Source organism: Scomber scombrus, chromosome 16 (assembly GCF_963691925.1).
Source record: "Scomber scombrus chromosome 16, fScoSco1.1, whole genome shotgun sequence".
NCBI classification, from domain to species: domain Eukaryota; kingdom Metazoa; phylum Chordata; class Actinopteri; order Scombriformes; family Scombridae; genus Scomber; species Scomber scombrus.
The window spans coordinates 5174767-5246180 of NC_084985.1; the positions used below are offsets into that span (position 1 = coordinate 5174767).

At 38.5% G+C, this 71414-nt stretch overlaps 6 protein-coding genes across 6 annotated transcripts in view; 2 read left to right on the top strand and 4 right to left on the bottom strand.

Annotated features, from left to right (window-relative positions):
- The first annotated feature begins 463 nt into the window (after positions 1-463).
- Positions 464-3403, top strand: LOC133996381 (recoverin-like). The gene is made up of 3 exons (XM_062435940.1): positions 464-844; positions 2551-2662; positions 3318-3403. Exons 1-3 carry the CDS (start codon positions 464-466, stop codon positions 3401-3403), a joined length of 579 nt encoding a protein of 192 aa, XP_062291924.1.
- A 5870-nt stretch (positions 3404-9273) lies between these two features.
- Positions 9274-15440, bottom strand: LOC133996610 (germ cell-specific gene 1-like protein). The gene is made up of 6 exons (XM_062436222.1): positions 15245-15440; positions 13081-13275; positions 11182-11241; positions 10643-10801; positions 9997-10108; positions 9274-9859 (listed from the first exon to the last, which is right to left on the bottom strand). Exons 1-6 carry the CDS (start codon positions 15438-15440, stop codon positions 9274-9276), a joined length of 1308 nt encoding a protein of 435 aa, XP_062292206.1.
- A 5885-nt stretch (positions 15441-21325) lies between these two features.
- LOC133996038 (epsin-1-like) lies at positions 21326-32062 on the bottom strand. The gene is made up of 11 exons (XM_062435575.1): positions 31940-32062; positions 31188-31334; positions 30971-31082; positions 30162-30317; positions 28951-29079; positions 28526-28646; positions 28218-28393; positions 26189-27503; positions 25395-25538; positions 24779-24934; positions 21326-24225 (listed from the first exon to the last, which is right to left on the bottom strand). The coding sequence occupies exons 3-11, from the start codon at positions 31037-31039 to the stop codon at positions 23723-23725; spliced, it is 2769 nt and encodes a 922-aa protein (XP_062291559.1). The 5' UTR covers positions 31040-31082; positions 31188-31334; positions 31940-32062; the 3' UTR covers positions 21326-23722.
- Positions 32063-32386: 324 nt separating this feature from the next.
- On the top strand, positions 32387-42588 carry necap1 (NECAP endocytosis associated 1). Its single transcript, XM_062435576.1, has 8 exons — positions 32387-33164; positions 34796-34896; positions 35858-35962; positions 36118-36199; positions 37217-37325; positions 37948-38095; positions 38371-38464; positions 39398-42588. Exons 1-8 carry the CDS (start codon positions 33028-33030, stop codon positions 39450-39452), a joined length of 831 nt encoding a protein of 276 aa, XP_062291560.1. The 5' UTR covers positions 32387-33027; the 3' UTR covers positions 39453-42588.
- Positions 42589-55636: 13048 nt separating this feature from the next.
- LOC133996901 (serine/threonine-protein kinase SBK2-like) lies at positions 55637-58729 on the bottom strand. Its single transcript, XM_062436417.1, has 5 exons — positions 58676-58729; positions 57777-57921; positions 57457-57659; positions 56435-56596; positions 55637-56275 (listed from the first exon to the last, which is right to left on the bottom strand). The coding sequence occupies exons 1-5, from the start codon at positions 58727-58729 to the stop codon at positions 55637-55639; spliced, it is 1203 nt and encodes a 400-aa protein (XP_062292401.1).
- An 11655-nt stretch (positions 58730-70384) lies between these two features.
- The window catches only part of LOC133995864 (uncharacterized), a 7959-nt gene continuing 6929 nt past the window's right edge, over positions 70385-71414 (bottom strand). Inside the window, exons 4-5 of the mRNA XM_062435378.1 lie at positions 71341-71414; positions 70385-70555 (exon numbers count right to left, since the gene is read on the bottom strand). The exon at positions 71341-71414 is cut by the window's right edge and continues 94 nt beyond it. Of these exons, the coding sequence (XP_062291362.1) occupies positions 70385-70555; positions 71341-71414 (245 nt within the window). The remainder of the gene's footprint in view (positions 70556-71340) is intronic.

The following is a 71414-nucleotide window of genomic DNA, read 5'->3' on the forward strand; positions in this document are numbered from 1 at the left end:
GATGAATATATTATGCTTTCCTTTGTGGTCTGAGCTTCTTTAAGTCATTCTGTTTTGCATACTCAGTAGAAGTGGTGAGTGATCATGTCTCCTGCAGTCTCTCATAAAATCCTTCTTCTTTGGTTCCCATGCCAAAGTAGACTGCCACACATGTAATACTATTAAACAAGCACTTTAGTTTTGACCCAAGTTGAACCTTGTCCTTCTGGTATTTTCAATTGATTGGCTTAGTGAGCTTACCAAGCGGCTTCTGCTCTTTTTACAGGACTTGCTTCTGTGGGTGGAATTGCAGGCCAGGATCAGGAGGGATATTGCAGCCATACTTCAAGAATAGTCTTATGTTTACCACTTTGACAAAGTAGAGGAAGCAGCTACCAAGGCCTGCTGATTTCCCTAGAAGAAGTCGAGGAGCCACAAATTCACACTTTGATAAAGACCTAAAACATCACCAACACCACCAACAATGGGTAACAGCAAAAGTGGGGCTGTGTCCAAGGAGATCTTGGAGGACCTGAAGCTTAACACAAAGTTCTCAGAGACTGAGATCGTCCAGTGGTACGAAAACTTCAAGAAGCAGTGTCCAACAGGCCGCATCTCAAAAGAGGAGTTCCAGACCATCTACAGCAAATTCTTCCCAGAGTGTGAAGCCAATTCATACGCCCAACATGTCTTCCGCTCCTTTGACCAAAATGATGATGGCACACTGGACTTCAAGGAGTACATTGTTGCCCTCCACTTGACATCAACGGGGAAGACCGACAGGAAATTGGAATGGGCATTCTCTCTGTTTGATGTAGATAAGAACGGATACATCACCAAGTCAGAGGTCACAGAAATTTGCACGGTGAGTTTTGGGGAAAAGACAGTGATGTAGTAGCTTGTAGAAGCCTCACCAACACTTGCCATCCCCAAATTGTGTTTGAAAGGTATATATTCCTTAGCTTCATTAGCTGGCAAAAATTACTTTCAGAGCCACACACTACAATTTTTGTTTTACAAATATGGTGCTGATATTCATCATCCTCATCTAACCCACTCCTCTGTGTTTGCCAACTGGTCTAGCATCTAGCAGTTTTTGAAATGTATGTCCGAACAGTTTTGTGTTAATAATATGGCCTCCATTTAAAAGATAAGATAAGGGATTTGATTAGAAAGGGCAAAATGAAACATAGACAACAGTATCATCTGCATACAAGTTGACACTGGACTGGTTTAAACAGTATTTTATTGGCTTTCAGACATAACAGAATACAGATTTCAATACTGTGTAACCGTGTTTAAGTGGGGGTTTTTTCTCCACTGTATCATTTTGGAATAGGATTATCAGTATTATCATTTTCTACATAAATCTTTTGTGGATTAATGTAAGTATAGTGGAGGAAAGAGGATTTTAGATCAAAGTAATGGAGATTTTCACAAGGAAAAGTGATGGAAGCAAATTTTAATTTTGTGAAAATGTTCTAAATTGAAATCAAATTAATAGAAAGCTGAAGCATACAACATTAGCAATGATGTCACATTGATGAAGGACTTAAAAAAAAGAAGTTAATTCACAATTTCCCTTTTTGACGTTTCTGATCACATCACACATTAACACCCACACACTCGGTGTCTGTCCATTTTTGGACTTAATCTGGTTAGGTGACATTTAAATGTAGGATTAGAACTCTACCTGACCTACCTGAACATTTAAAATTGGGAAATAAAACCAATGTAAGCCTGTATACCTGAACACTATTGAGTGGTTAGAATATAGGAAACATTTTGTGCACTGTAAAAATATCCATTAAAACACTATACAAGGTTTACAGTGGGCGAAGTTGGAGAATGGAGTTTAACAAAAAAAATAAACAAATCCTTCCTCAGAGTATGTCTAAATAAGATATTTGATTCTAATTTGACAAACAGATCAATCTTCATTTATAGTAGTAATTTTTTTCTACGCTCTACTTTTATAGTGAAATGTGAGCTGGTAGTTTTGGCACCCTCCATCCTTTTGAGATTACTTGGTGGCTTTTGTGAAATGCTTCAGATACAGATCCAATCTGTCATATGGAAATCACAGTTAAACAAAGGAGAGGAAGAGAAACTGATTATTATATATAGCAAAGTGCTATTTGATAATTACATGTTAACCCCAAATTGAAAATACCAATTTCCTGGGTTCTTTGAAAATGTGACTCCCCTTACACACCTATTTATAGCCACCACATTTCAATTGAAAGGATTATAGTTCATATAATCACAGAACAAAGCCAGAGAGGACAAGAAGCTGGTTGGTTAATCTGTGCCACTAAAGCAGTTTGTTGCTGTTTTTGTCAGTGGACACATGATCGGCTCATTGATGTGACAAAATTGTTGAGATTAAAGGAGGGCTTGAGTGTGATGGTTCCACTCCCATTGCAGTCATGATACTAATGATTAAAATGACAAAGGAGGAAATACATCCTGTCACCATACCTCACATTTTTGGATAGCGGATAAAATGTCACGACAAAATGCTTCTTTGTATTTGACTAATTTGTCAAGCTGTTTTTTTTTCTCTAACAGGCAATTTTCAAGCTGATTCCTAAAGATGATGTGGACAATCTAGCTGATGATGAAAACACACCCGAGAAGAGGGCAGATAAACTATGGCACTTCTTTGAAAAGGGAGATAACGGTGAGACAGCGATGAGCAGATAATATTTTTGCTCGTTTGAGTCAACCAATGAAAATATTCTCTTTCTGAGATGTATGTATGATTGTAACTCCAACCACTTGATAGACAGGGCCCAAGTGTAAAAGTGGGATAGATGGATGAGGGAATAGATTAAAGAACATCTGACATTTAACAATTGAACTGCAACCTGCACATCAAGAGGGAGACTAACCATTCACTCACACATTCACACACTGTTGGCGCAGCCATTGGAGTCAAGTATCTTGCCCAAGGACACATCGACATGCAGACTGGAGGAGCTGGGAATCGAACGGCCAATCGGATTGGTGGATGACTGTGATTTCCATTGAAGAAGCACAAGCGCATTCTTGAATTTGAGTTGTGTAAGATTATGTCTATTGAAACTGAATATCAGTAACCAACCATCTGCCTCATTTGACTGTTTAACTAGCAGATGTTGCAGTGTGTTTGCTTGAGCTGTGTGAGGTGAACTTACTTTCAATACAAGCGACAGAAATGCCTCAAAGTTTCTGAATGCCTGAATACTAATCTGTGAGTTTTTTAGAACTACTTTAAAGACTTATTTTTTAAGTTTGAGTCATGTCAGTTACCAGAACTAAATTTCTTCTTCTTCTTTTTCTTCTTCTTCTTCCAGATCGAGTGGCAGAAGGAGAGTTCATCCAGGGAGTGATGGAAAATGAGGGAGCCATTCGTTTGATTCAGTACGAACCGGGAAAGTAACTGTTTTATCCAAAAGAGTAGCTGTATCACCCTCCACTCATGTCTTTTACACTCTGCCCTTCACTCCAACACCCGGTAGCACCTTCAGAAATTGTGAACTTAAAGCAATTGCCACAGTAACGCTGCATTGTTCAAATTAAACTACAATAAAGAATCTCTTTCAGGGTTTGACATCTTCTGATACCAATGCATACCCACTGTCTGAAGAGTTGTTTTAATCAACATTCATTCAAATTATATTTAATAAATGTTAAAGTTAACGCTGCCCTCAGTTAATTTCACTTGTGGTTACCAGAGCAACCATCTGCAAATATGAAAGCTTCATTTTTTTATTTTATATTGACGCAAAAATAAATTTATGTTTAAAAAAGAGCTAAAAACAAAAAAAAAACCATGAATAAAAGAAAAAGAAATGTGCACATAATTCATCTCACACCCTCATTCATATTATGTGCAATATTCAAAAAAAACATGATAATGCAGTGAATGAGGAACATACAGTATTTCTGAGACTGTCAGTGTTTAGTTTACATTTCTTAAGAAAAAGTCAACTATGAGGGTTTGTTTTAGAAACTTAAGCTCTCATTTTAATATGATGTCAGGTACATTAGTTATCTTGTTTTCTCTACTGGTCAACCATTTCTGGTCTTTTGCAGTTTCTCATTTTACCACAGGATGTTTTTTATGAATCCCTGCCAACATGTAGTTAACAGTTTAATGACATTTAATAGATAAGTTGACGGATCCGATGATTTGTAACACAAAACAATCTGAGAAGTCATCTTTGAAAACTGTTTGTGAAAAGGTAGGCATAAATACTTGGCAAGTGATTGGATGAACTGTTGCTATCTATCACCGTCCTACCTTAGAGGCAGCTGGATTCACGAGATTACGTGAGAATCCTCATAGGATGCTGATTGGTCCAAACCACCAGTAGTTATAACTTGAAACCTGCAAAGATGGATTCTCACATGATCTTATGTCATTAATCCAGCCGTTTCGCAAGGTAAGTAAATGCCCGGGATGCAATTGTACCATTGACCTTATTGTCTGATTTTGTGTCATTAACAGTGTTCAGTTCTTCCATGTGGCATAATCCTTCTTGTATGAAGTTCTAGTTAAGTGGTCCATATTAATGCATATACATATTACAACTATGTGTTGGTCTTGGGTTTCCCCAAGAAAGTAAAATTCTATTAAATCAAAATGTTGTCAGAAGTCTTCCTTTTTCACACAAGCTGGGATTCAGTAATAGTGATGTGTTGAAGGTGATGTATTATCCTCTCTTTCAGATCTATATTTTATTGTGACGCTCTACTTGTTAATCTATGATCAACACTTCAAAAGTTCCTCAGTTCAGCCACAGGCAACTTAGCCAATAGTAGTAGGCCTTTGTGTCTTTTTCTCATTCTTTACTCCAAATAAAAGCTTCTTTAATACATCCATACTTTTGAGCCGGAATATGATCTAAAATATGGAAATGGCCAACACCAACAACCTGTGGAGCAAACTACCAACAGACGGCTGTTTGCGGGCACGTGTGAACAATCTGACATCATCGTGAGAAGGAAGTAGAGGTAACTGAAGCCCTGTCAGTCTCTGGTCATCAGGGGGGCGCCTCATGCCCCTCCTGATGCCCATATAAGTAGAATCTGGGTTTTTATTTTTCCCGGCATGCACTGGAAATTTTCAAGATGGCGCTGCCCAGATCCGAAACTATTGGCTTCCGAGCAGCAGTCCGCAAACCAATGGGTGACGTTGAGGATGTTACATCCATTTTTTATGTACAGTCGATGGTTTTCCTCCTTTTTCTAAAATATAGTTTTTCTTTTCTGTTTTAAATATTTCAGGGTTGGGAAGTGTTGAACCTCTGAAAAATCTCCAGATGTTCATGATGTCCGCATTTTTCAGCAACACTTAGATAACACTCGCCATATAAAAGATTAAAATTGTTTCATAATCAGGAGACCTGGTTCACTTCCTTGCTCTACTTTCTGACAGACAGATATCTGTTATGTTTTTGGGTTGTTTTTTTTAGCAGTACACAAGCACACATACTTCTTATTTCATTATAAAGTCAAGTTCCTTCCCACACTCTATGTTAATTATAATAATAATCTGTGTCTGATCCCAAAAAGAAGTTCAATTATCTTGTTAAAATCCTTAAAATGACATCTACTCCTTCTCCCTCATTCAAAAAAATCAATAAATATGCAAATGTGTTCCATTTCTAAAGTTTCATTGCTGGACACACAAACACTTCATTCTCAGTGTTTGTGCACTGGTGGCTTCAACTTTCCACATCACACTTGTATAAATGAACCAGGATTGGCTCCAAATTATTTCTGATGTCACTAATCATGCTCATTAGCCCCTTAAAATATGAATTTCAGTAAGCTCAGAGAAACTTTCTCCTTTCAGCAGATCAATGTGAAAACAGTCTTCTAGTGATTCAGTCATTCTGCACAGTGAAGCTCAAATGTCCAACATATTTTTGAGTAGAGTGGGACTTTAAAAAGTGACATACAGGCCATGTTATATACAGTAGCTTCTTCTCTAAAGTTAGAGATTGGTAGCCTTTTAAAAAAACAACAATTTATTAATCCAAACCCAAACTCGTTGGCCGCCCACCTAAAGTCCAGTTTTGCTTGAGATTTCTTCCCGTTAAGTTTTTCCTTGCTGCTGTTGCTAAATGCTGCTTATGAAGGAATGTTGAGTCTCTTTAAATTAAAGAGTACGGTTTAGACCTGTTCTATGATGATTTGGCGCTATATAAATAAAGATTGATTGATTGATTGGGAATCAGCAGCCATTACTTCACTACATTTTTTTTTTTACATTTTCTGCAGCGGTTAAACATGTGCCGTCATGATCGAGCTGCTGGTGACAGAGTGGGAACTTACCGGTCTGTTCACGACGAATAAATGGGTGAATTAACCCCATTTTCTGTATGCTGTTTTGCTTTCAAGCAAAACTCCCCAGCTGTGAAATACAGTCACAAGTTGCACTCGAGGCTCATCTTACATAAACAGTTGTATAATTGAAACTCTTAATTTACATTTTTAATTACTCCCCACATACTGCTCAGTGACCCGGCAACCTTGTTTATCTCTGCTTCACTGCCTATATTATGTCAATCACTCCCCTCCCCTCTCTCTCTGTCTCTCTTAGTCCCCTGACTGGGGAGATTATTGACATAATCTTCTGGAAAGCATTGGAAAGCATCTGTCTTAACATCCAAATCTCTCTGTTGCTGTAAGCTTTGATTTCTTTCTTTCGCAGATGTACATAATCGCAGAGAAACAGAGAGAAATACACAAGATAACTGTGAGTACACACTTCTATCCAAGCCAGGTATTTACACCACAGGTAAAGTTTTTAAGCACTTTTGTTTTTGCATTTGTCTCTTCGATAAAGAGATGGGTTAGAAATACATTTCTCACTGCTAACACAACTCCTCAGGAGTTGGTAGACAACAAAAACAGAGCTGAAAGAGAGTGAATATTGGACTAACATTCAGCAGGTGGACAGAAACACGACTCTAAATGAATGATAAGGTTGATAAGTAACTACTGGATGTGGAAATAAACAGCTGTTTGATAACAAGTTCAACATATCAACTTAAAAGATGATGATATGTCAGTGTTAGTTTCACTACTTGTTTCTGCTAAAAACACATTGGCCCAAAATCAGTTAATGTAGGTTTTATTTAGAAACCGTACTAACAAAACACTTTGTTCCTTCAGACCAAAAAATTCTTGATCTCATTTGGTTTTCTCCTTCAGCTTATGTGTCGACTCTTTTTTGTCTTAAAGATAATGCAGTGTTGCCTTTAACAGGTTAAACTCAAACTGTACATTTTCTCGGTAGATTTGTATTTAACCTGTTATATAACCTTTGTGTTTTTCAAACCAACAACAATTAGTCAGTGGTCACTCAACAAAAGCTGTGAAATCACAGTTATTTGACAACACAAATTGACATTTTTGGATAATCCTGAAAAAAACTAAACTTTATTTCAATTGCATAGAATCACAGGAACATTTTGTTATGTTATCCCCTGATGTTAACAAGTTTATTATGAGACAAACAGACATCCAACTGTGGCCTTGAGGCTGAGCTGTACACAATAAAGTATGTTCCTAATTACAAATATGTAAACTAATCAAAGGTCCTCATCAAATTTCACTGAGAATATATACGGGTCATTTTATACCAATTTTCTGCTCTTATGGGAAAGTGATACAAAAATGTTTTTATGCAAAAAATAAAATAAAATTTAAATAAGTGTTTGTGATGTTAATAAACAACTTAGTTGAATAATTAATTTAATATTGAGTAATAAAATGCATAATATGCAAAGATATGAAACATTTGCGTGGGTCACTTTTGACCCATGCTGTGCATCAGATGGTTAAAGATATTTTACAGTTTTAAGCTACACTGGTATTAAAAAAGAAGACAAGCAATAGTGTCTCATTTGGTGAAAAACACACAATAGTTTTTGTACATGGTTTGACTTTACTGTTGAAAAGTATTTTTAATAATAAAAATGAATCAAATGATTAATGTGTTGATTGTGGCTCGTAGTGATGAACTTACAGATATTTATCAGCAACTCTGCAGCTCCCCTCAGCTTTATGGAGCTTTAGATTGAGTTTCAGCTCAACTTTACTGTTTTGGTTAATACTCAGTGCTCTCATAGCATCATTTTCAACTGCAGGAACCACCTTTTTTTAGAGAAAAAAACTCGTCACAAGTCACTGTACAATACCTGATCAGCACCAAACAGCAAACGGACACAGTTAGCTGTAGACTAGCTGGTGAACATAGTGGAGCATTTAGCAGCTAAAGAGCCAGATATTTCCCTCAGGAGTTGGTAGAGAGTAAAAACAGAGATAAGAAAGAGTGAATATTGGATTTGTATTAACCAGGTGGACAGAAACATGACTCCAAATAAATATTGCAGTGTTGTTGTCACTACTCATTTCTGCTGCCCAAAAAAATCAGTTAACGTAGGTTTAAAGCCTCTGAAAGCAACAATTTTACCTTTTACTTCAGCAATATTAATCAAAACCCCTGTAGTTTTTACCCTCCTTATAAATGGTTGTTTTGGTTCTTCTTCACCACATAGACTGGAAGGTAAGGTGAGTTGCTCTCACCAATCCTCCATATAAAACTAAAGGCAGCTGTTTCCAGCAAATAAACTCAGGCATGCCAAGTGTACACCAACTGACCAGCACCAGTAGACAGGTAGAAGAAAGAGAAATATGTAGCAGCTAAAGAGCCAGATTATTAATGGCGAGCAAAAATGAGGTTGAATATTGATCGACATTAGTCTTTTCTGCCCTCTAGTTGCCTCAAATGAAACAATGCAACTTGAAATTATTATTGCGTAACTGCTGCAAGCTAAATAAGAGCAGTAACCGATTCAGCATTGTCCTCCACTGCACGATGGAAAGTTAAAATAAAAACAAAATTGTGCTTCCTTGTCGAATCCTGCCGCCTACATCAGTAGCTTTGAGCTCCTAGCCTCAATGAGAGATGCGGAGCAGGCTACAGAGGTCTCACTTATTTCATTTTCAAACTTGTAGCCTTTAGCTTAAACTGACACTAAGTCAAGTGATATCACTTGAAGTAACAAAAAGGCTTTTTTCACATATGTGGCAGTACTCCCTAATACCTGAGAACAGACTTAGATATGTAAGATCAGTGGAGTTCCCCTCTTTAATGATCCAGAGGTGCATCTTCCAGGAACCATTCTGGTCTGTGTTTAAGTCTTGTGAATGTGGTTTCAAATAGATACATGGTAATCCAGTCCGAGATGTAGAGTTTGTCAAGACCACCACATCGTTCTGCCCCTCGCAGTCTTAGCAGAGTGAGTCTTCTCTCTCATCTTGCAGAGCGTAATCTATCTCATCCATTTCCCGTTCACAGTCTTCACACCCCTCAGCGCCGCATCCCTCCACCACCACCATGCCATGAGGGTCCACCAGCCTTCCTCCAGCCACTCCAACAATTCCGACCCCTCCCAGTGCTCCCATTGTTCCCACACCCATTGCTCCAACTCCAACACCTCCTACTGCCCCCATACCTCCCATTATTCCTCCCATCCCCACCCCAACAGCTCCCATATTTCCAACTCCAATTCCTCCCCCGCTCACAAGCAGCGCCCCTCCAGCACCGCACGCCAACGGTCCTACGGCTGGGCCCACTCCTCGGGGCCACAGAGGGTCCATGAGTGCCCCCTGCTGGCCAAGCTGAATCAGCTGACTGACAGAGTAAACCCCGCTGCCAGCTCGAACCACTTCCTCATAGGAGGGTGCGCAGGCAGCAGCATGGGCCTCCTCCAGCCTCACACGGGCGCGGTGCTTCATCTCAATGAGGGTTTTGGTGTAGGAGTTGAGCGTGGCCACGGCGGCCGCCATGCAGCAGCTGAAGGACAGCCAGGCCATGCTGGGGACGGTGGAAAGATTTAGAAGAAAGTTATGACCTTTGTTGTCAGACCACAGGAAAATATAACTTTTAAAATGAGTGATTATTGATATAATGCAATTACACAATTATTTTGTGTTGAATTGAAGCAAACTTACGCAAACGACCATCCGTAATCCCAGGTCTGTGGTCTCCAGTCTTTAGGCCCGATGCTGACAGTCATCTGAAACACTGTGGTGTACATCATATGAGCTACCATCCCCATCATGCCTGATAGAGGGAAAATAAAAAACAGAAATACAGTTAAAAAGATAAAAAAATAACAATAATATTGGAAAAAAACAAGATTGTAGAGATAAGACAGGGAAAAGAATGATGGACATTTTATTATTTAGATCTTGAAGAAATAGACAAATCTTTAGACCACTTTCACAACTCAGTCTACATTATTTAGCAAACCAAAGCCATCTTGAACTCCACAAATTAAACACGACATTAGTACTACAAACTAAGTACAGAACTCTAAGCCATTCTGCTGCTTTTTGTTCTGCTTTTAAAGCCAGCTGAGGCAAGACAATAAACTAATATCATCACATAATAGGAAGGCCTTTTTCCAAAGAACATTCTGGTGTTTAAGAGTTTGGACATCAGCAGGAAAACTGGAATTCATGCTTTGTGCAGTTCAGTGACATCAAATTAGTATATATATATATTATCGTATAATTCAGACAACCAGCACATGTTTGGTGCTGCCATTGTAAGTATGTTAAGTGGAATTGTAGGGCTTCCATCTTCTGTCCCCACCTGAGAGGACAGTGCACATGGCGGCGTAGGCGTTGATCTTGAGGGCGTTCATCTCCCTCTTGGCACAGAGGCAAATCACTTCCACACACATCAGCAGGAAGCCCATGGCCAGGAGACCGATGTACATGAACTCACTGATGACTGACAGCCAGAGGACGCCTGGAAGCCAAAGTAAGAAGATTTTAAACTGTGTCTGTCACGGGAAGAGAATAAGGAGCTACTTGCAGAATTAAGTGTAGCTGATATGACTTACACATAATAGAAATTGAGCAAGGACTGAATATGTGCAATATCAATATCAAACTCAGGTATATTATCATTACACCAATATTCCTCTCAAAATACTGTACTACTTTTTATTCCTATTGTTTATATTGCTTGTTTTACTTCCTTGTTATTTATGGTGCTTTATTTTTTATTGATGCCCTTTATAGGTGATCATTAAGTTCCCCCTTATTGTATTTTGTTGATTGGATGTTGATTACAGTGAAGATAAATTAATTAATTATAGGACATATTGGAGGACATTTTGTACCAACCTTGAGTCTCTCCCGGCGTCAGCTCAATGAAGCTGCGACACTTTTCTTCCTGATCATTACCTGCAAGAAGAACCACAACAAATTTTAGCTACTGAGATCCTGACTATGATAAACTGAGTCCTCAGGTTATAGGTTGACTTTTAGTGGCTCAAAACAAAGCATGTCTGTTCTTGTATCCTCTGACATACCACCAACAACCAGGATCAGAGTGTTATCTTAAAACTGCAATACGTACTTTTTAAAAAATCAAATCAAATAATCCCTTGCAAATACTAAGAATTGATTTCTTAGTCATTGTAATCCTAAAAATGTATCAGAAAGAGCTGCCCTAAGCCCTGTAGCTCACCTTCCTATTGGAGGACACATTTAACCCTAACCTAACCCTAACCCTAACCCTGGCTTAGTGTAAGAAGACAAATAGATAACTGACATGCCGTGATTACTTTCTGTTTTTAGGATAACTACTGTAAGCAGATTTATCTTTTGTTTCTTTCATGTCAAAGTGATAAATTCAGTATTTTGTGCGTGACAGAACACACAAAATACTGACTGCAGAGTAATTAAAGTTATAAAAGAAGAAACTCTTGAATGTTTTTAGACTCAAATTGAAGTAAAGAGTATTTTCAATAAAAATAATGAAATCTCAAAAGCAGCAAAATCGAAGCAACAGAAACATAAGCCGCCAGCAGCGTGGTGTTTTCCTGTTTCAACATGACTAAGACACAGATTGAAATCTGCACCAGTAACAAACAGTTTACTGGCCTGTTTGGGCTGTGGATGCTGTAATTCAGGCTTGTAGAAATTATAATAATATTAATAATAATAATGTTCATGAGCTTTATTTATATAGCATCTTTTAAACAAAAAAAATGGTTGCAAACCTTTGACACCAGCATGATCATTGCTCATCTATAATCTGTGTTATTGAAAGTTTTGGATTGATACTACCATGCATGTATTCAAATATACAAAACACACATAGAGGCAGGCCTTGTCACCCAACGTCATTGTCTTAACTTTCATGTGATGCTTTTGAAACGTATTTATTGGCTGCTCATTTACTTTTTGTTTTGATATAATGTCTATGATGCACATGTGAGTAACCACAGACTGTCCAGTACAAACTATTATGTTATGTCTCATCTGACCAAATGCTAAACTTCAGTTTATTAATAGTGCACATCGACCATTCATACACTTTACAGGCTTGGTTACTGACTGTGCAGTTTATTCCAAAGTTTATTCCAAAGCTAAAAACTAAAAGATATTTTGTTAAATCAAGCATCAAGAGAACATGAAGGACATAATGGAGTGCACAGAGTAATAAGACTAGTGATACACAAAGGAGCTGATCCATTTTAAGCCTTATCAGTAAGAAGAACATCAGCTCGCCTGAATTGGTATCCAAAACCCCATCAGGGCAGGTGTTATATGATCCAGCATCTTAGATCTTGTGTGAAAAGTGTATTATAGTTGGTGATTCTGGATGTTATAATGGTATATACAAGGATTTAGGTGTCTGAATTGGATAAAATTGGGCATATCATAGCTAAGTTGCAAAAGAAGGCAGTTCTCATGTTGTGGATCAAAGGTAAGAGAAGGAAATGTACTACTACCAGATTTTTAACTGTGCAACAATAGAAAAAAACATCCTTTTTCAGGATTTAAGGGCTCCACGTGAAAGAAATTTTGATTCCTAAATGGATTTAAAAACTGCAGTGGACCAACTGTGAGATACTCAAAAGATGTAATGACTTAAATGAGAAAGCAAGAAACAACACTACAAATTATACTGTCGAAAGTAACTGATTTTTTTGCTGGCCATCCAGAGTTTTCTACTGAGAAGCCTCCAGCCATGAATCTTGCGATACAAATCCAGCCTCCATTCTCATCACCAACCTTCATTATGCTTCTCACAGGACAGCCAGAAGCCGGTGTGGAAGTAGCGCAGCATGTACTTGTCCTCGCCCGTCTCCCAGAGATAATGGACAGCATTGGCCAGCTGCTTCCTCCTGATCCTGGCCAGCTCCTCCTTCTGCATGGGCGAGAGCGTCACATTGGAGACCGGGCTCCTGGGGTCTGGCGTGGGGGTCTCTGGGTGGAGAATGATGGAGATTTAGTGATAAGAGGAATAAAAGGGTGAGATCAGAGGGATGAGAAGGGAGAGATAAGGGGGTCAAAAGAGGCAAGAACATAGGGTTGACATTTATTAATCAAATCTGCACTGTATTGCAGTGTGGGATCATCTTTACAGCCAGTGTGCCAAGACATTTTGACATAAATCCTTCCAGGTCACAGCATGAAACAGAATCCACTGCTGAAACACTCGGTCTTGAGGTAATCTTTAATTCTCTATGCGGTGAAAATTCAATACTACATGGAAATAAATAGGCTTAGAGCAATGTGACAGCGAGTCGGTGAATCCAGATAACATGTAGCAGCAAATACACAACTATTGAGATTAGCAACAGAACTGGGATTATGTGAATCACTGCCAGCGAAGTCAAGTGTACAATACTTAAATAAAATCCTGCAGTATAACTTCAATGAACTGCTATTTATTACGCGTTTTTGTTTTACATTTCTGGGTTATTCCAACATAATCAATTTATTGTAAATTACCAGACAGATGGTTTGAAGAGTGAAATATAATCTTGTTTTCATGGTGAATAGTGACATACAATAGATGACTAACGCACACATACAATAATGTTTATAATCTACAAATGTGAAATAAATATCATTTCCTTTTTCTATTTTCTGACTGTTGGTCTCTGCCTTCTTAGGCCAATATATTTATTTCTTAAACTGTCAAAATTTAAAGATGTATTATACATTTTAAAGGCACACTCCTTAATTTGAAAGAGGATGTATCATACACATTTCCATGTATACATTTATATTCTGGGGCTCGACTTAAATATCTTTACATGATTTACAGTTGAAGAAAACTCCTTATTTATATTATACTGCAGCCTCTCAGTTCAGCCTCTGTCTTAAACAGGCCGTTTTAGCTCCTGTCTCTTTAACCCTAAACCAGACGCTATATAACAGATGGCCATTTGTGGACATATACAAACAATCTGATGCCACTTCACTTCATAGCAAGCTAAAGTCCTGGTTTATGACTTGCAGGGAGCATTTTACATACATTGGCCTCAAGTTTTGGAATTTTTTTTACATGTTTAATACCCAACATCAAAATAGGAAAAGCAATAGTATAATAATAACAGAAAATCACAAAAAGCATATTCTGCATGTTGTAATGACATTCAGACCACAGAGCCCAAAAGCTGTGCCCTGCCGCTGCAGAGCAGACCAGCTGATTGCCTGTTTATTCACAGTTTAAGTTTATTATTATTAATTGTGCTGCATGCACCAAATTTGATACAGTATTCCCTTTGTTCACCAGCAGCGCACCTGCCAAGTGTGGAGCCGATCAAGAGATACGCTTCAGACAACCATGAAATACTGACAGAGATCATTCCTTTAGTAGATAGAAGTTCCTGATTTATTGTTGTTGGTAAGTGAACAACAATTAACATGTTTCAGATCTGTATCATAATACAGATAATGATATACAATTTTGGGATGTTTTTTATTCAAGTAAGTGATCATAAGAAGTAATGAACCTAATGTTCCTTGACTCGTGGTCAAACTAGGCCCCAAATTCAACTGAAACTCGATTTAATCTATTTGAGGTATTCTACAAACAAACAACAGGACTTAAAGCTTAAACTCACTGGTGGATGTACTGAATGAACAAACCTTTAATGTTTAAATTAGTGAAATGTCATTGCAACACAGTGGTGAGATCCATCAGTCTCCCAGTAAGCAGTGAAAGGCTGATTCGCAGGTCAGAACACACATTTGAAGGGAAACTGTCTAGTTTACATAAAGATGTAACTTTTGTTTTAACAGCATTTTAGAGTTTTAATGTAGTCAAGGCACCTTTTGACTTTCACCAAATCAGTTTTTTATGATGGAAGACTGTACACTTCCACCAGGGGGAGCCATACTGAAATTACAACTTAAAATTTAGTTGACAGTTTTTTGCGCTCACCTGTGGTGTACGGTTGGCTGTTGTTCTGTCCGCAGTTCTTCATCTTGACTGGAGACAGACAGAGCGGCTTCACCACCTTGTGGGTTCCCTCACACCAGTAGGAGGTGCAGAAAGCCGAGACGGACAAGGTGAGGGCCAGTGAGGTGAGGGAGAGGGACAACAGGGAGCGGTTTCGTCTGGACATCTGCTCCAGCATGGTTGCAGCTTGGGTCGAGGAAAGCCACGGAGAAATGAGAATGATGGGTGATGACTAATGTGTAGGGAAAACAAGAAAGGTGCGTGATGAGGTTGTGTTTTGGGTTGATTTTGAGGGTAGTCCTAGTTTAAAAAAAGGCTGGAAAAGACTTCGGTTCTGTGATACTTTCTGTTGAACAATCAGGATGAGGATCAGTGCAGCGAGGGTGTTTCCGTGACACCAAGGCAACAAATTAAGATGAAGAGAAACGTGTCGATGACATGGTGGATTGGTGGCGAGATTGATTCATGGAGGATGGTAGAGAGAAGGAAAGAGCGAAAGCGAGTAAAGGGGATTAGGGGTGTTTGAGTAGTGGAACAAAGGTCAGAGGGGAAGATGAAAAAAAGGTTGAGTGGAAAGAGAGCAGTGGAAGGAGAAGAGGTCAGAGAACAGTGAAATAAACGAGGATGAACTGCTGGGATTTAATCACTTCCAGCAAGCAAGAGAGAAAAACAGACAGATGTGTAGGCTAGAGGTCGAAGGAGGAAGTCCAGATCTCTTCTTGCTCCAGTTTCAGTCAAAGAAAATCAACATCAGAACGAAATAGGACTTTCTTTTCCTTGATGTTACGGCACGACCCAGGCAAGACGTCTGAGTCCACACATTTCCTCTCACCGAGCTGGCACTCTATCCCATCTTTCCACTGCCATTCCAACTCACTTTTGGTTTTTGTTCCTGTTTTTCAGTTGTGCCTTCCCACTATGATGAAGATAAACGTCTAAATCTTTTCCTGTGGATTTCGCAAGTAATCAGTCCGGCTCTCAGGGAACATCCCGTTTCTCAACCTGTTCCTCCACCTCTTTGGGAGAGATTGAGTTCACAAAGGAATGATTAGTCCTGTATCTCAGGGCTACCTCTGGATTGTGTAATCTGTGTTAATCTTGCAGGGTTAGGTGGATGAGATTATTGTCCTCTGGCTCTTGTGATGCCTCTGTCTGGAAGACCACCTAAAAGCAAAGAAGGAGGGATAGAGCCAAGCATCTGGATTAGACGTCATAAGGAACTACAATGGAGGTCAAGAGTTTTACCCTGCATAGTAACACTTTATTTTTAGTCACTTATTCAGCATTCAGGCAAACACCAAGGCAAATCCCTGTGTGCAAACTGACTTGGCAATACATTTACTGCTTATCAATGTCAAATTGGGGGACTTAAAGTAAAGTGATGCCATGCTGCCCTTCATTCTCACAGAGTGCCATTATTTCATCATCATCATATTGGAGTAGTAGTTGCCCCTATACCATACATAGCAAAATAATATGTATAAATGGTCTTGAGTCAACAATTTTTCTTTCTTTTTGTTTTCAGGCAACATTTAACACACAAAAGTTTTAAAGATGGGTTGTGATTTCCATTTAATTTATTGTCTCATAGTCTGGGTGTTGTATATTTTGGGCACCCCAGTCTATATGCTTAGAAAGGGGGGGAGGTGTATTCATTTGGTTGCAATCAGCAACCTCACCACCAGATGCCACTAAATCCTACACACTGATCCTTTAATTAAAAAGCATGCATGGAAGTCTGATTTCTCCCAGAATGACTTCAGAAATATAACAAAAAACTTCTGGTTATCATGTGGAGGAGGAACATGAGGAACATAAGCAAGATTATTGAACCTATTAATATACATTGGATAAAAATGGATAAATCCGGATAAGATGAACCGGACCTTATTTTCCCATCATTGTGCACTCAAGTGAGTAATGGAGACAAGCTAAATAATCAGCTAAATATTCAGGAATGAATTTGAAAATCCTTTAGATAACACTATATACTAACTATACTTCCTGTACTCCAACACAACAAACTCCTCCTGGCACTCCTCTCTTGAACTCTCACTCACATTTCCACTTTTGTCTTCCTGCAACAGCTCAACCCTTACAAGATATCGATCGTAACTTGGTTAGACATGATAACAAACAGACCAGGTCAAGTGAAAGGTAAAGACAAAACTTCTATTTTTTCTATTATTTCTGTATGATCCTTTCAATCAATGTTGTCAGACACTTATAATAACAATCTGAGCCTTTCAACGGCAAAAACAAGCACTGGAAGATGGGTCACTATCCCAAAGGATTACATTGCAGCCTGTGCCGCAGCTGCCGGTTGAAGCGCTCTTACTTAATAGGCAAGACAAATCAAAGTTCCTTACATAAAACATAAAAGGTATCAAGACAGGATATAAAAGCAACAAAATGAGCAAAATTCAATGCTGGACCCATTCCAAAAATGGTTGTCTCCATTAATAAATTAGATACAACATGATGGGAAAATCGTACCCAGGTTGAAAGATTCCAAAGTTTCTCTTTAAGTAACTTTAAAGATGGTAAATAATCTTCTATAATATCTTATCTCTTACATACTGTATTCCCTCTCAGCTCTTTCCAACTCTTCACTGAAGCTTAATGATTTTTATACTGAGAGTTAAATCTTCAAACCTAAGACTCAAATGTGCACAATCTTACAAATATTGACATTGAAAATAGAGTTTTGAGAACCTGAACAATATTTGACTGCATAGCATGTGTGTGCAATGACTGACCAAAGTTTAAAAGGTCTGAATAGGTAATATGTTGATACTTTGACAGTGTTTCTGTTATATTGATACCAGAAGAACCATCATTTTAATCAAATCACTGTTGTCATACATTATTATGTCATGATCGGCCAGGTATTAAAGTTTAATTTAGTCCCTCAAATCATCTCCTTGTGTGAAACTGTAATCCATAAAGGACATTGACGTAGTTATTGCTCTGCTTGACTTTTACATACATGTGTAGACACATATCTACAAGCACCTGTCCATGTTATCAGCATCTGAAGCTTAGAGATTAACTGGCCCAGGCAAAAAGCTTTGAGGCGTAAACTCAATCTACTCCACCAGCGCACAGCGTTTCCTGTAATTTCATAATTGTGTAATTTTGAGGGATTTTAGCTGAGAGTGTTGTCTAAATACTACCTTAAATGCCACTAAATAGACAGAGAAAAACACCATGAATATATTCCACACATCTTCACAACAGCACAGGATTCATACAGGACATAATGACAGTAGAATATATTGCTTGCTCCATATCATCTCATCATGATAAGCTCAAATCTTTCACCCCCATCATGTATGTGATTAAAAACCCAGCTTCTGTTCACACTCAACTTTTTTGATCAGCTTCTGCTTGTGCAAAAATAAAAATAAAAACAAAAATAAAAGTCAACTCACCGTGTTCGGGTCTGTTTCCTTCACGTCTCCTTGAACAGAGATCCCTTCACCTTTTCCGCTGCGCTCCCTCATTGCTGCCTCTCACCCGTCTTGGGTGAGTTTCGATCAGAAACCCACCCAGATTTCCCTCTAATCCTCACAAGTCCATCTGTTACTTTCCCTCCCCTTTGCTCCCTATACTGTGTCTGTTCATCCACCCTCACATCTCTCTCTCTATCTCTTGTTTTCTTCATCTCTCATTTATTACTCATAACCCTCCTGACCTCTACTCCTATAGTGATTAATTTGACAGCATGGTATGGAACAGCTTGGACTGAGATGAGTGTGGCAGGGTTTCCCTTTCATTGCCTGTGCTGCTCTCTAAACTTCGACCTATCTTAACACCGACCAGTACAGCACGGCTTTAGGCAATCTCATGACTGGTAAGACGCTGGTTTGAATCGCTGATTGGAAAATGAGCGAACCAGGAACAGCATGTATGAAACAGTTTTCCTGGTTTACTTGAGTTTGTTTGCCTCAGTGCGGATGATGAAGAGGCCTAACACTGGCGCTATGTTGTGGAACAGCCTTTAAATGAGATGACTGAGCTATAAAACCGAGCTTATAGAAGTCAGGCTCATTTATGGAAAAGTCACAGATTTATAATGAAATCCTTAGTTGTATTTTTACATACTTACACACTTGTATTCTGATGTGGGTGATGTTTAAATTGTGTTTTTACATTTCAGGATTTTATAAATTATAAAGTAAGGAATCATATAGTGATGTTGTGACTATAGGAACAAGGTCTCCTGGGCACTGCCTGAATAACTGAGAGTGGTTCAAGTCTGTCTTCAGATTTGCTGTCACATTTATTCAAGCACTTTATTGTCATTGTATAGCACAACGAAATGGCTTATGTGACAACCCCAGAGATGCATTTAAAAGTATGGATAAAGAATAAACACAAAAAATCACAATATGGCAATGATGCCAGGCTCAGTAGCACAGATAGTTATTACAGCAGCATTGTTACACATTCATGTCACTTAATCTACTCTGGCATTTCATCTCCTTGTGCGATCAAGTCTGTGTTTGTTAATAGATCTTCTTTGCATAAGACATCCACATTTCTGAATTGACAAGCTCTAGGTTTCTATATCAGAATAGTATAATGTAAAAGTAACATTTAAAGAGGTATTATGGATTTAAGGACAAATATGTTAGCATCAGCTGACAGCTATCACACACATTTTCTTTAGAAAAAGCTCATCTTTTAGTTTTGCTCTTGTCATAACTTATGTACTTTTGGTGCTTTTTAAATGCATTTATCACCTTGACGATATCAAATTGTGACAGAATGAACTACCTCAGGATAACAAAGGGTGATGAATTAGTATTTATGATATTTGTGCTTCTTTCTCACAAAGCTGAGCAGAATTACTTAATGATATTTTTTTGGTGGAGCTGACCTAGATAATGATATGATAGATAATGAGAATGCATTTACTTTTGACAAATTGCAGAGGTTTAATCACTTTAATTATTTGTGGTGCTGGGGAGGAAATAACGAGGCAGCCAGGTTGAAAGAATCAGCAACAATACTGCTTTAAATAAGGTTTTGTTTTCTAGGGGTGTGTATTGTGTAATCTGGCAGGCTTGTGTAAAAAAAGGCAACTCGAGGACTCAACTGACCATCATGTCGTAATGTAACACATGCTGACTAAATGTCAAAGTCCCAATCTTCCCCCTTTTCTGTTTTTAGGCACTAAGCTCTTTCGCTGTGAATGGGGAAACTCAGATCCGGCTCAGTTAATTCTCAGTTCTCATTCTCCTCAATTTAATTGGGAGGGGGGAACAATGAAAGATTAAAATGGTCAAATAAATGGAGAAATATCATTAAAAAAAGCAAATAAACTAACTGAGATAGACCACAAGGAAATTGAGAACCCTTATAGTAAATGCATTTCATTTATTTAAGTGAGCTTGAGCACACTATTGAGTTATTTGTCACTTCCTCTACCTTTAATAATTAAATGATGTGTCCTAATTTATTTTTTAATTTTCATTATGCAAATTACAGAGGCATCTACTGTCAGTACATGAAGCATTTAATTTAATAAGTAACTGGACTGTGTTGTGTCTAAATGTGTGTATTTATGGCCCTCTTGTGGTGACATTAAGCAAATTCATCGGAGGTTTGAAGACAGAAATCTCTAATAAAAGAGAAGCAATTCAGCTTTAACCTTTACATTACATCCAATTTGACCCATTTTGACATTTGAAAGCAATGAAAACACACTAAATGACATTTTTTAAAGCCTGATTTTTTAATTTTTTGGTGTTTTTTTGTGTAGCTCGGTCAGTTTTGATTCATGGTTTTAATGGTTATAAAGAAACCTGCCATTAAAATTTTGTTGCATTCTTCCCTTTCAATAAATTAATAGAACTAATTATGGCTGTCAACATGAGATATTAATGTAGTTTGACTGTGAATGTATTTTTTCTATAAATGAACGACATGGTATAGGGACTAATTATAAAGGGAACACTTAAGCATACAGTGAAGGGTCAGAATATGAACAGTATGTAAGGTGTTAAAACATCAAATATCAACATAAGATGATAAGTGATAAGGGTTAGTAACATGTCACTTCTGTAATCATTTTATTTCTCAAACATACTGTACACAGTCACAGTTTACAACACAGCCTCAAATTTAAATACACAGCAAAATAAATTCATTTCATACAAAATTAAATCTGAGAAATAATTATTGGTCTTCATTATGATCCTTCACTACTAAACGGTCTATTGTCTTTCAGTACATTTTTCCATCACAAGTTCACATTTAGAAAGGAATCAAACATACAAGATGTTTTGTACAAGCCTGTTTAAACACAAAGAATGCAAACAATTCAACATAATCTGACCTTTTACACGTCATTGGTCCTGTTTGTTGTCAGGATGGCTTTGATTTCACGTCATATAAGCTACGATTCACCGTTTCAATGTTTTCCAAAAAATGATTAAAATAGTGCAGCTGTCTGCCAAACTACATAAACTGATGCAGGTAAACTTCAAATAAAATGGCCAATGAGATCTTCATTTGTCTTTTTTCCACACAGGTGCATGACCAAATATTTCATTAATCACTCCAGATAGATTAGGGAGCAGATACACACACTTACAGAAGGAGAATCCCCCTCAGACAGCATGCATATATTAAACAAGTTGTTCAAATTATATATATTTTTTATTTAGCCGACGCTGTAGCTAAACATCACACAATATTACATTTCTGTTTCTTGTCTAACGGCAGGAGCTACAGAGAAGTCAATGTTGAATTACACAATGAATCGACTACAACTCTAAAACAAGGAAGATAAAGCCACCATTGGTTACTGAGTTGATTGATTATGCAGTGTTTGAACAACCAATCAAGATTAAAGCCAATCACACACTTCTCACCATACTGTATGTAATTGACCTGTCTGAAAGCACACAACGACGAAATTGACACTGTAATAATGAGTTAACCTGAACTTTGTCTTTGTTGGAGGCCTTTTTGCTGCATTGTTGCATCAATAAATCATCAAGCAATAAATAGATCAATAAATAATTACTCATGATTGTAACACTCTGATATACAGTATATTTCAAGGTTTATCTGTGATTACTTCCATTATTTACATCAGCACAATATATACTGTGTGCATACAGGTCACACACACACACACATGCACTCACACACTCACTCTATCTTGTACAAACACATGCTCACTCAATTGAAAACCTACAGTGACGTATTTCCCACATCAGTTCTGTCAGTGTTTTAAGGTCCAGTCACAGAATCATACAACAACAAAACAAACAGTAATCCTTTAATGTTTCCACACTGACACTCACACACGTAGGAGCTCTTGGTTTCTTAGACTTGTGCATGAAAACAAACAAAACAAAACAAAAAAGGCTGGCTGTTCCATTATTGTGTCTCTCCGTCTCGAGGACAGAGAGAGAGGTTTAAACTGAGAAGCTGCTGGATGTAATTATTTTATACAAGTAGTTTTTGCATGTTTTAGCATGTTTTATGTTACTTCTTTTTTATGTTACCTCCCATTTTCCAAAAGTATACCATAAATGCTTATATTGTTTCTCTTACTGTATCTTCTGGGCTACAAACAATTTCAGTCCAACAAAGCAAGCATTTAGTTTTTGTCGTTAACGTCATTGCAAACTTCTTTCTTAGTGCATTTTAGGCTAGCTTTGAGAGTAAGTGGCGCCTTGTTTGCTTATTGTTTGCCTTCCAAATTGTCTTCCAAAATGAGCTTTCTTAACAGTACCTGCCTACAAAGCTAGTATAACAGCTGATGGTATTTTAACACTGACAAGAAAGGCATAAGATATAATTTAGCTGCTGGATGTCTGGAAGGATTATACAAGTGGTTTTGCAGGTTTTATGTTACTTCTGCCCATTTTCCAAGAGTATACCATAAATGCTCATATTGTTTCCTACTGTATCTTCTGGGCTACAATCGATTTCAGTCCAACAAAGCAAACATTTGGTTTTTGTTAGAATAACAAATCATTGAATGCTAACTTCATTACAAACTTCCTTCTTAGTGCATTTTAGGACACTTATCTAAGCAATCTGAGCAATCTTTGTGACGTCTTCCATATGGGTTTCCTTAACAGTACCTGCCTACAAAGCTAGTAAAGCAGCTGATGGTATTTTAACACTAGCACGAAAGGCATAAGATAGAAATTTGTTCCCTCTTGTTGGTTTTACGTAACATTACATAATTCAGTTATAATGAAGATAACTGAAACCACAAAGTTGCCTGGAAGATACTCAGCAAAGCAATGTGCAGTCTCGATTGGGTATGCTTTGGAAAACGTTTGGCGATAAATACATGAAGTATACATGTTATACAAGGACAAACATGCAAAATCGTATGTGGTCCCTGTAACTTTATGTGCAAAAATTTGATTGAAACATCTTTCTCATTTTGGACGTATTTCATTAAGGGTTTACACGGTCAAGTTGTCAGAACAGGAATGGATTATTGTTTTTGTTCACGGTCGCTCCGCTGCTTGAGCGTAACTGTGGCTGCAAGGGATTTCCAACCCCGGGTTGCAGAGTGGAACCTCCCAACTGATGACCCCCACCAAAGAAACTGGGTTGGACCATTCCTGCCCCTGATACAAAGGGTTCAGACAGGCCCACTCCAACCCTGGTGGGGTGCATGTTAAATCCAATCTGTGAACTCTCTCCTACAGAAGCAGGTTGTACCATTTGCAGAGGAGCCATCTGAATCATATTAAAGCCAGAATGAGACCCTCCACTGGAGAGGGGTGGCAGCTGAAACAGGGGAGTCTCACTGGAAGGATTGGCAGCTCCAAAAGTGGGAAATGCTGCACCGTAAGAGGGGGCACGGATGGAACCAAAAGGACTGCCAGGTTGGGCTGATGCTTCAAACAGGGACACCCCTGCAACAGCCCCTGAAATGACCACAGGGTCTGACGCCATGCCCCTGACTTTAAAATTGCCTGGGAAATCAGGAGGAGTACCAGGAGGATAGAGGGATGAGGGGCAAGGGAGGGATGGATATACAGTTTGAAGTATTCCAGCACAGAGAGAAAATGCACCAGAGCAGAGAGAGGGGTGAAAAGAGTTATACATCTGCTGGTTAATATATATGAGTCTCTATACAGGCTAAATTCAGTAGTTCACCAGTGCTCACACACACACACACTCACACACACATACATAACAACATCTATACACTACAGCGAGACCATGGGGGGAGGGGTGGTTCAGCAAAACACAGAATCACAATAAACTTTTTCATACAAACCTATTGATAGATTTTTATTTCACACTGTCTCTCTTCCCTCTCTGTCCCTCTCTCTCTGGACCAAAGACTTCAGCAAAACAATCATGGAGTGACCGATTTTTAGTATCTTTGATTTGCCAGTCTTTGAAGTTGATCATGCGTCCATTTCAATCAAGCGCACCACAGATAATCCCACATGTCAAAAATTGTGTTTTGTTTTTTTTAAACCAAGGGTGAAGCATTTTGTCCTGTCTACCGCTCCTTACCGATGGCTTGTGTCTGGGCGGCGAGTGTGTTGAACGGGGGCTGCTGTTTGGGGTTAGAGGAAAACAGATTGTCCAAGTCAACCAGCGACGCCCCCACCGAGCCCAGAAATGAAGCAGTCTTTCTATGCGTGTCCTCCTCCCGCGTTGTTCGCTTTCCTGCAATAAAATAAAGGTCCAAATCTACTCTAAAAGGTGTTTTCTTTAGGAAAGAGGTCAGGGAGGAAGAGAGAGCAAAGCGGAAGAGAAGGTTAGTTGATTAAGATTGTTAGCTGACTGCTGAGAGATGGGAAGATGGAGGTGAAATGGAGAAAATGGAAGAAAACAGTCACATGTGCTAATACCCTTTAAATGTATACAAGAAAAGAGTATAGTTTTTAAATAAATGCACTTAAACACACATGCAGGCACACAAACAGCTTAGTGTTTAGAGTCATTATTCCGAGCAGAGCATTGATTAAAAACAAGCACAAATTTGAGCAGCCGTGAGAATAGATTGAGATGATTAAGTTGATTTCATCAGTGTGAGGCAATGAACTGCTGTATATAAAGTCATTGATGATGATGATGTTGATGATGACAGAAATAAGTATTCAGGCAAACGTGAAGTGTTATCTACCTGTGCCATTGCTAGGTGCGTTGCACGGTGCACCCCACGGATCATTGGTTTTAGATGCTCCGTCTCCAAAGGGGTCACTAGTAGGGGATTCTGCGGGTGGAGCAGGTGAACCCCATGCATCATCTGCACTGGCTGGAGCTGCAGCTAAAAAGGCAAAAAGAAAAGGCTCAAATAGGACATAGTACTAATCTAATGGTTTCGTTTTTTGTGATACAATATTCTTAAACACAAGATTCACTTGTTAGACTTTTCTGTAGCCTTAACACTTGTGTCACATGGCTTCAGACAGTGATCAGAACTTGCCCGATTGTCATGACATGCTGTGTGAAACTTAGGTCATGTCATTGCGGCAATGGCTGGCTACATAAATGCACTAATTTACCATTTTAGGGAGATCATAGGCGCTGTATATGTTGACAAATGGTCTCTTTGAAAAATGATAGATGTGCAAGGCCCCCTTGATCTTTTTCTGAGTGTCCACTAGGGCTGGGTATCACTTAAAGAAATTACGATACCAGTACCAATCAAAGTACCCCTTAAAGTGATACTGATACCAATAGAGTACTTCATTCGATATCCATCATGTGAATAGAAGCATTGAATTGCATAAAACGCCACCACTCCTCCACATCTAAATAATTACATTGTTACACAAATGCATTGAAAGTCTTCAAATGATCAATATACAAAATGCTTGAGTTGATTAGTTAGAAAGAATCGACTGCAGGTATCGGTATGTGTTCTCAAATTTCAAGAATGAATATCGATGCTAGAGCATTGTTATTTAATCTTACCTGGAGCTCCCCATGGGTCATTATCCAGTTTGGACGTGTCCCCAAATGGATCTGAATTATCAAGTGGAGAGGAAGCGCTTTTCCCATCTCCCCAGAGATCTCCTTCTGTTGCTTTCACCTGTGGAGGGGATGAGGTCCCCCAAGGATCTGACCCACTGGCGGATGGAGAAGTGGCAGGGGCTCCCCACGCATCTGCACTGCCTGCCGTTGGGCTCACCAGAGGGGCATTGAAGGGATCTGAGGCCTCATCTTTTGGTGGGCTGGAGGGGGCTGCGAATGGGTCCTCCTTAGGGGGTGTTGTTGGTGAGCTGAAGGGGTCATCTTTTACAGGTTTGGATGGCGCTGAGAAAGGATCTTCTTTAGGTGGTGTTGTTGCTGCGGCTATGGGTTCAACTTCAGTAAGTATGGATGGTGCCGAGAAAGGATCCTCTTTGGGTGGCGTTGTGGGAGCAGCAAAGGGGTCATCTTGAGCAGGTGTCAGTGCTGCAAATGGGTCTTCTTTCGGGGGTGTTGATGCAGGTGCAGTAAAGGGATCATCATTTGGGGTGTTAAATGGATCATCTTTTGGGGTGTTAAATGGGTCATCTTTTGGGGTGTTGAATGGGTCATTTTTTGGGGCGTTGAAAGGATCATCTTTTGGGGCGTTGAAAGGATCATCTTTTGGGGAGTTAAATGGGTCTTCTTTTGGGGGTGTTGATGCAGGTGCAGTAAAGGGATCATCTTTTGGGGTATTAAAGGGATCATCTTTTGGGGTATTAAAGGGATCATCTTTTGGGGTGTTAAATGGGTCTTCTTTTGGGGTGTTAAATGGGTCATCTTTAGGTGCATTAAATGGATCATTGTTAGATGAACTGAAGGGATCTGGTTTATCTTTTGGAGCAGCAAATGGATCCTCCTTGTCTTTAGGTGCATTGAAGGGGTCCGAAGTATCTTTCGGTGCACTGAAGGGATCTGAATCATTTTTCACCACAAATGGGTCCGGCCCATCTTTTGGTGCTGCAAAAGGATCTTCCCCGTTCTTTGGTGCTGCGAATGGATCTTCTTTGGTTTTTGGAGCTGCAAATGTATCTTCATCAGTTTTGGTTGGAGCCCCCCATGGATCACTGCTGGCTACTGTGTCAGTTGTGGCAGGTCTTGCGGGTGTGCCCCATGGATCAGTGGCCTCTTTTGGTTCTTTGGGGGCTCCCCATGGGTCTGGTTCCACGTCCTCCTCCTTTTCGCTGTCCTCATCTTTATCGCCTCCCCAAGCTTCTACTTTATCCCCAGTGGATTTGCCTGCATCCTCCCATTGCAGCTCATCTTCACTCAGTTTGGCCTAGAATACGACAAATGCAAAATGAGTAAACTAACACAATGAATACTTTCTTTAATCTGACATTTCTGATCACTACTTCACGTATTTGGTACTCATGATAAACCCCACATCTGCCAGACTGCTGCCTTCACCTGCCACCTGACTAACAATGCATCAGACCCCTTTATCTAGCTTTGCAGGTGGTGAGCCCAGATGGCCTACATTCTAATTCCCACCAATTTGATTTCAATGCCTTCTCATTCTACTCTAACTGTGTGATTATACTGTATTTCTAACCATGACTGATTTTTTTCTGCCACTGCAATAGACACAGCTGCTCTTATCCACATCAGTATATAACATGAATGAGCAGGCAGTGTTCTCACATACAGTTTCTGTTTTGAGTGAACTTGCTACCTCTTATTTACCCATGCGTCTGTACTACTACTACTACTAATACAAAAAAATAGATGGGCTTCCTCAGATTAACGTAACATTTAAAGATTGGCTTCCCTGATAGCTTTCTTGAAGCAGAACAATGGAGTGGCAACGGCTCAATAGAAGAATATACAGGGCTAACTGAATACAACAGCCCTGCATAAAATATTCAGGGGAAGTTCAATTGTATTTAGACTGATTCTGATTATGGTTATTTTTGAGGCCATGCTTTGTGGTGTTGCATTGGTATAGTATTGATGCTAATGTGTCCTCTCCTTGTACTTGTTATACCCTTACCCTCCTCTCTGCGTCTTTCTTCTCAGCTTCCTGTTTAAGCCGCTCCTCTTTGCGGGCATTGAAAGAAGCAGCCAAGTCTGCCACTGAGGGTATGTTGTCTAAGCAGGGAAGGCCCGATGCCCCGGCAACGAAGACCGGCTTGTAGTTGGGATCCTTGACAGCGTCCGTTGATGAGGCTTGTGTGAAGGGATGAAAAAGACATTTAATGACATTTGTGTCAGAGAGAAAAAGAGAGACATAGACAAGTAAAGAGACATTGTTCAAAACAGTTAAAACAATGGAAGCAGACATAGGAAAGAAGTACTCACCAGCAGCACCTTTTGACGTCTTCTCTCTGGTCTTGACAGCAAAGTCTCGTTCTTCCTTTAGTTTGTCATCATCCTCCATGAGAACAAGGACAACCTTGGCTTTTTCTCTGACATTTCCACCCTGCGACAGATATGCTCACATTAGCCTTTGATTTGGCTGTGAACATTAAAACATATCTAAACCCAAAACACATCTATTTAAAATAAAGCTCAAATGGTACAGGTTTTTACAAGCCCAGACTTAACTAAGGTTTCTATTACAGCAGCTTTCGACTCCAGGCTTTCTTATATCAGAGTGAGACAGACAAGCATCTGTTTTGATTCTTACACTGTGAACCTGGCTCTGAAGTTACAAGAAAAATGACTCTATAATCAGTGGATATTAAAAATGTGATGCTCTGTACTTTATAAGAAGTAGATATCACCTGGTCTTTGCCATCCTTCTCTATAAAGCGGTACTCTGTGAGAGCTTTCACGATGTAGACGTTGTCTTTCATTTTCAGAAGCACACGATCGTCACCAGTCTTCAACAGGTACTCCAGCAGTGTCAGGGACTAGAATGGAAAAAGCAAGGCAATAAACAAATGCATGTAAAAGTAACCAAAGTTACATTTTAATCCATGTGGTATTCATAAAAACTAATATCACCAAGAGCTTTTTTTAATATATATATATAACTAAGGAATTCATAGGAGAAAACAATGGAAGGAACACAACTAAATCTCTGTATAAAGTTCTAAGGCTTCAAAACACACACAAAGCCAGTAGTGGACAAGTGTAACTGATACAAAGTCACATGGCTGGCAAAGTTACTGTGTCGCTGATACTAGTGACTACTGACTAGCAGATGTGGAGTGCAGTTTACAACTCCACGGAAGGCCAGATAAGTAAATCCTGTCATGTGATGGAGCAGAGAGTGCTTTCGTTTGAGCTTTAACTGATACAAATAGCTGCTCAACTGGTACATTTTAACCTTTGTTTATCTCTGTGTGAGTATGGTCAATCTAATGCAGAATAATCAGGTTTTGTTAACATGGTAAGACACTATATTCTATATCAAATTCAATCAAAAAGATTCTGATGTTGATTAAAGGACTAGACTGATATAGCAGGCTGACACTACAGTCATATTACATACCAGACATTGTTATATTTATCTCATTTCTCTATTTATCTCAGCTGTTACCCATAATTGGTCACCATATGGCTACTAAGCCTATAAGACTTAATTAGTCTGGGAGTGCTGAAATTTGGTGTCCCATTTCTCACTTTTGTAGGGAGTTACTTAACCCTGAGACACCCGTGGGGGCGTCTGAGATCTCGGATGACATTGCTGTCTTTCAGAGGTTGTAGCTGGCTCTGTTTTAAAGAGTGCAGCATGAAAATATTGGCAGCTGACAGCTTCAGTACAAAGGGTTCTGTTATTTACCGATATTTATTTTCCTTCTTTCTTTCTTTCTTTAAGACCACCATCACCTAAGCAAATCAGTTTAGGTTGTTTATTGTGTATGATCAGAGGAATGTTAATGATTTTGGACACCGTCCTTGTTTTAAAGATGAGGCTGCAGCTGAATCTTTAAATGGCCTCAGCTACCACTAATGAATATTCATTATTCCTCCTCCTTCTGTCCCTCACCTTGTGGATGTGTCTCCAGTTCTTGTCGTCTTTTAGGCGTTTCCAGAGCATCGTCATGATCTCGTTGCAGGCGACCACATTGTAAGTCAGGTCAGAGAGGTCAGCCATCTGAGAGCTGGATGGGCCCCATGGGTCATTAGATGTCGCCTCTCTCACCTGCAAAAGAAGCAAAGTGAGAGAGTGTAACAAAGCTTAGGGCAGCTATAAGATGGGGGCAGTCTGGGGATGCAGTTTGAAATGTTAGTATCTGCGGCACTGTAGCAAATCGTCCTTGCCATTATCTCCTTTCATAACGCTAATGATACTGATAATCAGTTCTAGCAGGATATTACAGATCATGTCTCATCAGATCAGCATTTCAGCAAGAAATTAGGCATCTATTATTATGTTGTAGAAACATGAACTTAATTGTTTTTCTTATGAACCTCTGTTAACCTTTTAAGAGTTAGAGTTAAGATACAAATGTTTATAAAGATGCCACATATGTGATGTTGAGTAAGAAGATGTATAAAGTGCTGCTTAATATATGTATAAATCATGTAATTTCACGTACCATTATTTTTAAAATGGCTTCTTGGGGACATCCCGGTGTTGTAGGGGTTTAAGATGTCCAACAATGTTTAACATCGCTGTTTATGTCTAATAATAACATACATGCTACACTAAAATGTATAAATTGAAAGCATTGCTTGATTTTAAAGATTGCAGTGAGAAAATATTACATTTTCTGCTGACAGGAAATTAAACAGGAATATTGGCAACATTAGGGTTGACATTTATACCCACTGTTTTATTTCGGTGTCCCTTACCTTGACCTCAGCCTCAGAGTAGTTCTGGACCAGGTTCTTCAGTTGTCTGCGGAGCATGGAGGTCGACATGGTGTCTGGCGGGCGGGGGGACGAGGAATCAAACCTCCAGGATCTGATGCACAAAAAAATAGTAAACAATCCTGCACTCTTAGTGAGTTAGCGCAAACATTTAAACCACAAATATACACACAAAAGCACAACACAAACACATACATACCTTTAAAATAGGTACACCTGTCAAAATCTAATATTTTGTGTAGCTTGAGGGCAGTTACTGGCTCAGTGAGCATTCATCCTGCTGGTCTCTCTCTTTCCCCCTGACTGCATCAACTTGTCTAAGGATGTCAGAAACCAGATCCTACACCTGCAGAGAGGAACCAAGTCATCACACACACACACACACACACAACACAAAATGCTGAGGCAGGATTGGCACTGAGTGACTAACACCTATAATATAAGCCTGCAGGGGTGCGCCACTAGAGGTGTGCCAACACCTAATGAGAGTAGCAGCGTGTGTGTGTGAGTGTAGGTTTGTCATAATCACTGCGACAAACACAGATCCTCACCTTACTTACAATTAACATTAGCTTTACGGCTAGTTATGCTAACGCTAAAAAGCTAGCTGAAACTTAGCCTCCTCCTCCATGCGTTCAGCTGGAGGATGATCGGTTTAACCCGGGTGAGCTGTACAGTCTACCTGTTTGCAGGTGTGCACGTCTGTCATAAGTAAATATGCGTCGTGTTTTCAGGACCTCGGACAGCGACTGGAGACGAGCAGCAGGCTAGAGGCCGACCGTCGCTGTCATCCGAGCACGAAGGAGCTGATATATATCACACAATAGCTGCCATCAGAAAGGTTGTATGTAACTAAAAACAGCAGCTGCAGTCAGTTAACAAACACTGCTACAGGCGTCCGTAATTTCGTGTGTCAGAAATGCAGATTTACATTAAAAATAAAGCGCTAACCTCTTGAAGAAGATACTCAGGAATCTTCGAGGAGACGAAGCGACGCTGCGGTTTCCGGTTCCGCAGTCTGCGGCTCCTGCGTGGCTCCGCCCCCTCACGGTTACTTATATATAAAAACAAACAACAACAACAACAAACACAAAGCACTTTCTATCAATTTAATGTAGCTTCAGTAAGTTAATTTTCATTTTAAAAATAGTTTGAGTGTAACAAATATATGTCTTTATATAAAAGGCCATTTCCGCCAATGTGATGAAAAATAAAAGATTCTGTAAGTCAAAATAATGAGAAACTTTCTCCAAATAATGACTTATTATCTTAATATAATGACGTTGTATCCCAAAATAATGACCCAGTAGCGCAAAAATAAAGAGTTAATAATGAGATACTAATAAATCATAAGATTATGTCAGTATTATGAGATAGTTTCTCATTATTTTGATATACTATGTCATTAATTTAAGATACTATTTAATCATTTTGAGATAGGATACTAAGTCATTATTTTGATAGTTTCTCATTATTTTGAGATAAGTCAATTTGAGATACTAATTTATTATTTTGAGATATTATTTTGAGATAGTATCCCATTATTTTGAGTTACTAATTTATTCTTTTGAGATACTAAGTCATTATTTTGATAGTTTCTCATTATTATGAGTCCGTTTGAGTTACTACTAATTTATTATTTTGAGATATTATTTCATTATTTTGGGTTATACGATAATTTTGAGATACTAATTTATTATGTTGATAGACTAATTTATTATTTTGATATGTTATTAGTTTGAGATACTATTATTTTGAGATAGTTTATCATTATATTGACTTACGGCATCTTTCTTTTTCATCAAATGGGCTTCGATATCTTTAATATAAAATAAGACGTTATTTTTTATTGTAGTGTACCGTTATAACATTTCATTTGCTTTTAGTTACTATAGTAACGGTACATATATGTACGTTAACACTGTCACACACACACACACACACACACACACACACACACACACACACACACACACACACACACACACACACACACACACACACACACACACAGGAGAGGAGAGGGAGAAGCTGAATAAATGACTCACAACAACTCCCACCTCAATAACAGTAGAATCAAGATGGCGGCTGAGGGCGAGTACGAGTCGATCCTGTGCGTTAAACCCGACGTCAACGTCTATAGAATCCCGCCGAGAGCTTCAAACCGCGCATACAGGTACAGAAAATAACGGCTAACGGAAAACAACAAACGGCTTTAACGGTCATGGCTTGTCGACGGTTAATATGTTGTGTGTTTTTATATTGGGGGCATCTCACTTTCTGCTGCTCGCTGTCTGTATTAAACGCGTTAAAAGCACGAAGAGAAGCTTAGGATATTAATAAAATATTATGGAAAGACAGGAGATAAAAATAATATGTCTCCTTTGTTGTAAAGTTGTGAAGCTGTGGGTCGTTTTTGTTTGAGCTGTCAGCGGTGACGGGGCTGTTTGTCATCATCAGAGACCGGGTCGATACCGGGCAGTCTGCCAGGACATGGAGCTCCTCTTTATCACAGAAAAACTATCTATTTTAGTAGTAATGGAGCTTCTCTTTATCACAGAAAAACTATCTATTTGACTAGTAATGGTGTTCTTCTTTATCACAGAAAAACTATCTATTGGAGTAATAATGGAGCTCTTCTTTATCAAAGAAAAACTATCTATTTGAGTAATAATGGAGCTCTTCTTTATCAAAGAAAAACTATCTATTTGAGTAATAATGGAGCTCCTCTTTATCACAGAAAAACTATCTATTTTGGTAATAATGGAGCTCTTCTTTATCAAAGAAAAACTATCTATTTGAGTAATAATGGAGCTCCTCTTTATCACAGAAAAACTATCTCTTTTGGTAGTAATTGAGCTCCTCTTTAACACAAGGAAAACTATCTACTTGAGTAATAATGTTAAAGGTTTTCTGTTTAGATAATATTTTTTCCAACTTTATTAAATAGGTAGTAGTCTATGTATTGTAAAACAATGTGTGTAAATCAACCAAAAATGATAGGGGACAAAATCCACAAGCCACCTGTTCAAAAATGTATTTAAAAAGTTGATTTGAAGCTAATATGAAGCTTCAGCCTTCAAAATTAGTGAAATCAAGTCTTCTATGTTTCAACGTTACAGTCTTTTAGTGCCAAAGTCCCTCTTTGTGTTACTATAGTTCCACAGCACGTCAACAGAGAAACACAAAGAGGGAATTTGATGCTAAAAAGATGTGTTGTAAATGTGTCAGATATCCACTTGATATGACTAACTCAGACTGCTGAAGCTGAATAGAAGCTTCACATCTACTTTTAATTGACTGTGTGGACACATTGTGGATTTTGTCCTTCACTTCCATTGAAAGCACAATGAAGGAGATCTTTTAATAGTCAGTATGAACAGGAGGAATGAATACAGCAAGGAAAATGTCTTTCACTGTTCATATGACTTTTGCTTTAAGACAGACTTGAAAAATTGTTAACCCTATCCTTTTAAAGAATTACAACAGCATTTTTCTCTAAACAAGAAATTGAAAAAATCAAGAAAATAATCAGCAGATTAATCAACAATGAATATAATCATTAGTTGCTGCTTTACCGGTCATAAAACATCTACAGTAAGACCATAACCTGTGATGTGGTATCACAAATAGACATTCATTTTAAGGGGTTACAAGCCAAAAAGGTAGAGAACCACTGGTGGTAAAGTCTGTTTAGGTGGTTATTAATAATTTTCTGAAAGTGTAACAGTTTTATTTATGACTGAAAGACATACAGGTAAAACTGATATGAGTAAATACTTGATGTTACTTCATATTTGCCTGCAGGGCAGCTGACTGGAAGCTGGATACTCCAGACTGGACGGGTCGATTGAGGATCACCACTAAGGGCAAAGTGGCGTACATCAAGCTAGAGGATAAAGTCTCAGGTAAAGTCATACTTTACTGTTAATTGTACCTTAACGTCTTGAGACCTGAGCTTTTGTTTAATCTCTCCAAGATAATTGGGATTAGTAGGACTTGATAAGTACAACAATAAACATTGTCTTTGAAGAGGAAGTAGATTTTGAAGAAAATAATATCCTTATATGGGGACAATGGGTTTATTTTAATGTATAACACAATGAATTCCCCAGTGTAAAAAACGATCTAGTGCTACATGATAGTACTTCCGGATTAGCAGTGTCGTAGCTTGTTGCTAAAATTAGTCAAATTTGTATCAAACTGCAAACGTTATTAACGGTTTTGTACCTGTTTCACTTTTGTCTGGGCATCAGCTGTTGATTGACTCAGCCAAGATGCCTGCCATCTCATTTTTACACTGATTTTTACTCTGTATTGTGAATTTGCTGCCACTAGGTGGCACAAACGAGGTGTACGAACGAGGACAACAGGTCAAAGTTAAGCTGAATGAAGTATAAGGTCCAGCAAACCCAATATGAGCACACAGGGTCGCGGGAGGTTAAAGTCAAGCTTGGTTATACTTTCTAAAATTAACACTGACTTAACTTTCTTGATGTAATGTGAAAAAGTGCGACCAATACTGACATTTCCATTGAGAATTAACACCCATATCTACATCTCTATGCTGCCTTTAGCCTCTTTCATCTTTTTTTTTTTTTTTTTTTTAACATTTTTCACAGTGCAAACTAAATCAACAGGCGAATATAAAAAAGCAAAGGACACCTGTTCCATGCTCACAAGCTCATGAAAGCCAACACTGCCTCACATGCCCTCTATAAAACAGCTGAAGTCCTGTCTTAGCCCTGTGATAGATCGGAGACCCCCTAATTGGCTCCAGCTCCGCTTTAATAATATATAAGCAGTGTGGAAAATGGAAGAATGAGCTATTTGTATTTATCTGTTGTAATTCTCTCTCCCATCCTGCAGGGGAGCTGTTTGCCCAGGCACCGGTCAAGGAGTATCCTGGTGTTACAGTGGAAACGGTCAGCGACTCCAGCCGATACTTTGTTCTGCGGATACAAGATGACAACGGTGAGGATGTCAATAATGCTAAGAGGACTACAAATCAATTCTCACTTTTGATTCACACAACTCCAAACCATTTTATCACATGTCTTTTTAAAGCTGATTCAAGTGGATGATGTTTAAGTCCGTTTTAACCAGTTATCATCATCTCCTGTTCTCAGGTCGCAGTGCTTTCATTGGAGTTGGTTTCGGGGACCGAGGGGACTCCTTTGATTTCAACGTGGCCTTGCAGGACCATTTCAAGTAAGCAGTGACCGGGTGGTTAAAGTGTGATAACTTTCTCTTTTTTCTTCTTATTGTCAACAAATCTGATGAGCAGAGTCAAACCAAGAATGAATTGATCCTACTTATTAGGTATCATGTGTGTATCCAGAGACTGATATATCTTATAACTCTGTGTTATCTCCAAAAACTATTAAAAACATGTTCCTTCCCCACAAAGATTATGGTCACAGTAGTTTGTGGCTTCATATCACAACCTCTTGATTTGTACTCTATTCTTCGTTGCTAAAAAAAACTCCAGTACAAAGTCAAGAAGTTGTGATATGTAGCACGATAAGGTGGCAAAGCTCTGTAAACTGAACCACATTCCCGCACATGCTCAGTGGCGTCTGCCATACACAGAAATACCCTCTGGAGGATGAAAACAGGGTCGGTGTTATTAGTCTTTGGAGCCATTTCTTGACAAGCTAATGTGCCTTGAATAGTTCTCAGACAACAATGTCCACAAGGTCTAGAGCACAAATAAATAAAGGCTTTGAATACACACACAGTATTTGTGAGTAAGAACAGTTAATCATTGGTTTGACTGTACATGAGCTTTGTTGACAATAAGACAAAAAAGAGAAAATTACTAGCCTTATCCTTTAAAATGAATGTACTGTAATAATTGTTATTGTAAAACTCTCTCATCAAATATACATGCTACCTTTAGTCTCCCTTTCAAAGTATTGATAGTATTGACAGTGGTATCAGATATAACATGTATTGCACTTTTTGCTGTCCTGTATCTGTAGCCATCTGCAGCCTTTGCAGTACCAAAAGATGGCTATAGGCCCAGGACTGTAGTTTTCCTCAAAACTGCTAAGACGCATTGTTTATTTCTCTATCAGTGCTGACGGTGTGTGTGTGTGTGTGTGTGTGTGTGTGTGTGTGTGTGTGTGTGTGTGTGTGTGTGTGTGTGTGTGTGTGTGTGTGTGTGTGTGTGTGTGTGTGTGTGTGTGTGTGTGTGTGTGTGTGTGTGTGTCTGCCTCCCTGCAGATGGGTGAAACAGGAGGATGAACTCAGTAAAACTGCTCATCTTGGGGATTCAGGACCAAAGCTGGACTTAGGCTTTAAAGAGGGACAGACCATCACACTCAATATAGGGGTAAGAACCAGCATGTTAAAGGATGGGTTCACAGTTGTACAAGTCTCACTTAAAACAACATGAACAGTGAAAGTTTGTTGGTGGATTTTGCCCCCCATCACTTCCATTGTAAGTGCATTATGAAGGGATCTTCTAATGGTCAGTATGAACAGGAGGAATCATTACAGCAAGAAAAACAGGTTTCATTGTTTATTTGGGCTCCTGAATGTTACTATAAGAAAGAAAAGTCTTTAACCATCAAAATGTAAAGCTTTTATTACATTTTGTAGTGTAGAAAAGTATTTATAATTGAATTAGACTGCAGTTATTATAATATTAAGTTATTATAATAAATCATAAATGACACAAGCGCTTTAAATATATCTATAAAACTTTAAAATGGAGCTCGAGTGTACAGTAACTGGAGCTCCAAAGCAATCAAAGTTTAATTTAAATTTCTGTTGCCAGTTCTTCTGAACTCACCCCAGAAAGCTTTCATCACATGGCTTTTGTTAGTGCAATAAAGAAGATGTGTCCTCTATCTACCATTAAAGCCTGAGCTAAATACCTCATGAAGAATGTGATATTTATTAAAAACTGTATCATGAATATCTGAAATGTTTGTTTTCTTCTTTATCTTCAGCAAGGTAAAAAGAGGGATAAACCTCGCCTGCAAGGCACAGGTGGACTTGGACTCCTTCCACCACCACCAGGAGGCAAGATAGCTCCTCCTCCTTCATCAGGCTCATCCAATCACAACATAGTCCCCCAAACAGGAGGAACAGCAACAGGTGAATAGGACTCAAATGTTAATGCTGCACTAAACGTCTCCTAAATTGAAATCACAAAATCAATGGTACAGGAGTAAACCTCTCACCCTATATAGCCTATTCTACCAGAGTGACCTATTTTCCTGATTATAATGTTAATTGTTGGTCTTCTATTGACTCGTGTGTCTTTTTAGCTTCAGGCTACAGAAAAAAAGTGAAATGTGTGTCAGTCTGTAAGTGATTTTTAATGAGCTCTGTATTTTTTTCTTCTTTCTCCCTCTCTGTCGTTCTTTCAGGCTGCCTGTTGGAGCTGGACAGTAGTAACTCGAACACAGTGGTTCAGTCAAACCCTAGTTTAGATCTTTGGGGAGACTTCTCTGCTCCTGCAAGGTAGACCTTTAATCTCTAGTGTTTAACTTAAGTGCATCATTTATACACTACATGGTCCAAAGTATGTGGACATCCTTGCATCACTTCCTTCAATGATCTCATTCCAAAAGCATGGGCATTAATCTGCTGATATAACTCTTCTGGGAAGACCTTACACAAGATTTTGTAAGCTTGCCGCTGGGATTTTATCACATTCAGTTGCATCAGCATTAGTGAAGTGCTACGCTGATGCTGGGAAATGATGCCTGGCATCAGTTTATCCCAAAAGGGTTGTATAGGCTGGAGGTCAGGGCTTTGTGCAGGCCAATGAGCTTCTTTCACACCAAATTAGAAAACCTTTTTTACTGTGCTCATGTGCATTGTCATTGTGCAATTGTTCCCCAGATTTTGTATGCGCACACACACACACACACACACACACACACACACACACACACACACACACACACACACACACACACACACACACACACACACACACACTATTTGGGTCATAAAGGGTGAACATAGCATTTATAATTATTGCTTTGAAAGCATTTTGCACTTAAAACTGTGTGTTTTTAGTTGTTTTATGCTGTCTCAGTGTATTTTTAAAATATGATTAATTTAATGCACATAGAAACAATTCGAACATTTAAATGATAACTTTTATACTTTATTATATTGTATTATATTACAAATAACATTAAACACTGTCAGTGCATCACAATTAAGTTGATTTTGGCCTTGAAAGAATCTGCCATTTAGCCAATTTATTATAAATGTTATTTCAAGTTACTTTTCATTGCTACCAATCATTTCCAAAGCATAATACTGTGTTTTAAATTCATTGACCGTAATGTTAAATGTATAAACACGGGAATTGTCCTATTCATATTTAATCTAATGTCTGCAGATGCATAAAGAAACTAACATGTGCTTTTGTGTTTTCAGCTCTGTTCCACCTTCATCACAATCAGATAACGCCACAAACTGGATCCAGTTTTGAGTCTGCAGCGGCGGTTACGTCGATTTGTGATTCCCATCTCACCCGCATCGTTGTCCGTAGCTTCCTGTGCATCACACTGCGAGTAAATCCCACACACTGATCCCAAAGCAGAGACGTGAACCCCCCTCCCACAGAGCTGTAGAAACAATTCACGGCATCATTTCATTCAGAAAGAATCATAGTTCCTTTTTAAAAATGTTCTCGACAGGAAATGAAGCGTTAATCTCTTAAAGCCATTACATTGATATGAGCCATTTCCAATAATATTTAAGGGCTATGTGTGATGTCCTGAGTAGCAGGTGCTCCTCTTTTATGTGTCTGCATCGCCTCCCCACTAGATGGCTCCCGCAACAGAGCTCCATCTTCTGTAATGTTTCTGTCTCTCAAACGGCTCCCCCTGCAGGCTGTAGAGAGAGCTACACCTCAATGACGAATGCTTCATGGAGGCACCGTTGCTTTCTGTAACCTACTGTAAATAATGTGCAGAGGGCAGAGGGTGACATAGCTCAGATTGAGTGAATCTATAAGACATAAAACAAAGAAGATCATTCTGGAAGTTTCTTTAGTGATCTACAATTGGCACTTAAATCTTTTTTTTGACATTCAGAAAATGACAATTTGTCTTTTTCTTGAATCATTTTTGAAATTACACTAGAAGTACATCTAATTCTAAACGGAGCAATTTGAGATATATAATGACTTTTTACCTCGCTGGCAAGACTTTTTCAGTTTTGAGAAAAGTTAATCCTCTTTTATGACTTTAAGAGAGGATTAATTAACTTGCTTGTTCCCATCCGCGCACTGTGAACTGTGGAGAATTACAGCTGGAGGCGGTTTGTCAAACTTTCTGTATTTAAAAGTTTGATTACACAACAATAATATTGTGGAATTGAAAGGTTCAGTTTAGCTTTTCTATGCGGTATAAAAACTAAATTGTCAATATTTCCCATTTTCTCTGAAGGCAGATGCAACCCTCTGCTTAAATCACCTCTATGAAACACACACTGTCTACTCATTGCTGAAGGAGTTAGAGTTTATTCAGTATTTGGTGTGTTTATAGAATCACTGAACTCACGTATACTGTACGGGATACTGAACTGCAGCATTAACATTCCTTTATGAGGTATTTGAACTATGAATTTTTTTGTGTTTACAATGCAAATGCATATGTGTTTATGTGCTTGTTATATTTTGTTGTGACATTGAAATTAATGTATTAATTTCCAAATCTGACATGTATTGTGTTCTAGCCGTTTGGGGCATTTTTAAGAATGAAATAAGCTCAGAATTAGATATTATATATATTGCATATCTATCTGCTGTATTTGATGCAGCAGTAAATGAAAACACTACTGAAATATTTAAAGGGGCGTCTTTATCCCAATCAAGTTTTTACCTCATTTGAAAACAACATTTCATCCCAAGTAACGTATGGAAAGTTGAAATGAATAAATGAAGTGAATCAGAGCAGGAATGTAAAGCGTTCTGCTTTAACTGACTGGACTTTGTATTTAGAAAGTCCTATTTTGCCTTAAAAAGTGAACAATTAAATAGTTAATTTTCTTTTAAGGCCAACATGAGATTTGTTTTTGATATCAGATCAGAGGGAAGCTCTAATGGGGTTTATCTGCAAGTTTATGGTAGAATAACTTTTATTTTGCATTAAATCTAAACTAACGATGCTGCATCCTCTCGACCCCCCAGAAGCTCCCCGTCTGTTAAAATGAGTCTCATGTCAAAGAGAAAACCGACTTATTAGATGACTAACCACTTTTTTCCGATGTGCCATTTACCACCAAAAATCAGTCAAAATATTTACTGATGAATTAATCTCTTACAAAGTAGACAATGTATCTGCCTTTTTATGTTTTTTGAAATTATCATGAGGCTTTTTGAAAAGCAAAATGTTTACCTGCACAGACCGCTCTGTGGTGAACTCATGGCCATCGGTAATAAATATGATGAATGACGTACAAACAGATCTTGATAAAGGGAATATGAGAAGTGCAGTTCCAGATGAAAAAGCTCTCTCAAACAATAGTTTAAGAGTGTTTGGGAGTTGTCAGCAGATCCTACAGCGGATAAAAGAAGATTTAGACAATCTGCGGAAAGTATTTGTAACTTATTGGCATCGTCTTACTTTCTGGGAAATGGTCTTATTCACTGGATGAAGACTGGAAACGGAGGGAAACTGCTTGCCAGGGGCTTTACGAGCACTGCTGACATGCAGATCACAAATGGTCCTGGGTCCTGTTTCACTAATGATTGTCACTCGCAAACTGCAGATACATTTGCAAATCCTACAGTCCCTCGCATGACCACGCATGTACCACAATTATGGTGTTCCTTTGGATTTGTATTTTTAAATTCAATTAATGTGAGGAAAAAATGTGAGAAGAAACAGTATCATGTTGCAAGTCACAGCTTGCATTTTCCAACAGGCACTTACTCTGTACAGAGGAAACAATATCTGCCTTGTAGCATCTCTAAAGAGAACTAAGTAACACTAATTCAATCTAGTTTGTTTATATTTTCCCAAAATGTCAAACTATTCCTTTTAATGTATTATAATACTGAGTGACCTAAAGCTTTGAACCTATCTGATGCAATGATCCTTCTTCAGACTGTAAAATGAAATCCAAAATGCTCTTGGCAAAGCTTTTTACTGAGCTGTTAGAGATGACGCCGGTCTCATGACTGATGGTGGGAAAAACTATCTAATGATTGTCTTACTTCATCTGATGAATGTCTTAATGGCAGCAAATGATATGTTATTAATGTGCTGAAAAGACTTTAGCTGATTGTTACTTTAGCCGGGTTTACAGGACTTTGACAAATGAATTGTTATAAACTTTTTTTGACTGTGAACTCATTTGTTTGCATTTATTTTTAAAGGTGTACTGTGATCAAATCACATGAACTGTATTTAATTGGCATTACGATACAGGGGCTGATTGATATCTTGATGATATATGTTGGATATGTGTGTTGTGTTTACATTGCTTGTATTGCTGGCTAAACTATAAATATGTGTCCCATTTCTCACTCATTCCACCCTGGCTGTAAAATCACTGGACTAACACTTTTGATTTATGACCAATTTAATGAGAAAGAGGCAATAAATCCTTTCAAAGGACGTTCGATGTTGTGTCATTTCTTTAATAATTAGAGCATTGTCACCAATAGTTGCAAAACATACACCAATTCAAACTGTTTACTCTGCAGTGGTTGAAATATTTATCTTTGTCTCGAGTTTAATTTGCATTTATAAACCAGACGGTGGTGCCAAAGTTCAAGTTTAATCAACCAAAAACAACTTTATATGTACATTTCCTTAACCCTTAAATCACTGCAAAACCAGTTGGCTCTCATATAACCTCTTGAAAATGAATGATTTAGAAAATACAGACTATAAAAAGGATTACAGCTAAAATAATAAAGTTTACCAGGTTACTTTTTTACACAATCCTTTGACACACATCTCCCAAATAATACTATAAATAATCTAATCTGTCCATGTACAGTATAAACCAAGATAATTGTCCTAAAATACCAATTTATGCTCCTTTAGTCATTAGTGTAACAACAGACTGTGCAACCTCACACAATTTATTAAATTAATTTAAATTGAATTGTTTTATTCCTTGAAATCACATATTTAATTCACATTTTCATAAAATAGATATGAAAAGAGGTTCTGATTTACAGATTTTAACCCTTAAATATGCCGACCCTTCACAATATCGCCACATAATTAGTGTCTTTTATCCAATTCAATTCCATTTGATTTATATAGCACCAAATCATCAATGACACCAAGTTATCTCATGGCACTTTTCACACTGAGCAGGACTAGACTGTACTTTCAGCCACATTTATAGATATTTATCACATTTCTGGACCACAAATCTATCTTTTAATCTTAAATATTTTTTCTGTCTGGGTGATTAATGAAGCTTTCAGAGAGAAGACATAACAGCCATCAGTATTTCAATGAATTTCAATGAGTGTGAAAACTGCAACTACATTTTTGAATGATGATTTTTAAATAAATGCAGGTCAAATTCAACCTGGAAATCCTTTTTACATATTAAAAAAAATAATATTTCCATTTTTGTGTATTCTTTTGGGAGAAATAATAAAATATCCAGTTAAAAGAACAATGTTTAGGGTGTTTTTGCTGCTCTTAATGATCAGTAAGTAGGGGTTAAGGTTCCCTGCTGGGTGAATACATACACTCTTACTTTAACATCATTATTTGCTGAATGACCTGAATGATTACGCTGGGCATGGATGCTTTTGACGTTTGATGCGGCTGTAAGTCTTTTCAACACACTTTGCATGCTGAGTCTGTTCCCATCGTTATCTGCTGTAGTATATAAGGTCAAGAGGGAGATGATAAGTCACAAGCAGCCGTGTGAAGTTACAGGGTAAGGGTGAAGCACTGGCACTAGAGAGGTGTCAGACTGGAGGGACGAAGGTGATGAATTGGCCTTCGACACAGAGCAGGATGTCAGCGGTGACATAGATGCAACCAGAGGAAAGGCTTGTTGATGATTTCACCGTCGTACGCTCAACATTTCTTTCAAATATATTCTTCTATACATGAAAGATGATAGTAGATTCAGTCAACTACGATACTTAATTACAATTTTTTTATATATTTTATTTGAGCATTTACATTTTACATTATTCATACTCTGATGCAATAACAGTTATAAATATTTTAGTTTTATATTTTACATTTTCTACATTCAGTTTTTTTAATACAATTTTAATTATAGTAGCATCCATCTTTATAAACATATGATTAGCTTTTGCATTTATGTAGAATTTTTAGTCTTTTTGTTTTTGTTTTAAATTGTACTCTAATAAATTAATATGAACCAAAAAACAATAATAAGGTGAGTAATTAAATTAGATATTAAATAATACATTTAAAATCATTTTAAAAGGTCTACTGTGTAAGATTAAGTGGCATTTAGGGGTGAGGTTGCAAATTACAACCAAATGAATACAAATGAATTCCCTTCTCGAAATTCTTATGCAAGTTACTCGATGGCTAATGAAGCGGAAAAAGCCACTTCCTGCTATAAAGACATTACCCAGATAAAATCATACAGTACACACCCCATTAAAGGATCCAATCGAGCGTCTCGAGACTTGCAATGTGATCAGACCAAGTATATTTTAAAAAATCATCCACCACTATACAGCTGCTCCTTTTTCTCATGATTGTGTGTGGGGGAAAATGCTTTTTGTGATCCTGTCGCACCTGGATGTTGTAATTCCTTGGTTTGGCCACTATTGGCGCTTTTCCACTACACAGTTCCAGCACGATTTACCTCAACTCGGCTCGCCTCGACTCGGTACGGTTACAGGACAGACCTTTTCCATTACAAAAAAGTACCTACTCAACGTGGGCGGGGTCGACATAGCACCGCGAAACTGCTGTGACTTCGTTTTATACGCGAAACAAAACACATAAACAATGGAGGACATGGAGGCGATGGTGTACTTGCTGCTGTTTGTGGCTTTCTGTCTCACACAAAGCAAGAAGATTGAGCCGTATGGCTGTAACGCTGTTGTTGGTATTTAAAAATGTCGGGTTTGATTCTTGTGTGGGACGGCTCATGACTCTTCCAGTGACAACTCTTCTGACCAATCAGTGGCCGGCAGTCTGGTGACGTCATATTTAGTATCGGCTCGGCTCGCTTGGAACCTCACCAGAGCAGGTACTAAAAAAGTACCAGTTACCAGGTACTTTCCCTAGTGGAAACGCAAAAAAAGAGAGGCGAGCCGAGTCGAGGTGAGTCATGCTGGAACTGTGTAGTGGAAAAGCGCCATATGTCACATTGGTTTCAAAGCCCAGCACTGTTCCTGGGGGCTTCCCTCGCCCTCCCCTTCCAAGTATGGAGGAGAAGAACCTACGGTGGCTGCGAAACTTGTGAAAAACATGAAAGACCCTCAAAAGAGCATTTGTTTAGTTTGTCCGTTCTAGGCTACTGTAGAAAGATGGCGGCGCAACATGGAAGAGGACCCGCTCTCTAAAAGGCTCTTTAAGGTGATTACACACTAATTAAAACATACTTATGAATATTATACTACATTTGCGTTAGATGCCACTAAATCCTAAACACTGGTCCTTTATGTGATGTATTGTATTGTAAGTAATCACAAAATACAGTTTTGATGCTTCTCTGCAGCGTCCCAGTTTCCAGTGAATTGAAGAGACCATATTAAACACGTTTAAACTGAAAGGAGATGCCTTTAAACTACTTTAAATACTTAGGTAAAGGTTTTGAGTACTTCTTCCACCTGCCTTTGACTATTACACCATCTGTAAGAAGCAGGATAGTTAGGAAAGTCACAGTCGTGGTGAGAAATACTGTGTGAGGTCGGGACATGACCTCATCGAGCAGTAGCTTTTAGCTCTGCTGACAGACCGAAAAAGAAAGCAATAGACAGCTGGACGGACAGACGGAGCTTCACGTCTCACTGTCCTCTGAGCTTCACAGGGACACGATTCATCTTCCTCTGATTTCCTCTCTTTGCCTCTGAGGCCGTTTTAGCCATTTTGACATTTGTCTGCGTTACTTAAAACTGTGACTGACACAGAACGTCAGATCACAGCTCTGTAAGCTTCATCTCTGTGGATTCATGAGAAGGATTAGTGTGCAGACTTGTTCCCAATGTGCCGTATGTGACCTTAACTCTATTTATTGGTTTGTTGATGTTTGTGTGTCTGTGTGTTTGTGTGTGTTACCCTCCGCTCCTCCTCTTCTGATCTGGGTCACCTCCCGCCCTGCTGTAACCCAAACCGATCGCCCCTCCAGAACATCACATCACATGTCATTTTGATGGATTCATTCGTATCGGTGCCGCAGCCAAACAAACATTATAGACAGATTCAAGAGTTCTAATACATTTGATACCTCCGCACGCTCGCTGACGATTTTGTTTTCCTTTCCAGAGACCTTTCCCATCTGTCACATAACTCAAACACACGCTGTGCAGGGTTTCCACCACAGGAAGCTCAACTATTAAGTGCGATTTTTCATTAAACACCAACAGGTAGACATTCAATTTTTACCTTTATTTATTTTGGGGAGTTTCACTTAGTCGTGCTCTCCTTTGCTTAGCTTAAGCTAGCTTGTAATCAAATCACACTTCCATCCTATTCACTATCTCCCATTCACTTCTAATGAAGCCTGCTCTATGTGTTTCCTGTTTCGGTACACTTTCCAGCAAGCTCAGTCAGCTTCACATGTTCAAGTTCACTCTTGCTCCACTTTGAGTCAATGTGCTTAGTCAGCTAATAGAAAAACTGCTGTGCTGCATTCAGAAAAGGAGAAGTTATCATTCTGGTGTGTTTCATCACCATTTGTTGTGCGTTATCACACTATCAGCCTACAGAAAACATGACACTGTCTTTTTTTCAAGGCTGAGTTTGGGGAAATATGGTTGAACGGAGACATGAGCAGTGGTGGCAGCGATGGAGAGGCAAGTGCTGCTTTTTCACTTCACTCCCACACCAGATTTATCCTGCTGATCCGCAACCTTATCGTCACAAGGGCTGCTTTTAACATTAGGCCATCATTACCCCCCCCCCATCTCAAATGTACCTTGAAGTTGTAGGATGCTCACACTCATAAAATTGGTCAAAATTACAAACTGTGTCATATTACCGACACCTTTTTTTTTTTTTTTTTTAAGCACAGACCACTTTATTAGGTACACCTGTCTAATCTAAAAGTAGAATTCATGGCAGAGCTGTTGTATTAGATTACATTAGATTGTAAAGATGTACCCAATAAAGAGGGCAATGAGTGTATCTGTGTCGTATCTGTGCTGTATCTGTTCCAGCATGAGATGTGCAAGTCATCGATAAATTCAGTTTTTAGACTTATTTCTATATTTTTACCTTTTTCTTTTTCATTCTATACATTTGTAGACATGCATGCTATATTTTTGCCAGCTGCGTGTTGATGAGTAGGACAATTTTACACTTTATGTGCTTTGTCCATCAAAATAGCTAAATTTACTGACAAGAAACAGTCTAAAAATATCCAATAACTCACAGAAACAAAGTATACTGAGTTAAAAGTAAGTTTCCATGTCAGAGAAAATGGGGCCTCTAGAGGCCTGGTGATTTTAGGCCCTGAAGTCCTCAGCTGGAGCCTGGCCAAGGACTTTTATTGCATGTAATTTCCCATCTTTGCCCTCTCTTATCTATCTACTGTGTATCTCTAATAAAGGCATAAACATGGCCAAAAAGGGTCAGACAGACAGACAGACAGACAGACAGACTAGATGGCCAACACTCCTCAATGACTTAAATCACAAAGTCTAATTTTAGTCCTGCTTCTCTTCCAAAGCTACATACAATCAGCACTTCATAAAATAAGAAGACAAGTACATTTTTTATTTGGCTCAAAGTTGTAATAAGAACTATGCAGAGATGGTGCCAATACACGATACGACTCGTACCCATCGCAGGAGATCTGTTTGCCTCCTTCATATCCAAATGAGATCCATGAACCGCATGTGAGAGGCTCCAAAACCAGAGTTTGTTCCAAGTCAGCTGCTTAACAAAACTGCAGGCATAGCAATGTTAGGTGGGTCGGTCAGACTGAAATATCTTGACAAAACTTTTGATGAATTGCCATGAAATCTAGAACAGATACGTGTGGTTTCCAGAGGATGAACTCTGAAGGAACTGTAAGTCATTGGATTTCATCAGAAAACTGAGTCAGAGAATCTCTGATAATGACCTCATTACTAGTTTCAAGATGAATTTACACTGACGTTAAATGCTCCAGAAAGACACACTATTAGTTTATACTGTCATAGAACAGACAGCATAAAAATTAAAGGATAATTATAATTTGTTACAAATCAGATGTTGGAAGTTTCAGCCATTATTAACAGCAGCATTTCTACATGGTTGTACAGGTTTGAAGGAATGAGGATTAGGGTTAGGGTTTTAAATATGTTTTTGTTTATTTTTAAGGCTCTCAGTAGGCTTGAAATGAACTAATCTGTACAATATATCATCCGACAATATCTCTTTAAACATTCTTTTATTCATTAGGACAACAAAGTTCTTCTACTCCAGTTTTATGGGCAGGTGTGTCGGATCATAAACTCTGACTTTGACAGGACAAAACAAATCCTGAACACAGTCAACCACTTTTATTCAAATTATTACGATTATATTAGATATTTCAGTCCTCAGCTGGTTCGGTCCCGTTGAAGAAATGATTCAAAAACTCTACACTGAAGAACAAGATGTTTATACAAAAGTTTGCTCTAAATGCTGTGTATCAGCACGTATGCACATGGAGAGAGAAGCCATTGTTTCCTGTACATTTGTGTCTCTGGCCCAAATAAAAGGTTTTCTTCATCTAAGTGACAAAGGAAATCTTCCACAACCCTCGAGGGCCGAAACATTTTTAATAAAGTGAGCACAAGTGATTGAAAGTGTGCAGGTTTAATTATTTATAATTCAAATATACTTGGCAGCAGGCCCTATAAGAAATTATTCTAATATTAGTTAATAATACTTGGAGATTTGTCCTATTGCACTCATTATCTTGACCCCTCAATCAAATCCTCTGTCAAGGCAAGAAACAAACTTATATCACCATTTAAACATGTAGTTTTTCGTTTTTTTAGCCTTCATAGTTTGAATACCAGCTGCTGTGTGTAACAACCATGGATGCATTAGAAGAGCTGGATACCGAACCGAAAATGATGCCCATTCAGTCCAGTAAGAATCTTCCAGGTTTTAGGGTTAGGTTGTGCGGCCCACTGAATATAGACAGTAGTGTTTCTCCCATTCGGCCCATAGACTTTACATTGTGACATCATCGATTTTAAATAGCTTTTCTTGGCTTAAGGAGAGTTTAAGTAATATAACCTGTCCTCCTCTCTTTTACAATTGTGGTCTATATGGCCACAGGTCTTCACTGCAATACCGCAAATGGCCACTGATCAAAATTGGCTCCAAGGCTCAGTGGTGGCACTGTATCCAGCTCTTATAATACATACATGGTAGCAACATGATGATGTTGCATATTTCTATTAGCATAAACTAGTCAAATGATAAATCTATCACTTCTATGTTAGATAAGTTTTGCAGCATTCAGTGACGTTTGCATTTCCAGTCAAATATTGTCTTTTAAATTATGTGACATATTTATGATCTGTCTTCATGCCCTCCAGCCTTTCTTTTCACACTTTCTCTGAAACACTTAGACACATGTACTCACACACACCGTTACACGAGCCTGGCATACTGAAGACACATAGCGTTAATGCAACATATCAGGTGAAATGTCAGGAGTAGAGTGGAGATCGGAATAGTTCTCAGGCCATCGGCCGGTCCCCCCACCCCCTCGGAGCTGTTTGCCTCCCAAGTGTGATACGATAATCAAACTGTCTCCCCTTAATAAGCTCTCTAATTCATGAGTTTTGGCTCAGGACGGTCAGAGAGATAACTCGTAGTATCTCCATTCCTTTCCTCCAAGCAATGATCTCTTTATTTCAACTCTGCCTCTTTAATAGCACCAAGAGCTGGTTTTTGGTTGAAACCAGGAGCTGATAGACTACATGAGAGTGGATGTTAAGATGAGTGAAGGGGCTGTTGGGATAAGGTCAAAGGTTAGAGTCACTCATGGTTGCTTTCTGCTTTGAAGTTTTGAGCGAAACTCGAGCCAACACCTCCGCTGAGTGATTTAGGTGGATGTTCGTGTGTGTGCTTCTAAAGGGGCCGTCAGGGGCAGTGGGTCAGTGTGTGTGAATACTTGATGGTTAATATATGTGTGTGTCTGAGTATTAAGATATAAATCCTTCAATAGTATCCTGTCATACCTTCAACTCTCTTATTTGATGTTTTAAAGGCATAAAAAGACAAATAATTGCAACAGCTTTTAAATGGAGGTTTGGTTTTATGTGTCCATGCATGAAGTTGTTTATCGCTTGCAATAAAGAAATAAAAAGAGTTGTTTTGAGCTTTACAAATACATAAGTTTGAATTATAACAATTGATGTGAAAAGTCAACTTTTATCTGAATTTAACTGCAATAACAGCTGGAGTTGTAAGGTTTCATTTGTGTCTGTATGATATATGTGGAGTTGTCACTGAGGCCTCAGAGGGAGGATCGTATCGGGTAAATGAGGCCTCATCTTTCTTCAGCACTGGATTTACTGTGTTTAAGAGATCATAGCTTTCCCTTTTTAGAACTGCAAAGGTTAATTACATTGTTAAAATAAACACTAAAAGTTGACACAACTATGTTTTTATTAGCCTCAAACAGGTCTTAAACAGGAAATAAAGACCTGGTGTGTTAGTGTTTAATAGATTTCTGCTCCTAAGATGGTATGTGAGGTTTTTTGTTTTCTCCCCAGCTTGTTATTTATGACTCCTGCAGGTTTATTAGACTCGGCAGCGGTTCAGCATTCTGCGGTCTGCCACTCTCTCTCTACTCTCAATCTCCTCTCACTCTCTAAACACTGCTGACTTCTTTTTTTCCACAGAGAAGTGTTGAAGATCAAATGTTTTCTGGCAGACAAATTGTACAGTAGCTGGCCCTGCTACGGTCGCTGCTTCGGAAACACGGACCAAAGGTAGTGATGTGAATAAATAAACTTGGGTAATGCCATTAAATGTGATATCAGAGAAGTGAAGAACCTCAGTGTGTAAAAGGCAGGAACCAAAGAACCTCAGTTTTTCAGTGTTTTTAGTTTACAAAGTGGTGAACTTGAATAACACTGACATCTCTGCAAAACATAAAAACTTCAATTGTGAAATTTTTTTTTTCATTTATCCAAACCAGAGTCAAACATATGGCCTGCGGCCCAGAACCGGCCTGCCAAGAGCTCCAATCTGGCCCACTTGATAATTTTGTAAAATATGAAGATGGCAGCAATTCCAATCTTCTGCTGCTTCAAAGTTTGTTCTCCAATTCTCTCTGAAAAACAATGAATACATATTGTGATCATATTTAAATCATTCATATATTGAACATTGTACAAAATGTTGTCAATCAGCAGCTTCTGTAAAAACAGAGACATAATATTTCTGAAATTGTTCATTTTTCTTAAGACATCTCAGGATGTTCATCTGTTCTGTAAATAGATTCTTTATTATAGTAAATTTATAATAATGTATATTGTATATTATTTTTAGGTTATTATGTAATGGTTTTACCAGTCTGGCTTACTTGAGATCAAATGGGGCTGTTTGTGGCTCCTGCACTAAATGAGTTTGACACCCCTGATCTAAACCTCGACATTCGTGGTCTTTAGTGTTTAGTTAACTGACCACTTAGATCAACAGGGTAATGATTATTAACTGCATTAATACTCTTGGATATGCAGACATACATACGTATCTATGGCAACAAATCTTGTACAGAGCCAAACCAACAATGAACTTATCTACTTACGAGTATTGTACTGTATATGTTTCTAAATCCTGATATATCTTATCCCATAGAGCTCTGTTGTTGTCCTTGATGCTGGTTTGTGCTCTTTGTTTATAACTTTTTTTAGTGACTCACCTTTGTTTTCCTTTGCACTGTTGCAGTTTGTTATCTACCTGGTTACACAAGTGTAACCCCAGCCCCAGGTAGCTAATGAGTATTATTTGACAATTGTTGGGGTGTTGTAGTACACTGGAACGGGGCCTGAGTTCGTCTGGTTTTGGCGCAGTATGCTTGCAAAGAACTAAATATGAATATGAAATAATTTGGCGGTGCCTCCAATAATATGTAAGAAGTAACACAAATGTAGGTACTTCCCTTTAAGTAAACAACTAACCTGTATTTTAAATGACCACAAAGTATAAACCTTATAATTAAAACACAGATGTAGTTTCAACAATAACAATTATTTATTACACAATTAACTGATTCACTGTTGACCTTTAGATGTGTATTGGTAACAATGTTCAAAACAATATGCTGATCTCACAGTTGTGACCTTCAATCAATCAGTTATAACCCACAAGAAGGTGAAAATGACCATAAGCTAAAATGTCCACCGCCCACACTCACACACACATTCACACCGGGCTTATAAAATAAATGCAAATTAAGTTAACACGTTGCAGGCCCGGTCGATGCTCGTGAGCGGTGAGGCCAAAAACGAAAGGCCGTTTCACTGGGTTTAACCAGCACAACTAAAAGGCACGTGCACAAGTACTTACAGATCCAACAGTCAGAGTGGAGGATGGGGGAAAAGGGCAGAGGGCACGAGGTTTCAGCAGCCAGGGTGAAGCTAGCGGCAACACGATGCAGAAACCACACGCTCAAGTACAGCAGCTACAGTCTCTCTCACGGTCCAGGGCTTTCCCGGTCCTCACTCTCTCCCTTATGGCAAATGTCCAGTCCTGAATCAAATAACTCCTTTTAATATCAAAACTACAGGCTAACTCATGGCGAAACCCCACAGTATACAAACTACACAAATTAGCAATTGCTAGTCGCAATGCAAAAGTAGCAGTGTAAGGCTATGAGCATGTTGAGCTAACGGCTAGCAGCGATTAGCATTTTAGCTCGTATTTACACATTTCACATAAAAGTGAGTACATAAAACACATGTATTTACCTCTGACAGCTTCTCAGAGTACACACACTTCCACCACGCGACGACTCTTCGTCAGTCTTGGGAGCTTAGAGTGTTTTACTTTATTTTTTAATATACAGCTTACAGCTTAGCTCTTATGCTTGACGCCGATAAAATGGCTCTGCCGTAACTATCTTTGATGCGCCGTAGTTGACGCTAAACACCTCCTACCTGATCAAGGTGAGGACAGGATTGGCTAAGGACTGAGGGTACAAAGATGAGAGAAGGAGAAGATGCTCCACTGCCCCAAAAATAAACACTTTCCTGCTCACTGTGCCAACAACCAACTATGAATTGCTTTTAAACTAACAACACACTTGTATCTCTGACTTTTTAACTAGTACATAGAATGACGTTTTACATGTTATAATCCAACATTTTTTAAAAACATATTTATGCCTTATGAACTGTTATTTATTATCAACTTAAAACATTTTAATCTCTGTAAATAAATGAAATAAGAGCCACAGGGCTACACAAGCACATATAAACCTCTGTGCTTTGTTTAGACATCTGATAAACCCCAACCCTCATAGTGCTGTTACTGAAAGTGGATTTTGTGGATCTCATATCATCATCTTATCTGTACCTGGAGCAACATGCCCATACTGAATCCTTTTTTTAAAGGCAGTGCTATTTCTGGCCTGAACTCCTGCTAATGTTAAATGAGAGGATTTCTTTTAAGTCCACTTGTGCAGTACTTCATATCCCTCTGTGTTTGCAACTGTTTGCAACTGTGTTCAGCGTGTGACTTGGCCGGTCTGTGAGGTCAGAGCTGTCGCTGCCGCAGCACATACATGGTGCTGAAAGATTGTACTGTCAAATTAACGACCGTGGATCTATTTTTGAAAACATCTGGGTAAGCTCTCCAGCTGGTCCCCACTGTGTGTGTGTATGTATGTGTGTGTGTGATTTATATACACTGCTGCATAATATTACAAAGACATTACTGAGATATGAGCCGGGGCATGTTTTTAAGGCCGACATACTTCAAATCAGTTTAAAAAATAATTTATTTGCAGATTATTTTATGTACAGTAAAACAATATATGTTTCAAAGCTTCTTCAAATATATGTTTATATTTGTAAAATATGTTTCAAAACTTCTTAAAACAAAAAAATGCTTTATTGCATTCAGTGTATATTCTACGAACTTCAATGAATATACAACTTTACTGCATATTATGTCACAGCACCTCACAATTGTAATTCATTACAGTTACATGTACAATATATTAAATACAGTTTTCAATTTAAGAAACATTTTCAGCATATAAAACAAGAGAAAACTTTTTGTCATGTGCTTTATGTACAAAGTGCTACAGAAACAGCTACAAATGTCTGCTACATGTGTCATTAAAATATTCACAACTAATAGATATTTACTTTCAAAAAGTGCTTCTGAATAGGATAATATTTGCTCAGTTTAAATGCATTTTATACACAGTTAAGCCACTTTTTAAAAATTCAATGTAAGCCCATTGAAAAAATCTCAGTGTGGCTGTATTTAAACTGGACCTCTCAGTCTGATTGCAGACGTGTTTACGGCTGTATAAACTGGACACTACTGCAGTCTGTGTTCAGATGATAGCCTGTGACGTATTACACACTCTAAACTCTACACCCAAATATAGATGCAGTGCGCCAAGACGGGTATCGTTTGCAAGGACATGATAGCATTACAGCACTACTAAACACCAACCGACTGTGGACTGCAACTGTGACGTTCTTCTGTTTTTCTTTTCTATTCATTTTAAATGTGATGAAGCTCTGTATGAAATTGCAACGTTCATTTTATAGTAGCTAATGGACCATGATTGGAAGAAACTGTTTCTGCTGCAGTTTCTCAAAATAAAAAACAGATTTCCCGTCATGTTTCATTCATTTAACAAAGGGGATTTTTTTTAAGTTACTCAGCAGATTTTTCCACTGGCCTTTCACTTGTTCTGCCACCTGCCATCAGGCTATAAATGCTTCAAAATGCTCTGGAAGAACAGCAACTGCCTTTCCCTCCAAATCTGACCCGATGACTCACAAAGAAAACTGTAAAAAAAGAGGCTGTGGTCTAGTTCCTTCTTATTTTTTAATCTGATGCAAATGTGAATGGAATTATGATTTGCTGGTACTAAAATGTGCCTTTCCCCCCTTAATTCAGGCTTTTGCATGAAGCTACAACTAATGATGAATTAACCTATTCATGTATTTAAATGAATTGGTTAAATCCTGCCTGTAACAAGTTCTGAGAGCATCGGGTTGCTTGTTTTGTCCAACCAACAGCCTATATAGCAAATATATTCCATTTACAGTGTAAAAGCATAAAAAAGCTTATTATCAAACTTCCAAAGCTGTAACCAGAGAAAGTTTAGCATTTTTACTTGATAACTGACTCTGCTCTACATAATGCAGTGTCTGTAGCTTATGACAACAATTGCTTTTTGATATGGAAAGCAATCTATGTTTCCATAATACAGTTTTGACAGGTTTAATAAAATAAACTTAGCAAAACCTTGAGATATTTCATGATAAAGGTAACTAGTGTGAATCGTCTCTGTTTATCGCTCTCCTCTCCCCTCCATCTCTTTCACACTCCTGATGGCTCCTTTCCCTCTGCTCTTCTTCCTCTCCTCCTCCAGTCGATCCCTCTCTTTTTCCATCATCCAGTCATCTCCGAGGTAAGCCAACACATCGTCTGGCCGTCCGCGACACTGGGGCCTCGGATCGAGAAGCGACAGAAAGAGGGAGCGAGCCAGCGAGGTGAAACAGGCAAAATGGGGCGCTATGGGAGGGCAGTCTTTCTCTCCAAGTCCTGCTCCATTTCCATTGATTTCATAGTCCATGCTCTCTTCTTGTGGCTCCGCCCACACGTCTAGTTCATCATTGGGGCCTTTCGCTGTGTCAAACCATTCCTGATATTTCAGGTATGAGTGGCAATCGCTGGCCGTCTCCGCCCAGGGATGACTGCCGGTGAGCATGGCGTACGTTAGGATCCCCAACGCCCAGCTGTCTGTGCTGGGCTCCACAGACACCCAAACTCTCGCCTGATTCTTATTCTCTCCATCCACCTTAACACTGTCATTCCCATCATTCACGGCGTTCCAGCTGTCCTCATTTCCTCGCGCAACCTCGGCCTCAGGGGTGCAGTAAGGCGAGCTGTACCAGACCTCTGGGACTCTGGTGCCCTTGGCCTTCACCTGAGGTAAAAGATTGCAAAAATATACTTTGAACCCTACTGCCTTTGCTTGTTTTTCACACTTTTTATTTACTCCTACCATATCTAGCCATACTATACACTCACTTTCAGAATAGATTAAGATACTTGTATGTTAATGATACCAAACTTTTATACTGACCATGCCAAAATCTCCCAGTTTGACCCAGCGGCAGGAAGAGTCGCACAGGAACACATTCTCCGGTTTGAGGTCTCTGTGGACAAAACCAAGAGAGTGCAGGTGGGACAGAGCGCCGCACAGCTGGGACAAGACCCGCTGACAACAGTCCTCGGCCATACCGACCTGTGAAGAAGGACAGAAGGAGAAGGAGGTCTCATTAAATGATTGTAAGGAACTTGATGAGTGCAAACCTTACAAAGCATTTATAGTCTGCTGTGTGGCAGAAAATGTTTAAGATGAAATTTTGACATTAGAGCACCAATATAGTCACTATAGAAAGGTGTTAAAAGGTGCATATCGTGCCTATTCCCAGTATATTATTATTATTATTATTATGGGATTATATGGAATATCTTTGCATGATTTACAGTTTTTAAAAAAAACTCCTTATTTATCTTATACTGGTCCTTTATGCAGCCCCTCGGTTCAGCCTCTCTCTGATACAGGCCGTTTTAGCTCCTGTCTCTTTAAGGCGCCCCCGTCCTGATGAGCCCACTCTGTTTTGATTGGCCAGTTTCAGTAAACTGCCCCTTGGTAGACCTCCACTTACTGCAGAGGATATGTATACAAATATATTTATCAGGTTTGACTCAAAATGCCAATTCCTCAAATGTACCCTTAGATGGTCAAGCCTGAATCCGACCTAAAATATCTGAGTAGACAATGCAAAGAACCTGTGGAACAACCTTAACAACAACCTTAGCAGCAAAGTATAGAAGGGATGACCATTTATAGGCATGTGTAAACAATCTGTAGTCAGTTCAGTTGGGAAGTAAAGGTAATGTTGCAAATGGATCGCCCAGAACAGGCTAGGTCCTGGTTTTTGACTTACAAGCAGAATTTTTATATATGCTCCTCTCATATTTCAGTACTTTGACAATGTTTAACATAGACATCAGACATAATAACAGAATATAAATGATGGTAAATCACAAAAAGCACGATGCATCTCCTTACAAACCACTTTGTGTATCACTGTATACCTCAGGTACGATGACGTCATACAGATCGCCGAAGAGACTGGCTTGTTGAGCGAAGATATAGTGCGATGGCGTGAAGTAGGCGATTCCCAGTGCTCTGGTCAGCGATGGATGGGTACAGAATGACAGAGAGAGGTTGTACTCTCGCAGGAAAGAGAAGAGAGAGGTGGACTCACGGGGGAAGAACTTCAGAGCCATCGGGGTACCTGGACGATAAGAAGGAAAGATATTCATACAAATCTAGAAATGCTTTTCTGGTTGCTAGAGGCTGATGATTAAAGACATCCATGATAATATCAACAGGCTTTAGTTTCCTTCCTCACCTCTCTTCCTGTGCACAGCCAGCATGACTTTTCCATATGAGCCTTCACCGAGCAGCTTTACCACCTTGAAGTGCTCCGATGTGTCCATTGTTATCAGAGACTGAGCCGTCAGATGGCACATCTCATCCAGAAGCTTTGTGGCAGCCTGAACACAGACACAGAATGAAAAGGAGATATTAGATGTGTCGTGCATTGAAGTTGTACCACCAGGCTCCCACTACATCATCATACTGGCACCATCTGAGTGAGTACAGCCAACGACACGTTTTTAGACAAGTGGCAAACCTGAAAGGTGAAGAAGTGATTAATGTCTGTTGTTGACTGCTGTTGTGTTGGCGATGGGCTGCACAAACTACATATTGTACTCGTGTCAGATGTGATATCTCTATAAACACATGAACAGGTTTTTCTTGCTGAAATCATTTCTCCTGTTCATACGGACCATTAGAAGATCTCCTCTGATCACGCTTCCAATGTAAGTGATGGGGAACAAAATTCAAAATCCTGGTTTAAAGCTGTATGAAACAGTCAAATTAAGTGGTAATCTTACACAGTTAGAGGATCTTACAGTATTCCCTCTTTGTGTCTTGATATACTTTTTTAAAATGTTTGGCAGCAGAAGGAGAAGGATCCAAAGGAAAAGAGGGAATTTGGCACTAAGAAACTTTTACATGGAGAGCACATTGAACAGGAGGTATGACTACAGCAGGGAAATATGTGTGTCAGTGTTCATTTGGGCACCTGACTGCTTTAGTCCCTTTACTGTTGGCTGCAACAATACAAAATAAATACATGAATTAGAAGTCTGTAATCTACTAAAAAAGCTTTCCACTTCTACATTTGAATAAGAATCCAACTTTATGAGAAGTGGAAAAGCTTTCAGCTCGTTGAAACCTAACACAGCCGGTGCAGTGATGACCGTCGTCATGGCGATGCTGGCAACACTCATCCATGGGTATAAACATGTCTGTTAATAGCTTCATGAAATCCTTTGAGTGGCAGGCGCGCACACACACATACACACACACACACACACACACACTGATCTTTGTTTTGTCTGGGAGAATGTGTATGTTTCCACCACAGCTGGCACCCTTGGGTCCAGACAGGCATTTGGTGTCACCATACATCTAGACACGCAGGGCATCTCATTAGAGAACACATCAGAGCTGTGAATGTGCCGAACACGGATACTACGAATCACAGCCGAGGCTTCGTTCACACCAGAAGTCACAAAGACGAGGACGTTCTGTACTTCGGCCAGACTTTAGGATCAACTGTGCAGATTCGTCTGGCAGTAACAGAAGTCCTAACAAATGGTGCAAAATGTGATAAATTAAAGGTGTTACAACAATGACAAACAGGGTTTTCATTCATGTCGTATACATTCATTACAAGGGAATAATGCTTTGGTTCCCACTTGAGAAACTGCTCCGATAACTCACAAAAACAATCAGATTGTTGCAGCAGCAGCGCGTGTGATGCCATGTGGTCAAAGCTCTAAACCTTCAGCACTATGTGAGAGTACATTTTTAATGTGGGTGGTCCGAGGTGGAAACTGAACTCTGACCCTCTCTATGTTTGTGCTCCGCTCCATTTACTGAGCTATTCAAGACCGTCTGCAACTAATGTTGTTTTTCATGCTGAAATGAGCTAATTAGCTGGCTTTTGAGTGAAGTTTCTTGTACAACCATTTATCTATCATTGTGTCACATTTTGTCATTTTATAATGAAAATAATGTTGATTGGTGGTTGAAAGATTGGAAGTAAAGAGTTTATTGGTTAACTGTTGAAGTCAAGTTAAAGTCAATAGTGCTAACATAAAATATATAGGATTTTCATGCAGTAAGGTTGTTGAAACAGTTACTGATGCTTCAACCAGTTAAGTTAGTTACTTTTCATAATTTTACAAGTGAAATTAACTTTTAAAGTATTAAAATCAGCATTCTCTCCTACAGAGACTGATTTGTTTGCCTACTGCTGAGAGGTAATAGCTGATTGTGTCTTATTTATTTTATTATATTCAGTATTTGTTTTATTTCTGTATATTGCAGTGTTTGTTGTTGTTTGATACTGGCATGAGGTGGGATTGTATTGTTTTGAATGTGTTTCTGTTGCTGTTAATGGGTGTGCAAGTGTTGATTAAATCTTATTAATATATTTTAGAAAGCATTTAAATTAACATAACCAAAATGACTCTAATCTGGTACGAAGTATGGCTCTATTAGATACATAATTAATATAAAAATATCAAAACACATGCATGAAATAGTTTAAACCTCAGACATGAAACCCTACATCAGATTTATTAAAGCAGAAGCAGTTTTCCATTTGTAGAGTCAGATTCCTGCAATGGTAAGTGGACGGTTTTAAAGTTTTGCTGTAAACTAAACCAGCCACGGACCGTGGAGCATCAGGGCCTCTGGGGTTAATACTCAGTGAGCGGCATAGCTGACATGCTCAGAGTTAGTCGGGTTTAGAGGAGTGTAAGAGGAGGTGACACCGGTCTCAGCCAACCCAGAACAACCCCAACAAGCCTCTCTGCTGCATGCCTGGCCGAACACTCAGGTTATGTAAGACACAAGGTTGGACCTGTTCTGCCTGGTGTGTGTGTGTGTGTGTGTGTGTGTGTGTGTGTGTGTGTGTGTGTGTGTGTGTGTGTGTGTGTGCATGTGGGTGTGCATGTGTGTGTATGAGATGAATGTCCCAGTTACGTCCCCCTACATGGAAGTGACCTCTACGGACTACAAACACCGATGTGATGAATGAAAAGAGTGTACAGGGACACACATGCACACTTCTATCAGCACTGGCAGACACATTGAAGCCAGCTCAACTTTGAAAATGTTGCCCTGTTAAAAAATCCTTTAGCATAAGAATAATAAACAACCATGACCATAATATATATCAGTATTTCAACTTTTTAAGGTTTTGGTTCTCTTTGGCTGGTTTTCCAATAATTCCTCCTGCATTTCATAACATTAAAGAAAGAAAGAAATACCCCAAAAGTTGAAGTTATTTATAAAATGTACAATCTGATATTGAGTCTTCATGTTGGCATTTATTATTTATGACTTATATGAGTTAGATTAATGAGTTAATATACTTTAAATAAGACATCAAAACATCAATTTGTCACAGCTCAATGAATACAAAATATTCTTAATGAATAGATAAGAATGATTTATTCACGTTATAATTACATTTTAATAATTCAACTTACACTGAGTTGGAGTAATCTTCAATGAGTCTTTTTAACATGTTTTTTAAATGTTAAAATTTAAACATTCATGGGTGCTCTTAAGTAATAATAAAGCAACATCCCATTGTTCCCATTATATGCAAATATGCATATGCACAATTTGTAATACATTTATAACTATTGTGCAAGTAAATTACTGTTTCATATTTGAATATATATCGATATTATGATTATTGTAAAATATGTATAAAATTGTCAAATAAAAAAGAAATAGATGTCATTTATATTTTTGCATCATATCTGTTGATGAACTTATCAATTAGCTCCGACTTAAAGGTTAAATTCACCCAAATACTTTTTTTCCCTCACTTACTGCAACCTATATTCATATTCTGCATAAGCTATAATGATTTTAGTTTAATCTGCTTTACTTTTGAGTTATTTATCTGTCAGATTTCAACTTTGAGCAACATCTCTGTTCAGAAACTGTGTCCTTGTCCCTTTGGATGACCCACAGATCTGCCAACAGTTTCTGGAAGCAGCTATTTCTTCTGCAGAAAGTCGTTACGGTGGAAACTCTGCTGCTGTCTGTGCATTATCAAAAGTAACCAGGATATTGTTTAGAGAAAGATGTTTCTGCTGAATTTTAAATGCATTCAATTTATCTAATTGTATCTGCACAGTGAGATTACACTAGAGATAAAAATAATAATTGGGTCAACTGAACCTTTAAGTCTGAAATGTTTCTCATGTTGCACCAGCTTCCACTTACTGTCATTTTGTAGCTTTGGTTCAGTGATCTTCAGTAAGAAATCTGTCCAAAAATGTACGTCCTGCTCTTCATTTAGCAGGTGCACCTGTCAGGAAATCCTCCACAGATCCTCAAATGCTGCACATTAACTCTGATCTCCACCTTCAGGTACAGAACAGGTCTGTGGGAGTCTCAGTCTGCAGCAGTCAGAGTTTTGCTCTAGTTTACGGTCAGTGAGGAAACTTTCTAAACTGTCCGATTGGCCTTGTTGCAGGTTTGCATGTCTGCTGCTGCTGCAACTTTTATCCCAAAGTGATATGTCCTCACCTCCACTCCTCCCCCTGTCCTCCCTCTGCTGCAGGGCGGATCCCAAAAAGTGTGTGTATGTATGTGTGTGTGTGTGTGTGTGTGTGTGTGTGTGTGTGTGTGTGTGTGAGAGAGAGAGAGAGAGAAATTGTATGTGGTTCCTATGTTCCCTACTTCCCTCAAAGGACATTTGTATCTTCCTACCCTCTTTTCTTCCTCTCTAGTCCTTCTTTCCTTCCTCCTGTATTGTGCCGTGTAGAAGGAGTGTTTAAGGGCACTTTGTGTGTTGGCATGTGTGTGTGTGCTCTTAAGTTCTCTTGCGCAAGTTTTAGACCACAAGCACTCAGGAAATCTTCAGCCTTTTGAGAAGATCACCCAGCTATTTGAGGTTTTAAAGTTGGTTTTAAAGGGCAGGTTCACAATCTTTCATGTCTGGCTTAAAAAAATAATTAAAAATTCCTCTTGCTAATACCGGCCTTAAAGTTGACTTAAGCTTATACGTTTATCTTAACATAATACGGCATTAATAGTCTTCACAAGCATAAATGAACAAATGTGTGTGTTTGTGTGTCTGCTTGCACGGACTTTACAGTTAATCCACGTGAGAAAAAGGTGAGTTTGAGTCAAGCATGTGCCAATATTACATCATCACCATCGGATTACCTTTACCTAAATTACACAACATAATCTCTGCAATTACTGAAAACTAACTTTGAAACATTTTAAAATTGTATTTCAACTCATTCAAACCTCTATAAGCAAATTATGTTTAATAAAACAACTTAAAGACCCCTTCCAGACATGTTAAGATATATGAAAAGACTTTGCTTGGTGGTTGTTTTTCCACCAAAAAAATGAATAATTGTATATAATTATAATTTAAATCCTTCAGATGGTATCTACTCTTCTTTTTTCCAGTATCTATGAATATGAAAATATATTTAAATTCAAAAGTTTTCGTGCTGGACACAAGAAGTCTCCTAGGTCACTGTGGAGTCTGTTCTCATTGTTTGTGCAGTGGAGGCTTCAAGTTATCACATGACACTCGTGTAAATTGAACACTATGCCACGCAGGATTGTTTCCAAACTATTTGTGATGTCACAAATCACGCGGGTTGGCCCACCCTTTAAAATCTGAATGCCAATGAGTATAGAGAAACTTTCCACTTAGAGCATATAAATGTGAAAAGAGCCTTCAAACTCTGCACACACATAAATCTGCACCCTGCAAACTCAATTAACCGTATAGGAACAGAAGAATACCACTGTCACATCAAAAATAGTGATCATTCATGTGCATACAGCCTGCTGTACAGTGCCTTACTGGGACATGTGCTGTGCCTTGAGTCTAGAAATAAAGGATGACTAACTGACTAAAGTTTCATTGTACACAACAGTGGTGAAACAAATGTATAGTACAGAAGTCTGGGTTTAAATTGGATAAACTCAACATAATAATTAACTGCAGCAGGAAGCAGAAGGGTTAGGGTTAGAGATTAATTAAAACAAGAACATTAATTATTATTGTGATAATATCTATGGGTTATTGTCCCCTTCTATGCTCAGAAAGAAAAGCACAGATGAATGTTCTAGTGTTTCCTCTCCCTCCTGTTGTCAAGTCAATATTTAGCTGTTGATCTGCGAGTCAACACATTATCACCTGTCACTCTCTGCACACACAATTACATCCTCTCTTTCTGTCTGTCCGTCTTTCTTACTTTCTCTTTCTCTCCAAATCTAGTCAAAGAATTTTCCTCTCACACTCAGACCCCATCTGAGCTGCAGATCTCAGGTCTCAGCTGCCACCTGTGACCACAAGTACAACTGCAGGATCACTCAGACTTTCCCTAGAGGGGGAGGCGGCGACATTGAGTTACAGGGAATGTCTGCCTGTGTGTGTGTGTGTGTGTGTGTGTGTGTGTGTGTGTGTGTGAGTGTGTGTGTGTGTGTGTGTGTGTGTGTGTGTGTGTGTGTGTGAGAGAGATCATCTGTCTGTAGCCACATGTCAACACGATGACATTATGTAAGTTGCAGTGTGACTTCAGTTCACACATGCCGCTGAACATCGGTGGCCTGTACATTCCCCCGTGTGTCGGCCACAGCTCTCTGCGGACACTTTTAAGCTCAGCTCTTAATGAGTGTTTGCATTTCAGAAGCAGATGTGGAATTTTCTAAGACATTTGACAGAAGTGGAGCTGGAAGCTTAATTACTGTCATTCATTTAGATATTAAACACAAGTATTAATAACAAGTATTTCAGGCTTAATATGTCAGACTGAAGTTCACTGTAAAGGTAAGAAAGTTATTTTAGTTGTAAAGACTATTCAGCTGAATGTTTTAATACTACCATATAAGGGTCAGTGATAAATAAGGTTTGTCAAGATGAGAAATTGAAAAATATGTTTAAAATAGTTTTAAAAGCAGCATCAGGTTTGTTAAAATGTACATTTTGTATTTTTGTTGGTTTTATGTTATTTGAAATGACATTTGCATTTTTTCAGAGTAAGACTCCTGAAAATGTCAAATGGTGTAACCACAAAAGAATGATAAATATTAAATATTTTATCACCTACAGTGTATTTAAGTGGATTTATACTAATAATTACTTTATTAAAAACATGTAAATGGTTCCTGATTGACATGTAAGATCATGCCAAACTAGTTGATATGGTGTTTTATTGAGAATTTAGTGTTTTTAAATAAGTTGAATTATTTGGTACAAAGTTTTTATGGTTACACCACTGTCACAGCCCCTTTGGATGTCTTTTGGGGCCTGTGCTGGGCACTCTGGTGTGTCTCTCTCTCTCTTTGTCTCTCTCCTCAGATCCTGACTGATTGGAGCACGGGGCTCTGATTAGATGCAACTCAGTACACCTGGCCAGTGTCCTGTGGGGTGGTGATAAAAGCCCGTCTTTCTCATTTGGTCAGTCTCGCCCCCTGAGGACAGCAGCGCCTTTTTGTTCTGTTGGTGTTACTCGTTTGGTCAGTTATTCTTTTGTTGAGCATTCAGTTTAGCTTTTGGGTTATTGTAATACATAAAATATTTCTTTGGTACCTTTTAAACCGTGTGCTTCCACCTCTTTTGATACGGCATTTGAACCAGGTCGTATCACCACTTATTCACTTTGCCATAATCCTCTAATATATTCTCTCAAAATGGATCAAAAGCAGAAATTTGATGCTGGGTCCACAAAAAAAGAATGTGTGCTAGTTATTCATACGTTTATTTTCACATTTTAACCCCTTTAAATTTGACTAAACCACATGGACACAAAAAACCCCAAAAGACGTCACGGACCCATGTTCTTTCTATAATAAGAAGTTCTTTGGAACAAATAAAGTCCAGTAAATATTTGGACACTTACACAATTTTGGATCTTCAGCACATTCACATTGAAATAAAAATAATGGATACAATAAGGTCTCAGTTTTAATGTGAGTAGCTTTATAAGGAATTGCGTGGCAGATGTCTCCCCTTGCGACACAACATAATTGAACACTTGGCTACAGACTGTTTCTTGAGTCATTTCAACAATAAATCCTCTAAATTAAATGACTAAATATGACACAGATGATTGTTTTCTAATCTGGCGCCCCTATCCGCTACAATCGGCAGGACAACATCATTCGTGTGTACTTTCCAAAACTGTGAATCACAGTTAAACCATAATGATGTTTTACGATGTGACAACACTGTGGTTTCAGGCCTGGTTAGATTCAGGCAGAAAAAAACCCAAATGGTTAGACTTGAGGAAAGATCATGGTTTGGGTCAAAATCATCAAAAACATGTGGTGTGGGTTAAAGTTACTACTGTACCTTAAGCTTAGGCGAACTTGGTTGTCATGGCTACTGTAATTACCACAGGGTTGAGGTTAGTGGATGATCATAGTTACAATTTTGCCCTGACTCAGGTTGAAAACAGGCAATGAATCTCCTGTGGTGGAGTCTGCTGTTGGGTTTTACCATCCGCCCACCTCTTCACCTCTAAAGGAGGAAATATGTAATTTAATCTGAACCTCTGCTTTGGGTCATAATTACTACGGCTTTCAATCAAACGACTGGCACAGTGACCTGTAGTGTGTTGTTGTTCTCCTTTTCCTCTAAAGTTAGTTCATGCACAAAAGAGCTGCCATTTAGATTGAGATGGAGTTGAACATTTGTGTATTTGCCAACATCAAGTCAGATCTTTGAGGGCTGCTTTAACCCTCCTGTTGTCCTCGAGTTAAGGAAGGGAGGGAGGAAGAAAGAAGGAAGGAAGGAAAGGAGGGAGGAAGGAAGGAGGGAAGGAAAGAAGGGAGGAAAGGAGGGAGGAAATAAGGGAGGAAAGGAAAGAAGGAAGGGAGGAAGGAAAAGAAGGAAGGAAGGACGGAGGAAATAAGGAAGGAAGGTAGGAGGGAGGGAGGGAGGGAGGGAGAAAGGAAAAGAGGAAAGGAGGAAGGAAGCAAAGAAGGACAGAGGAAAGAAGGTGGGGGGAGGAAAGAGAGAAGGAGGGAAGGAAAGAAGGAGGGAGGACGGAAGGAAAGACAGAAGGGGGGATGGAGGAAGGAAAGAGAGAGGAAGGAGGGAGGGAGGAAGGAAGGAAGGAAGGAAGGAAGGGAGGAAAGAAGGAACAGTCAAAACAGACGGGGTCAATTTGACCTGGGAGGACGACACAAAGGTTAATAAAATATAATCTGTATCACAGGTTTGTTTCGATGGTCTTCTGTAATATTTTCTGCAGTATTCAGATAAGAGAGGAGCGTCAGTGTGAATCAGCTGTGGGAGGAAACGTTAAGAAAGATTAGGCTTTTCATCTCCACAAAAAACAAATATACTTATGAGGACATACGTTTTATTGCAGGTTGTTGTTATAGTGCCAACTTTGGAAGAATTACAAGTTATATATTATTATTATTATTATTATTATTTGTCAGAATGTGTAAATATGTTTATACGCATATATATGTCTGTAATTGTATGTGTATGCTTTTATTATTCTTAGTATTCTTATTTTCTTCCACGTATTTATTTATTTTAAAATCTTATTTAACTACAGTCAACCACTGATTTCTGTTTTTATTTTGTTGTTGTCATATATGCACTGTATATTATGTTTTTTTTTAATGTTCTCTGTGTAATAATTGTTTTTTTGCAAACCAAATTAAACTAAACTAATGGAATAATCTCACCCCATCGCTAGAAGGAACATCCAATTAAAAAAATGTTCGGGCTACACTACAACAACTTTTTTTGTTTGTTTTATTTAATTCCTGAAATTAATGGTTTAACCTGTAATAATCAGGTTTAATCACCTAGTTTTCGACACTACTCCCCTTCAGAGTGAGAGGTCACCTGACAATAATGGTCACATTACAGTAAGGTTTTGACTTGATGATGACCTGATGAAACAATGCCATAAGGATAAATCATCTGGGGAACATTAATGTCTACACGAAGATCTCAGTCCATCCAATAGTTGTTGAGATATTTCAGTCTCAAGTACGACTGGATGTTTCCATCTTTCATTTCAGCTGCATTGCAAACATTATATCAACCACCACAGAGGCTGAGCTTTGTTTCTTTGTAAAATTTTATTCATAACTTAATGTACAAAAATGTAAAAAACAAAACATTCATGAATTTATAAATAGTATCATATACATCAAAACGGTATGACAATAGTTTATTATTAAAATTAATATTATTATTAAATATTACATAACCCAATAAAAAAGACTGAGATGCCAGCATCTCAAACTAAATAATGTAAAAAGCTCATAAATACCTAAATAGATTAAGAAAAACAAAAACAGTAGAAAAATATGAATTGTACCACAACATTTTCTTGTCCTTTAGCTCATGAATAAACACCAGTAGGCACTGTGAATGTACACAATAAAAAAGAGAGGGAAAGGTCACAGGTGTAAATCAGTACCACACATTTGTTTAAAGAAAAAAAAAGCTACATGTTAAATTCAACATATGCATATTTTCCTGTGACAAAGTTACATTCTCTTTGATTTCTCTCACTGATGTTAAAGGGGTCATTATAATGTCAGAAGTCAAAGTACCAAAACTTGAAGTAAATGTGTAAAAGTAAAGTCAAACACTCAAACATTCGCAAAGTTCACATCAGATCATTCAAGCTTGCCCACAAAAGCCGTTGGTTGTGTAGCCTTTGTTGCTAAGATACAACAGGTTGTTTGTGTTATCCACCCGAAAATATTTCGGATTGGATTCACGCTGTGCAGCAAAGGTTGAACTTCTGGGCCGCTTAAAGAGTCAGTATGACATAAATAAAGAGTTTTTTTCAGTTGTAAATCATGTAAACTTATTCCAGTAGCGTCCCAGAATATAAATATAGATACAGACAAGAAATGTGCATGATATGTACCCTTTAAGACGATGGACTACACCAGTTTAAACAGAGCAACTTAATATCCATAATGCATCAGAAATTAAGCATCTTGATGACATCATCTCAAAACAGTTAAAACCCATCTTGCATGTCAGTACAGCCAAGTGTAAAAAGCATCCTTACTGCCTCAAAATCATATAAGATAATGGTGGTTTTGTTGAGAAAGCTGTCTTTTTAGGCCAAAAGAATCACATGGTTGTCTTATCCTAACTATCTTTCATTAACTTCAACTGGATGGCCAAATATCTAACCAATAGGGAGTAAGTTAGGGTTAGGGTTAGGTAAATTTAGGAGACACTCTGTCAGCAGCCTTCACAACAAATATCGGTGTCCCCCAAGGATCCATAATGGGCCTGCTCCTTTTCAGCCTATATATAAATAAATAACCTCTTGATGCTCTTGCCCATCTCCAACTGTATGCTGATGATGCCGTTCTCTACACACATGAAAAAAAATCTACAAACATCAGCTAACTGAATTTTAAGTTGGTATCAGAATTAAAATATCTATCATTTGATATTAAAGTTCAACATTCAAAAAACACGTAAGACTCATTTGTACCTTGCTGTCAACTGAGGTAGCCTTCATATACACGCAATGATATTCTCCCATCTATCATACTCTATCACAAGCTGGTCACAAGCAGGAATAACCCGAATATGTCAACTCGAGCCCCTACATAAACAAGCACTTAAAATCATGGACAAGACCCACAGATATCACCACTGCTACATTAATCATTAATACAATATTATACATTATGACGCCTGCCTTGTTTTTACAGTCCTATACGCTCTAGATCCTCAACAACTGAGCTAATAAGTTAAGGTATTTGTTTTTAATGCCACTAAGGAAATTTAAAAAAACTGAAACAACAGTAGACGTGTAATGCTAGGACGGCGTATTAGGGCCATATATGTAAAAAAAAAAAAAAAAAGACCTGGAGGAGGGGATGTAATATTTCCAGAAAAAAAAGGTGTGTTTTTTGCTGTTTAAAATAAAATCACTTCTTCACTGTTTGAATGTTCAACCGGAATAAACATAAATTGACTCTAACCATGTCTTTGTTATCTTAGCCCAGAATCAGCATATCATCCTAAGCATCCAGACTTTTAAAAGAGTCTGTTTCGGAGAAAAACCCATACAATGTCAGAGTTTATTTCTCATAAATTTGAAGGAGTAGAATGGAAGTGAGTGCATGTGGATGTGCAGCAATTGACGTGTGATCAGAAAAGTGAGGAGTAATAAATGTGTGGCCGTCCTGTTTAAGCAGTGGAGCCTCTGTGTTTTAATTTTATAACCTATGTAAGTTAGACAAGTATCTTCTTATTGCTAAACCCAACTGAAAAGTACAATTAGATCAGTTCTTCCACGGCAGCATAATACATGAGCGACTTCTCTCCAGTGTTGCAAAGTGAGGTGATTGCTTGGCAGAATAAAACAACATTTTTCCGAGTTTTTCTCTCGAAATATTACCCCCCCTCCTCCATGTCAGTTTTTTTTTTTTTAAACATATATGGCCCTAATACGCCATCGTATAGTGCTGGAAGTCATAACAAATAAAATAAAATAAATAAAATAAAATACTATATACAATAGACAATAAACCACAAGATCCCAATTTGGAGCGAACTTTGTTGTTCCTTAGAGAACAAGTACCTATAGATGTTCTTTTTCAAAAACTTTTACCCATTTCAATTCAAGTACTATTAATGAAAACCTTTATGGTTCATGGTGGTCTCTCACTTTGTATGTGGAGAGGCACAGGGCCATCAACGTCCAGGTCCTGATAGACGTCCAGGTCCTGATAGATGGCTATGCATGCTGCTGCTTATATTATTGTCAATGATGTTGTAACTGTGCCTCCCCTCTCTCTCATGGCCGGCCCACCAAGAGTCCGGTTCTGCTTGAGATACCTTCTGTGACTTGGTGATCTGCTGAAGGTGGGGGTTTAATGTCTAGGACAGTGGGATGTTTTCTGAAGATACCGTAAAACTCTTTTTGACCAGTGACAGAAGACTTGTAACCTTTCGGAGATCTCAATGGAGAACTTGAGCACATCGAAGGCCGTGGAGACGACAGGAAGGGAGGGAGACGGCAGCTGAGGCACCTCCTCATTGATCTGAAGAAAGAGAGAAAACAACATTAACACCGCACTGTTCAGATTGGCAGAAGAAATCAAACCCAACCTCAATTGTTTCTCTGTAACAGAAAGATTACGACTAATTTGCACTAGTTTAAATGGCTAATTATCACCCCAACTAAAGGAATTAGCACCACAGAGTTAAATAGTAACACTTGGTGGTGGTTTGGATAACACCACCTCTTCTTTTTGCTCTTTCTTCCCATGCCTTTCTTTCTCTCTTTTCTTTACATTTTCTCTGCAGGCCTTAAATTTATCATATTTAATTCATACCAAAGGTTTTCAAATAGCCTGATATTGCTTTTTGGCATACTTCAGACGTCACCAAATACACTAAACAAAAAGGCTTCTTGAAAGGAAAGTGGGGCAAACAGTTAAATTCCCCAAAGCTACCAATCTGAACTGTCTTTACCAAATCACACACATTTAGGCTATTTTATGTGATCTCCTTTTGAAACTTTTTCTAATACGAATATTTCTGTTTCCATTCCGGTGAAAGTAAACTTTTGATTTCTTTATCATTATGGTCATTTTCAAGCCTTTCAGTTTTTTTAATTACCATTTAATCACATTTTTATTATAATTTGTAATATCAAACATTTAATTTCCCTTTTGTATTTGTATTACTGATTTATGTTCTGATTATAGTTATTTGTAGAGTGTGTTCTGTCTCGTAATTCTACATTTCCTATATCGATTTTAAATTTTGGGTTGAATTATATTATCCTCCATATAACCCAGTCGATCCATACTTGTCCTCTTACCTGTTGGAGAGACGTGCTGAGGAGACTGGATAGGTGCAGGAGGTGAGTGTTGGCGCCCTCAGCTGACCCGGAGG

What these genes read in the sequence shown, in the direction of transcription:
- LOC133996381 (XM_062435940.1), top strand. Translation starts at nt 464, where the DNA reads ATGGGTAACAGCAAAAGTGGGGCTGTGTCCAAGGAGATCTTGGAGGAC. An exon ending in AGGTCACAGAAATTTGCACG is followed by an intron (nt 845 to 2,550) that starts GTGAGTTTTGGG and finishes TTTCTCTAACAG; the next exon opens with GCAATTTTCAAGCTGATTCC. An exon ending in CTTTGAAAAGGGAGATAACG is followed by an intron (nt 2,663 to 3,317) that starts GTGAGACAGCGA and finishes TTCTTCTTCCAG; the next exon opens with ATCGAGTGGCAGAAGGAGAG.
- LOC133996610 (XM_062436222.1), bottom strand. Translation starts at nt 15,440, where the DNA reads ATGCTGGAGCAGATGTCCAGACGAAACCGCTCCCTGTTGTCCCTCTCC. An exon ending in CTGTGAGAAGCATAATGAAG is followed by an intron (nt 11,242 to 13,080) that starts GTTGGTGATGAG and finishes TTCTTCTTGCAG; the next exon opens with GTAATGATCAGGAAGAAAAG. An exon ending in CATGTGCACTGTCCTCTCAG is followed by an intron (nt 10,109 to 10,642) that starts GTGGGGACAGAA and finishes TCCCTCTATCAG; the next exon opens with GCATGATGGGGATGGTAGCT.
- LOC133996038 (XM_062435575.1), bottom strand. Translation starts at nt 31,039, where the DNA reads ATGTCGACCTCCATGCTCCGCAGACAACTGAAGAACCTGGTCCAGAAC. An exon ending in AGAAGGATGGCAAAGACCAG is followed by an intron (nt 28,647 to 28,950) that starts GTGATATCTACT and finishes TATCTGTCGCAG; the next exon opens with GGTGGAAATGTCAGAGAAAA. An exon ending in TGACCCATGGGGAGCTCCAG is followed by an intron (nt 25,539 to 26,188) that starts GTAAGATTAAAT and finishes TTGCCTTTTTAG; the next exon opens with CTGCAGCTCCAGCCAGTGCA.
- necap1 (XM_062435576.1), top strand. Translation starts at nt 33,028, where the DNA reads ATGACTCACAACAACTCCCACCTCAATAACAGTAGAATCAAGATGGCG. An exon ending in GCTAGAGGATAAAGTCTCAG is followed by an intron (nt 34,897 to 35,857) that starts GTAAAGTCATAC and finishes CCCATCCTGCAG; the next exon opens with GGGAGCTGTTTGCCCAGGCA. An exon ending in GCCTTGCAGGACCATTTCAA is followed by an intron (nt 36,200 to 37,216) that starts GTAAGCAGTGAC and finishes GCCTCCCTGCAG; the next exon opens with ATGGGTGAAACAGGAGGATG.
- LOC133996901 (XM_062436417.1), bottom strand. Translation starts at nt 58,729, where the DNA reads ATGGATGAGTGTTGCCAGCATCGCCATGACGACGGTCATCACTGCACC. An exon ending in GGCTGTGCACAGGAAGAGAG is followed by an intron (nt 57,660 to 57,776) that starts GTGAGGAAGGAA and finishes CTTATCGTCCAG; the next exon opens with GTACCCCGATGGCTCTGAAG. An exon ending in AACTGGGAGATTTTGGCATG is followed by an intron (nt 56,276 to 56,434) that starts GTCAGTATAAAA and finishes CTTTTACCTCAG; the next exon opens with GTGAAGGCCAAGGGCACCAG.